Here is a 72,089-nt window from a genome sequence, read left to right on the forward strand (position 1 = left end):
GAGAGGTTTTAGGGCTTGGCGGCGGCTCCATATCGTAAAACGTGATGATTTCTTCTCCCTGATTTTTCTCTCATCGAAACTCAATATATGGAGGTGGAGTTGGAGTCGGAGAGGCAACAGGGGGCCCACGAGGTAGGGGGGCGCGCCCACCCTCGTGGCAAGGTGGTGGGCCCCTGGCCTTCATCTTTTGCAAGTATTTTTCTTATTTTCTGAAAAGTGGCTCCGTGAAGTTTCAGGTCATTCCGAGAACGTTTGCTCCTGCACATAAATAACACCATGGTAATTCTGCTGAAAACAGCGTCAGTCCGGGTTAGTTCCATTCAAATCATGCAAGTTAGAGTCCAAAACAAGGGCAAAAGTGTTTGGAAAAGTAGATACGTTGGAGACGTATCAGGTACCAAAGTAATCCAGGAGTGGATCACTGGACAGCGGTCAAGAACATCCCGAAATACCTGAAAAGGATAAAGGATATGTTTCTCATTTAAGGAGGTGACAAAGAGCTCGTCGTAAATGGTTACGTCGATGCAAGCTTTGACACTGATCCGGATGATTCTAAATCGCAAACCGGATACGTGTTTTTATTAAACGGTGGAGCTGTCAGTTGGTGCAGTTCTAAACAAAGCGTCGTAGCGGGATCTACATGTGAAGCGGAGTACATAGCTGCTTCAGAAGCAGCAAATGAAGGAGTCTGGATGAAGGAGTTCATATCCAATCTAGGTGTCATACGTAGTGCATCAGGACCAATGAAAATCTTTTCTGACAATACTGGTGCAATTGCTTTGGCAAAGGAATCCAGATTTCACAAGAGAACCAAGCACATCAAGAGACGTTTCAACTCCATCCGGGACCAAGTCCAGGTGGGAGACATAGAGATTGGCAAGATACATACAGATCTGAATGTTGCAGACCCGTTAACTAGGCCTCTTCCATGAGCAAAACATGATCAGCACCAAGGCTCCATGGGTATTAGAATCATTACTGTGTAATCTAGATTATTGACTCTAGTGCAAGTGGGAGACTGAAGGAAATATGCCCTAGAGGCAACAATAAAGTTATTATTTATTTCCTTATATCATGATAAATGTTTATTATTCATGCTAGAATTGTATTAACCGGAAACATGATACATGTGTGAATACATAGACAAACAGAATGTCACTAGTATGCCTTTGCTTGACTAGCTCGTTGATCAAAGATGGTCATGTTTCCTGACCATAGACAAAGAGTTGTCATTTGATTAACATGGTCATATCATTAGGAGAATGACGTGATTGACTTGACCCATTTTCGTTAGCTTAGCACTTGATCGTTTAGTTTGTTGCTATTGCTTTCTTCATGACTTATACATGTTCCTATGACTATGAGATTATGCAACTCCCGTTTACCGGAGAAACACTTTGTGTGCTACCAAACGTCACAACGTAACTGGGTGATTATAAAGGTGCTCTACAGGTGTCTCCAAAGGTACTTGTTGGGTTGGTGTATTTCGAGATTAGGATTTGTCACTCCGATTGTCAGAGAGGTATCTCTGGGCCCACTCGGTAATACACATCACTTAAGCCTTGCAAGCATTGCAATTAATGAGTTGGTTGCGGGATGATGTGTTACGGAACGAGTAAAGAGACTTGTCGTTAACGAGATTGAACTAGGTATTGAGATACCGACGATCGAATCTCGGGCAAGTAACATACCGATGACAAAGGGAACAATGTATGTTGTTATGGGGTTTGACTGATAAAAATCTTCATAGAATATGTAGGAGCCAATATGAGCATCCAGGTTCCGCTATTGGTTATTGACCGAAGACGTTTCTCGGTCATGTCTACATAGTTCTCAAACCCGTAGGGTCCGCACGCTTAAAGTTAGATGACAGTTATATTATGAGTTTATATGTTTTGATGTACCGAAGATAGTTCGAAGTCCCGGATGTGATCACGTACATGACGAGGAGTCTCGAAATGTTCGAGACGTAAAGATCGATATATTGGACGACTATGTTTGGACACCGGAAAGGTTTCGGTCATTTATCGGAGTACCGGGGGTTACCGAAACCCCCCCGGGAACTAATGGGCCTTGTTGGGCCTTAGTGGAGATAGAGAGGGGCCGGCCAGGGCAAGAGGCGTGCCCCCTCCCCTTGAGTCCGAATAGGACAAGGAAAGGGGGGGCGCCCCCCTTGACTTTCCCCTCTCCCTCTCCTTCCTTCCCCCTCCTTCTTGGATTAGGAAAGGGAGGGGCAAACCTACTTGGAGTAGGTTTCCCCCTCCTAGGGTGCGCCACTACCTTGGCCGGCCCTCTCCTCCTCCCCCCTTTATATACGGAGGAGGGGGGCACCCCATAGACACAACAATTGATCTCTTGATCTCTTAGCCGTGTGCGGTGCCCCCTCCACCATAATCCACCTCGATCATATCGTAGCGGTGCTTAGGCGAAGCCCTGCGTCGGTAGAACATCATCATCGTCACCACGCCGTCGTGCTGACGAAACTCTCCCTCAACACTTGGCTGGATCGGAGTTCGTGGGATGTCATCGAGTTGAACGTGTGCAGAACTCGGAGGTGTCGTACGTTCGGTACTTGATCGGTCGGATCATGAAGACGTACGACTACATCAACCGCGTTATGCTAACGCTTCCGCTTTCGGTCTACGAGGGTACGTGGACACACTCTCCCCTCTCGTTGCTATGCATCACCATGATCTTGCGTGTGTGTAGGATTTTTTTTGAAATTACTACGTTCCCCATCAATGTTGTACTCTGATGTATTTCAATTATGAAATTCTGCTTCCTTAATATGGAAATGAAATATATTGTGTGCTTAATATGAATGTCAATTAGATTAATAAATGGATTATTAATAATAGGGCAATTAGCCTGCTAATGCAGAATTATTCTGCTAATTGGGTTTTGATATTGCAAACGGTTGTTGAAAAAATACCGTGAGCGATGACCTCAGGCAACGCACACAGTTTCTAGGAATAAACCATGTTGGATCAATGAACAATCACACACGACTTTCTCTTGAAAACTGTTTGCGTTAGGCCACCTTGCACAAACGTTTACCACATAAAAACTGTGTGTCATGGACAGCCTTTGCCACATAGTTTCTTCTATGGACCGTGTGTGCTACATTCAATAACGCAAACGATTTAACGGAAAAAATTGTGTGTGATGTACCTGTGAACGAAAACGTTTTCTTTGAAGCGACTGTGTGGGATGTGCATACGAACGGAAACGTTTAGCGGGGACTGACTGTGTGGGATGTACTTGTGACCGGAAACAATTTCGCCGTATACTTGTATTTTTTAGCTCTATTGTACGTATTTCCGTATTTGAGTGCTCGCCGGTCGCACACGACCTCATTTTGCCGAACATGTGTGCCAGGAGGGCATATCCCCGACGGTTTCTGGGTCATGTGGGAAGGACCCCCCCTATCGCCCACACTCACTTGGCGACGGTTTCAAATGCCATCGCGGAAAGGGGTAAAAAACCGTTTGTTTAGGACCGACGCACACTAGTGGTAGGCTCGCCGGCTGCGTTGCTGCCCTGAGTAGGTTCATCTTCAAATATGCTTAGCGCGCCCTCCCCTTTTTCAAAGTTTTGAAAAAGGCGGGTCCAGTAAAATGGACTCTGGAGGTAGAGGCAGCACTGCAAGATTTGAAGAGGTACCTCTCCTCCGCGCCAATACTAGTCGCGCCTAAACCACGGGAGCCATTGCTGCTGTACTTAGCAGCAACGAATCAAGTGGTCAGTGCTGCGCTGGTGGCATAGAGGGAACTTGAGGGAGAAGCAGCAGTTGCAGCAGAGCCGTCGGATGGCGAGCCGGGGTCCTCCCCGGCAGAGCCTGACGCCGGCAAACCAGAACCCCCGGCAATGCCCGGTCTCGGCGAGGCAGAGTCTGAGCGGATGGGCGAAGTGGGACAGAAGAAGAAGATGGTGCAACACCCAATGTATTTTGTCAGTTCCCTCTTGCAGGGGGCTAGGTCAAGATATTCTGGAATGCAGAAGCTGCTTTTCGGCCTCCTCATGAACTCGAGAAAGTTGCGCCAATATTTTCAAGCGCACGAGATCACCGTCGTCACCCGCCTCCCTTTGCAACGGATTTTGCACAACCCAGATGCGACAGGGAGGATTGTGGAGTGGGCATTGAAGCTGTCGAGCTTTGGCCTCAGGTTTGAAAGTACTTCAATGATCAAGAGCCGAGCTTTGGCAGAGTTCATATCAGAGTGGACCGCAACGCCCGACGAGGAGCTTCAAGAGACCACCCTTCCCGGCAAGGAGACGAGCAGTGAGTGGATTATGTACTTTGACGGAGCTTTCTCACTCCAAGGTGTTGGTGCTGGCGTACCGAGGGGCCCACAAGGTAGGCCCCCCCCTAGGGCGTGCCCTCCACCCTTGCCGCCGCCTCGTGGCTCTTCTGACTTGCACTCTAAGTCCCCTGGGTGTCTTCTGGTCCAAGAAAAATCATCATGAAGTTTTATTCCGTTTGGACTCTGTTTAGTATTCCTTTTTCGCGAAGCTCAAAAACAAGGAAAACCAAAACTGGCACTGGGCTCTAGGTTAATAAGTTAGTCCCCAAAAATAATATAAAATAGCATATGAATGCATATAAAACATCTAAAACAGATAATATAATAGAATGGAACAATAAAAAAATTATAGATACGTTGGAGACGTATCAATGCCCTCTGGCGTGCTTATCTTTGGGCTGGTTGGCGTGCTTATCTTTGGGCTGGTTGCGACAAGGTCACGGGTAGGAAATGTAAGGTCAACTGGGATCAAGTTTGCAAGTCAAAGCTGCATGGTGGTCTTGGGATCCTAAATCTTTAGAAGTTTGCGGGTGCTCTCCGTCTTCGTTGGTTGTGGTTTGACTGGCAGGACCCGATCAAGCCTTGGTCGGGCTTGGGCACCCCTTGCGACAAGAATGATCAAAATATCTTCACGTCGGCCTCCAAGGTTCAGGTGAGCGATGGTCTTCGTGCCACTTTCTGGGAGTCAGCTTGGCTAGATGGCATCAGGCCAAAAGATATTACTCCCAAAATTTACGACATCTCCAAAAGAAGAACTCTTTCGTTCATAAGGCATTGCTCAATGGCTTCTGGATCTCCAGGTGAATGTTGCCTCAAGCATCACCTCTGAGCGCATCGTCCAGTTTGTTGCGCTTTGGGAAAGACTCACCCACATCTAGTTAAACCCAGACATGCCAGATTCCATCACTTAGAAACTCACTACTGATGGCCACTACTCCGCAGCCTCAGCATACAGGGCTCAGTTTCTTGGCTTGGTGGACACGGATATGAATCAAAATTTGTGGAAGAACTGGGTGCCCCCAAAGTGTATGTTTTTCGCTTGGCTTGTTATCAAAAATAGAATTTGCACGGTTGACAGACTCCACCGCCGTGGGTGGACGAATTGCAATCTCTGTCCGCTATGCCAACAAGTTCAGGAATCGGCGGCCCACCACCTTTTCCAATGTCGGTACACCATTCGAGTCTGGGCATGATCAAAGGTTGGCTTGCACTTCATGATGTTCGGCCCGATGAGTGGATTGTTCTGGACTCGGTTAAGGATTGGTGGAGTCAGAATGGCACAAAGCAAACTCCGTCGAGAAGGCCGCCTATCTCACTGATGATGCTCATCTCTTGGGTAATATGGAAGGAACGAAATGCTAGAGTTTTCCGCAGCACTCCAGTTCCAGTGGGAGTGTTGGTCGCTAAGATCAAAGAGGAGTGCTCTCTTTGGAGCTTTGTGGGAGCAAAATATTTGAGTAACATTATGCCGCGAGAGTGATGTGTTGTATTCTAGCCTTTGGCCTTATACTGTAAAACCCTTCTCTCTTAATCAATGAAAATGGCAAATATTTTGTCTCGTTAAAAATAATAATTCTCAGGTACTAAGAAATGGACCCAGAAACTCGACTCATTCAATTTATGTATTGGATGATACGCCAACACATCTCCATACATCCTTGATAAATACTGGTGCCATCACCTTCACAAAACGGGAAAACAAATTCGATGAGGCCTCGTTTTTTTACGCTGTCAAAGAAGTACTACATGTCAACATGAATCACAAAGCACCCTGGTCTTGGATCCTTCCTCCTCCTCCGACTCCCTTCTTTTTCCCTGATCATCTACCGGTTTATTGTCTGGTCAGTACTCAAGTAGTATCCTTCACGGTAATGCCCCGGTACCTCATCTCACACAACTCCATCCTCCCCTCACATCTACAAGTACTTCAATCCCCAAAAGCTCTTAGCCCGTTATGTCATGGCCCTCATGGATCCTTTCCTCTCACGAAACTCCTCAGCTAAAAATAAAACATCAATCTGTTTGTAGTATTCAGTAGTATCTTTCACGGTAATGCCCCGGTACCTCATCTCACACAACTCCATCCTCCCCTCACATCTACAAGTACTTCAATCCCCAAAAGCTCTTAGCCCGTTATGTCATGGCCCTCATGGATCCTTTCCTCTCACGAAACTCCTCAGCTAAAAATAAAACATCAATCTGTTTGTAGTATTCAGTAGTATCTTTCACGGTAATGCCCCGGTACCTCATCTCACACAACTCCATCCTCCCCTCACATCTACAAGTACTTCAATCCCCAAAAGCTCTTAGCCCGTTATGTCATGGCCCTCATGGATCCTTTCCTCTCACGAAACTCCTCAGCTAAAAATAAAACATCAATCTGTTTGTCTACGTACTTGTTTAAATCAATTTTTTCAGGAGCGAAGTTGAAGTTGGGCCAAGGGTACCTCTCGTCGCTGTGTACCTCTGGCAAACGGCCCAGGTTACATGTCAAGTTTGGCCCGGGAGCTCCTGTTCGGCGCCTTAAGCGCCCGAAGCAGTGCGTTGTTGGGCCGGCCCGTAATGAGAAAACGTGGTGATCACAAAAAGCTAGAATAACGCAAAAAAGATACCTGCTCCTGCAATCGAACTCGCGAGCTCGCGAAGCCAAGGCTTGTTCGACCATAGGTGGCCACCACAGCCAATTGTCACTTGTGATTTTAAATAGCGGTAACTGTACATGAACTAGCATTCCCACGCTATTTATTTATCATTTAGTTTATTTATTTATTTTTATAAAATCGTGAATATAAAAGTTCATCGATTTTGAGACAAAATTTCAAAAACTTCTAAAAAGTTCAACGATTTTGAGAAATAGTGCATCATTTCTGAAGAAAAGTTCACAAACTTTAAAAAGTTCACAGATTTGGAAAAAAACTTTATGATAAAGTTGAAAAAGTTCATCGTTTTCAAAAAAAAGTTCATCATTATCAAAAAAGTTCATGGGTTTTGACAAAAAGTTCACCGATTCTGAAAAAAGCTCACCAATTTGAATGAAAAATTTCATCAATCTTGGAAAAAGTTCATCAAATTTGGATTTTTTTACCAAATTTGAAAAAGTTCATTAATTTTGAAAAAAAGTTCATAAAATTTGTAAAAAGTTCTCAAAAATTGAAAAAGTTCATCGAATTTGAAAAAAAAATTGTCAAAATTTTAAAAAGTTCATCGAATTGAAAATTGTTCATTAAGTTCGAAAAATAGTTCATCAGTTTGAAGAAAAAGTTCATTGAATTTAAAAAGTTTGTGCATAATTAAAATAGAAAAATGAAAAGAAAAGAAACAGAAAAATAAAGAAAAATAGAAAATACAAACAGGGAAGAGAAAAAAGAAAGAACAAAAAGGGCGAATGGGAGAAAGTAAACATACCACGTGTGTTGTCCCAGGTGGTTACCGCATCTCGCCCTGAGCCAAGAGATCGCGTATTCGACCCACTCTTTTTCCAGTTTTTACAGAAACAGTGAAGGAAACCAACTGGGCCGGCCCAATCGCGGCGGGGGGACGTGCGCTGCAGGCGCCCGTTAGCCAAATAGGGTTTGCCGTTCGGCTTGTACCCAGTCGCGGCGCTCCCGTGAACGAGACCGACAGGAACCGCGAAGCGCGCCGGCGGCCGCCCAGATCCCCGCCGCGCAGCTTGCCGCCGCGTTCGACGAGGGAGCCGGAGAAAGTAAACATACCACGTGTGTTGTCCCAGGTGGTTACCGCATCTCGCCCTGAGCCAAGAGATCGCGTGTTCGACCCATTCATTTTTCAGTTTTTACAGAAACAGTGAAGGAAACCAACTGGGCCGGCCCAATCGCGGCGGGGGGACGTGCGCTGCAGGCGCCCGTTAGCCAAATAGGGTTTGCCGTTCGGCTTGTACCCAGTCGCGGCGCTCCCGTGAATGAGACCGACAGGAACCGCGAAGCGCGCCGGCGGCCGCCCAGATCCCCGCCGCGCAGCTTGCCGCCGCGTTCGACGAGGGAGCCGGGGCAAGCAAGCCTGCCTATAGCATATAGAGAGAATTGTTCGGGGATGCGGGCCAGTGGCGCGGCAACGTCGCGGGTAGTGCAGCGGACGCGCATCTCTACGACGACCCGGATGCCGCCGCCATCCCGGCGCGCCTCGACCTCCCGCTTCCACGGCGAGAAGGTCGACGCTCATGCGCCTCCACGCCCTCATCTAGCAGGGCTTCTACGTCGCTCACCTCTTCCCGCAGGTCCCGCTAGCGCTCCACTCCTCGTCTCGTCTCATCTCATATCACGCCGTAGATTCCGGCGACTGAATTGCGTGTGTGTGCTTGCAGCGCAGGCGGTCAAGAACGTGCCGGCATGGTTGATCGAGGTGAAGAAGCTCGTCCACCTTTACCTGTTCCACCACGCCGAGAAGTAAGCTCAGCCCCCCTTCCTCATCTGCACTCCTCCCTGCCTGTGATAAGAAGCCAAATCCTAACTAGATTCGTCTGCAATTTTTTTCCCTGTGATTAGTCGAACCAAATGCTAAGTAGATTCGTTTGCATGTTTTTCCTGCATGTGATTAGTCGAGGCAGATTTGAGCTAAGTGGGAAATTAAAAAAAACAATCTCTTCTTTATCAAAATCAAGTTCTTTGGATGCTTGGACCATGAAATTGCTGTCATTGCAATTTTGATATGTTAAAATATAATCTTCTGATGTTGTGGACACTTGCATTTCACACTTGTGCACAATCTTGATTCTAGACGTGAGTAATCCTATCGAACAGACATGATGCGTTTTTATTCAGGCAAACTATTTTGTTTGAGGAAGTCTGAAATCTGTATAATGCTTCTATAGTGAAAAACTTCTGTCTGCGTTCAGCTTAGTGCATTGAGTGAAAAACTCGACAAAATTAAATCATGGCCGTGGGTAATCTTAGTCCTACTCTCCTGAACAGACTTGATGCTTTGCACTCGGAGTTTAGAAATTAGAATGTGATGTTGTAATTTAGTTGTCTGAAAAAGTCTGAACCATATGCATTGTTTTTCTAGCGAGGAAACTGCACTTGTCCCCAGTATAGGAGGGAGGCTGATGGCTAACTACTGAGTATTCATTAGAGTGAGATAGTATATCTCACAAGATCTAATCAGTGCACCGTGCTTGCATGTTGTGTGCAATAATATAGGTAGCATATATGACTTTGGTATGATGCTTGATTGTGAACTTTATATATTGCTTGATTATCCTGGTTTTGCTGCTCATGTGTGGCTTGTGTGATCGCCCCAATGCAGGTTTAAATCGGCGTGTAAGTGAAGGTGTATTTCTCCTTCACGCCTTCGACGTCGACCCCCTTCCCCTTGGTGTAGTACTGTTTAATCAGGCAGACCCGTTCTGGCCCACAATGCCATTTCTCTTTTTCTAAAATCCAGGGTACTTCCAAAATTCATCGAAAATTTCCCTCTTTACTATGATACTACTTCTGTAAATTTTGGAGCCCTTTGCACATATTGTTTATTGATTGTGTGTTATTTTTTTTCCAATGAGTAGAAATCAATATCTTTCAAAAGATTCAAGGACGTTCGAGGAGTGACCAAAACCATTGAAGACTTTGCTGAGCGAGGCAAGCAATCTACTTTGATCATTTTGAACCCATATTTGCATTACACTTATAATTAATTTTCATGCATAAAGTATTATTTACTAGTATTGCTATGTTAAGTAAATTAGCTAGGGTTTAGCTATGCCATATGTCCTTAATATTGAACACCCTTTGACATTCTTATGCTAAGTTAATTAGCTAGGGTTTAGCTATCCTCTATGTGCTTATTATTGACACCCTCCTTTGACATTCTTAAAACCCCTCCTTTCTAACCATGTGGTGGTCACAAATAAATGTGCGTCATATGTGCAAGTTTAATAGTAATGCTTAGCCATGCTAGTCGTGTAAATCATAGGACTTGGGAAGAATCTTTATTACTCATAAATGTTTTACAAAAACCCAAGGGTGTCACTAATGCCCATGGGATGATTCTGAAAATACGGTTTTACAAAATGGAGATGAAGTGGAGATTTAGTTAGGTGATTGTAATCTTGACGAGATAGTCAAAGATGTTCGGTGGATTATGAAAATTTATGTCTAGTAAATGAGCACGGTGGTTATTATATTGGTGGATAAATGGATCTTTAATAAACTTGAAGCAATTTGGGTTTAGTTAGGCGATTATGATCTTGAACCAAATTTTATGGTGGATTACGAGATTTTGATGCAGTTCATTGTGATCTTGAGGAGATAGTCAAAGATGTTTGGTGGATTAATTAATCTTGGATAATTTGGATTTAGTTAGGTGATTGTGATATTGAACCGTGTTTCATGATGGATTATGAGATTTTAGGTGGATTTAGTTACGTGATTTAATCTTGAGAAGATAGTCTAAAATGTCCGGTTGATTATGAGAGTTTAGGTATGGTAGATGAGCATGATGATTATTATATTGGTGGATAAATAGATCTTTAATTTTGTTTGGAACATTTTGGATTTAGTTAAGTGATTGTGATCTTAAACCAAATTTTACGGTGGATTATGAGGTTTTGGTTGGAATTAGTTAGGTGAGTGTGATCTTGACGAGCTAGTAAAAAATGTTTGGTGGATTATGTGAATTTAGGTCTAGTAGGTGAGCATGGTGGTAGTTATATCGGTTAAGTAAGTAAATTTTTAGTAAACTTGAGAAAATTTGAATTTAGTTAGGAAATTGTGATCTTGAACCAAATTTCATGGGGGATTATGAGATTTTAGATGGATTTAGTCAGTTGATTGTGATCTCGAGGAGATACTCAAAGATTTTTGATGGATTAATTAACCTGGAACAATTTGAATTTAGTTAGGTTATTGTGATATTGAACCGAATTCCATGATGATTTATGTGATTTTAGGTGGATTTAGTTAAGTTATTATGATCTTGAGAAGATGGTCAAAGATGTTAGGTGGATCTTAAGATTTTAGGTCTAGTACATGAGCATGGTGACTATTGTATTGGTGGATAAATAGACCTTTAATTTAGTTTGAAACAATTTGAATTTAGTTAGATGATTGTGATCTTTTAAGCAAATTCACGATGGATTTTGATGTTTCGGCTAGATTTAGTTAGGTGATTGTGATCCTGACGCGATAATCAAAGATGCTCGATGGATTATGTGAGAATTTATGTCTAGTAAGTGAGCAAGGTGGTTATTGTATTGGTGGCTCAATAGATTTTTAACAAATTTGGATTTAGTTAGGCGACTGTGATTTTGAACCAAATTTCATGGTGAATTACAGGATTTTAAATGGATTTAATTAGTTGATTGAGATCTTGAGGAGATAGTCCAAGATGTTCGGTTGATTAATTAATCTTTTTTTAACACAGTACATACGCAAGCGCTCATACAAACGAGCATACACTCATCCCTATGAACGCGCACACACACACCCTATCCCTATGAGCACCTTCGAGAGACCGAGCCAGGATATCGTCTTGAGATTTTACGAAGATGCCGTAGGTGCCTTTTAGTCGACGGGAACAATTTGAAGTTAGTTCGGTGATTGTGATATTGAACCAAATTTCTCGGTGATTTATTTGATTTGAAGTGGATTTAGTTAGGTGATTGTGTTTTGAGAAGATAGTCAAAATGCTCGATGGATTATGAGATTTTAGCTATGGTAAATGAGCATGGTGATTATTATATTGGTAGATAAAAAAATGTTTAATTTAGTTTGGATCAATCTGGATTTAGGTAGGTGATTGTGATCTTTTAACCAAATTTTACAATGGATTATGAGGTTTTGGTTGGATTTAGTTAGGTGATTGGGATCTTGACGAGCTAGTAAAAGATGTTCGGTAGATTATGTGAATTTAGGTCTAGTAGGTGAGAATTTTGGTTATTATATTGGTGGATAAATGGATTTTTAGAAAACTTGGAAAAATTTGGATTTAGTTAGGCGATTGTGATCTTGAACCAAATTTTATGGTGGATTATGAGATTTCTGATGGATTAGTTTGTTGATTGTGATCTGAGGAGATAGCTAAAGATATTCGGTGTATTAATTAATCTTTAACAATTTGGATTTAGTTAGGTGATTGTGATATTGACTAATTTCTCTGTGATTTATGAGATTTCAGTTGGATTTATTTAGGTGATTGTCTCTTGAGAAAATAATCAAGGATGTTTGGTGGATTATGAGATTTTAGGTCTAATAACTGAGCATGGTGATTATCATATTGGTGGATACACAAATATTTAATTTAGTTTGAAACTGTTTGGATTTAATTCGGCGGTTGTGATCTTTTAATAACCTAATTTTACGGTGGATTATATGGTTTTGGTTGGATTTAGTTATGTGATTGTGATTTTGACAAGCTAGTAAAAGATGTTCGGTGGATTATGTGAATTTAGGTCTAGTAGGTGAGCATGTTGATTACTATATTGGTTGGATAGAGATGAGGGCCACACAAGTGACTCAAGGCGATGATGCCACTAGTGAAAATAGTTGGTAAACAAGGCAAAGAGGAGAGAATGGGGATAGTGGCAGCAAATGGACTTTGATCCAGCATCCCACGTGCCTGTGCACTCTTCGTTCCCCGCTGTTCGGCTTGGTGTTCTTGTCCTGTTTGCGGATTTTGTGTCACGCACTTGATTAAGCATCGCACGTTCTCCTAATGTGTGCCCTTGGCCTTGACGATAGGTAGCGCCGTGTTCTCGGGCGCGTCCCTTGGGTAAAATTCAGGTATGCGTCGATTTTCCGAGCTCTTGCTCACCATTGGTGGTACTTAAGCGTGTGGTCATGGTGTCGCCCAACAAGGGAACACGGGATGTGGGATCAAGACAGCACACATAGCAACCCGTCACCAGGCAACGGACGCCCGTCCGGACTTTCTGGGCGCGGAGGTGGACACAAAGGTGGATGTTGAGCTCCATAGCAGTCTCAATAGTGTGCTTATCAGTAAGAGCAACACAAGCAAGAAGATCCTGGATATACTCCTCTTAGGAAATAAAGAAGGCATTAGAGGTAGAAGAAACCTCAATCTCAAGGAAGTAGTGACTTCTTTAGTAAATACGGAGCAATTTGGATTTAGTCAGGTGATTGTGATCTTAAACAAATTTCATGGTGGATTACGAGATCTTTCAATGGATTTAATTGATTGTGATCTTCAGGAGATAGTCAAAGATGTTCGGTGCATTAATTAATCTTGAACAATATGGTTTTAGTTAGGTGATTGTGATATTGAACCAAAATTCTCTATGATTTATGAGATTTTAGTTGGTTTTAGTTAGGTGATTGTGTCTTGAGCTGATAATCAAAGATGTTTTGTGGATCATGAGATTTTAGGTCTAGTAGAGGAGCATGGTGATTATTGTATTGGTGGATAAATATATATATTTAAATTAATTTGGAACAATTCGAATTTGGTCAGGTGATTTTGATTTTTTAGCCTAATTTTATGATGGATTATAAGGTTCTTGTTGGATTCAGTTACGTGATCGTGATTTTGACGAGGTAGTAAAAGATGTTCGATGAATTATGTGAAATTAGGTCTAGTAGGTGAGCATGCTGATTATTATATTAGTGGATAAATGAATTTTTAATAAATTTGGAACAATTTGGATTTAGTTAGACGATTGTGACCTTGAACCAAATTATATGGTGGATTATGATATTTTTACGGACTAGTTAGTTGATTCTGATCTTGAGAAGATATTCAAAGATGGTTGGATTAATTAATCTTGAATAATTTGGATTTAGTTAGGTGATTGTGATATTGAACCGAATTTTACGCCGGATTATGAAATTTTAGGTGGATTTAGTTAGGTGATTGTGTCTTGAGAATTGTCAAAGATGTTTGCTCGACTATGAGATTTTAGGTTTAGTAGATGAGAATGGTGATTATTATATTGGTGCATAAAATAGATCTTTAATTTAGTTTGGAATAATTTTGATTTAGTTAGGTGATTGCTATTTTTTCAAACAAATTCACGGTGGATTTTGAGGTTTTGTTGGATTTAGTTAGGTGATTGTGATCTCGACGAGTTAGTAAAAGATGTCTGGTGAATTATGTTAACTTAGGTCTAGTAAGTGAGCATGGTGGTTATTATATTGGTGGATAAATGGTCATTTAGTAAACATGGAGCAATTTGGATGTAGTTAGGCTATTATGATCTTGAATAAATTTCATAGTGGATTACAAGATTTTCGATAGATTTAGTTAGTAGATTGTGATCTTGGGGAGATGTCAAAGATGTTTGGTGGATTAATTAATCTTAAACAATTTGGAGTTGGTAATGATTGCGATATTGAACCAAATTTCTCTGTGATTTATGAGATTTTAGTTGGATTTAGTTAGGTGATTGTGTCTTGATATGATAATCAAAGATATTTGGTGGATTATGGATTTTAGGTCTAATAACCGAGCATGGCGATTATTATATTGATGGATGAGCATATATTTAATTTAGTTTGAAACGGTTTGGATTTAGTTAGGTGATTGTGATTTTGACAAGCTAGTAAAAGATGTTCGGTGGATTATGTGAATTTAGGTCTAGTAGGTGAGTATGTTGATTATTATATTGGTGGATAGAGATGAGGGCCACACAAGTGACTCAAGGCAATGATGCCACTATTGAAAATAACTGGTAAACAAGGAAAATGAGGAGAGAATGGGGGTAGTGGCAGCAGATGGACTTTGATCCAGCATCCCACGTGCATCTGCACTCTCCATTCCCCGTTGTTCGGCTTGGTGTTCTTGTCCTGTTTGCGGATTTTGTGTCACGCACTTGATTAAGCATCCCACGTTCTCCTAATGTGCGTCCTTGGTGTTGACGATAGGTAGCGCCGTGTTCTCGGGCGTGTCCCGCGGGTAAAATTCAGGTATGCGTCGATTGTCTAAGCTCTTGCTCGCCATTGGTGGTGTTTGAGTGTGCGATCATGGTGTCGCCCAGCAAGGGAACACGGGATGTGGGATCAAGACAGCACACATAGCAACCCGTGACCAGGCAACGTCGCCCGTCCGGACTTTCAGGAAGCGGAGGTGGACACAAAGATGGATGTTGAGCTCCATAGCAGTCTCAATAGTGTGCTCATCAGTACGAGCAACACGAGCAAGAAGATCCTGGATATACTACTCTTAGGAAATAAAGAAGGCATTAGAGGTAGAGGAAACCTCAATCTCAAGGAAGTAGCGACTTCTTTAGTGAACATGGAGCAATTTGGATTTAGTCAGGCGATTGTGATCTTGAACTAATTTCATGGTGGATTACGAGATTTTTCAATGGATTTAGTTGATTGTGATCTTGAGGAGATAGTCAAAGATGTTCGGTGTATTAATTAATCTTGAACAATATGGATTTAGTTATGTGATTGTGATATTGAACCAAATTTCTCTGTGATTTATGAGATTTTAGTTGGATTTAGTTAGGTGATTGTGTCCTAAGTTGATAATCAAAGATGTTGTGGATCATGAGATTTTAGGTCTAGTAGAAGAGGATGGTGATTATTGTATTGGTGGATAAATAGATATTTAAATTAATTTGAAACAATTTGAATTGGTCAGGTGATTGTGATCTTTTAACCTAATTTTACGATGGATTATAAGGTTTTGGTTGGATTTAGTCAGGTGATTGTGATTTTCACAAGGTAGTAAAAGATGTTCGATGAATTATGTAAATTTAGGTCTAGTAGCTGAGCATGTTGATTATATATTGGTGGATAAATAAATTTTTGATAAATTTGGAACAATTTGGATTTAGTTAGGCGATTGTGACCTTGAACCATATTTTATGGTGGATTATGAGATTTTTATGGATTAGTTAGTTGATTCTGATCTTGAGAACATATTCAATTGGATTAATTAATCTTGAATCATTTGGATTTGGTTAGGTGATTGTGATACTGAACCGAATTTTACGCTGGATTATGAGATTTAAGGTGGATTTAGTTAGGTGATTGTGTCATGAGAATATAGTCAAAGATGTTTGCTGGACTATGAGATTTTTGGTTTAGTAGATGAGAATGGTGATTATTATATTGGTGGATAAAATAGATATTTAATTTAGTTTGGAACAATTTTGATTTAGTTAGGTGATTATTATTTTTCTAACAAATTCACGGTGGATTTTGAGGTTTTGTTGGATTTAGTTAGGTGATTGTGTCTTGACCTAATAATCAAAGATGTTTTGTGGATCATGAGATTTTAGGTCTAGTAGAGGAGCATGGTGATTATTGTATTGGTGGATAAATAGATATTTAAATTAATTTGGAACAATTCGAATTTGGTCAGTGATTTTGATTTTTTAGCCTAATTTTATGTTGGATTATAAGGTTCTTGTTGGATTTAGTCACGTGATTGTGATTTTGACGAGTTAGTAAAAGATGTTCGATGAATTATGTGAATTTGGGTCTAGTAGGTGAGCATGCTGATTATTATATTAGTGGATAAATGAATTTTTAATAAATTTGGAACAATTTGGATTTAGTTAGACGATTGTGACCTTGAACCAAATTATATGGTGGATTATGATATTTTTATGGACTAGTTAGTTGATTCTGATCTTGAGAAGATATTCAAAGATGGTTGGATTAATTAATCTTGAATAACTTGGATTTAGTTAGGTGATTGTGATATTGAACCGAATTTTACGCCGGATTATGAAATTTTAGGTGGATTTAGTTAGGTGATTGCGTCTTGAGAATAGTTAAAGATGTTTGCTGGACTATGAGATTTTAAGTTTAGTAGACGAGAATGGTGATTATTATATTGATGGATAAAACAGATCTTTAATTTAGTTTGGAACAATTTTGATTTAGTTAGGTTATTGCTATTTTTTCAAACAAATTCACGGTGGATTTTGAGGTTTTGTTGGATTTAGTTAGGTGATTGTGATCTCGACGAGTTAGTCAAAGATGTTTGGTGAATTATGTTAACTTAGGTCTAGTAAGTGAGCATGGTGGTTATTATATTGGTGGATAAATGGTCCTTTAGTAAACATGGAGCAATTTGGATGTAGTTACGCTATTATGATCTTGAATAAATTTCATAGTGGATTATAAGATTTTCAATAGATTTAGTTAGTAGATTGTGATCTTGGGGAGATGTCAAAGATGTTTGGTGGATTAATTAATCTTAAACAATTTGGAGTTGGTAGATGATTGCGATATTGAACCAAATTTCTCTGTGATTTATGAGATTTTAGTTGGATTTAGTTAGGTGATTGTGTCTTGAGATGATAATCAAAGATATTTGATGGATTATGGATTTTAGGTCTAATAACTGAGCATGTCGATTATTATACTGGTGGATGAACATATATTTAATTTAGTTTGAAATGATTTGGATTTAGTTAGGTGATTGTGATTCTGACAAGCTTGTAAAAGATGTTCGGTGGATTATGTGAATTTAGGTCTAGTAGGTGAGCATATTGATTATTATATTGGTGGATAGAGATGAGGGCCACACAAGTGACTCAAGGCAATGATGCCACTACTGAAAATAACTGGTAAACAAGGAAAATGAGGAGAGAATGGGGGTAGTGGCAGCAGATGGACTTTGATCCAGCATCCCACGTGCATGTGCACTCTCCGTTTCTCGTTGTCCGGCTTGGTGTTCTTGTTCTGTTTGCAGATTTTGTGTCACGCACTTGATTAAGCATCCCACGTTCTCCTAATGTGTGTCCTTGGCCTTGACGATAGGTAGCGCCGTGTTCTCGGGTGTGTCCCGTGGGTAAAATTCAGGTATGCGCCGATTGTCTAAGCTCTTGCTCGCCATTGGTGGTGCTTGAGCGTGCGGTCATGGTGTCGCGCAGCAAGGGAACACGGGATGTGGGATCAAGACAGCACACATAGCAACCCGTGACCAGGCAACGGATGCCCGTCCGGACTTTCAGGAAGCGGAGGTGGACACAAAGATGGATGTTGAGCTCTATAGCAGTCTCAATAGTGTGCTTATCAGTACAAGCAACACGAGCAAAAAGATCCTGGATATACTCCTCTTAGGAAATAAAGAAGGCATTAGAGGTAGAGGAAACCTCAATCTCAAGGAAGTAGCGACTTTTTTAGTAAAACATGGAGCAATTTGGATTTAGTTAGGCGATTGTGATCTTGAACTAATTTCAAGGTGGATTACGAGATTTTTCAATGCATTTAGTTGATTGTGATCTTGAGGAGATAGTCAAAGATGTTCGGTGTATTAATTAATCTTGAACAATATGGATTTAGTTATGTGATTGTGATATTGAACCAAATTTCTCTGTGATTTATGAGATTTTAGTTGGATTTAGTTAGGTGATCGTGTCTTGAGATGATAATCAAATATGTTGTGGATCATGAGATTTTAGGTCTAGTAGAGGAGGATTGTGATTATTGTATTGGTGGATAAATAGATATTTAAATTAATTTGAAACAATTTGAATTGGTGAGGTGATTGTGATCTTTTAACCTAATTTTACGATGGATTATATGGTGCTTGTTGGATTTAGTCAGGTGATTGTGATTTTGACGAGGTAGTAAAAGATGTTCGATGAATTTTGTAAATTTAGGTCTAGTAGGTGAGCATGTTGATTATATATTGGTGGTTAAATGAATCTTTAATAAATTTGAAACAATTTGGATTTAGTTAGGCGATTGTGACCTTGAACCATATTTTATGGTGGATTATGAGATTTTTATGGATTAGTTAGTTGATTCTGATCTTGAGAACATATTCAAATATGTTTGGATTAATTAATCTTGAATCATTTGGATTTGGTTAGGTGATTGTGATACTGAACCGAATTTTACACCGGATTATGAAATTTTAGGTGGATTTAGTTAGGTGATTGTGTCTTGAGAATAGTCAAAGATGTTTGCTGGATTATGAGATTTTAGGTTTAGTAGATGAGAATGGTGATTATTATATTGGTGGATAAAATAGATCTTTAATTTAGTTTGGAACAATTTTGATTTAGTTAGGTGATTGCTATTTTTTCAAACAAATTCATGATGGATTTTGAGGTTTTGTTGGATTTAGTTAGGTGATTGTGATCTCGACGAGTTAGTCAAAGATGTTTGGTGAATTATGTTAACTTAGGTCTAGTAAGTGAGCGTGGTGGTTATTATATTGGTGGATAAATGGTCGTTTAGTAAACATGGAGCAATTTGGATGTAGTTAGGCTATTATGATCTTGAATAAATTTCATAGTGGATTACAAGATTTTCGATAGATTTAGTTAGTAGATTGTGATCTTGGGGAGATGTCAAAGATGTTTGGTGGATTAATTAATCTTAAACAATTTGGAGTTGGTAGATGATTGCGATATTGAACCAAATTTCTCTGTGATTTATGAGATTTTTGTTGGATTTAGTTAGGTGATTGTGTCTTGAGATGATAATCAGAGATATTTGGTGGATTATGGATTTTAGGTCTAATAACTGAGCATGGCGATTATTATACTGGTGGATGAACATATATTTAATTTAGTTTGAAACGATTTGGATTTAGTTAGGTGATTGTGATTTTGACAAGCTAGTAAAAGATGTTCGGTGGATTATGTGAATTTAGGTCTAGTAGGTGAGCATGTTGATTATTATATTGGTGGATAGAGATGAGGGCCACACAAGTGACTCAAGGCAATGATGCCACTACTGAAAATAACTGGTAAACAAGGCAAATGAGGAGAGAATGGGGGTAGTTGCAGCAGATGGACTTTGATCCAGCATCCCACGTGCATGTGCACTCTCCGTTCCCCGTTGTCCGGCTTGGTGTTCTTGTCCTGTTTGCGGATTTTGTGTCACACACTTGATTAAGCAGCCCACGTTCTCCTAATGTGCGTCCTTGGCCTTGACGATAGGTAGCGCCGTGTTCTCGGGCATGTCCCGTGGGTAAAATTCAGGTATGTGTCGATTGTCTAAGCTCTTGCTCGCCATTGGTGGTGCTTGAGCGTGCGGTCATGGTGTCGCCCAGGAAGGGAACACGGGATGTGGGATCAAGACAGCACACATAGCAACCCGTGACCAGGCAACGGACGCCCGTCCGGACTTTCAGGAAGTCCGGACTTTCAGGAAGCGGAGGTGGACACAAAGATGGATGTTGAGCTCCATAGCAGTCTCAATAGTGTGCTCATCAGTACGAGCAACACGAGCAAGAAGATCCTGAATATACTCCTCTTAGGAAATAAAGAAGGCATTAGAGGTAGAGGAGACCTCAATCTCAAGGAAGTAGCGACTTCTTTAGTAAACATGGAGCAATTTGGATTTAGTTAGGCGATTGTGATCTTGAACTAATTTCATGGTGGATTACGAGATTTTTCAATGGATTTAGTTGATTGTGATCTTGAGGAGATAGTCAAAGATGTTTGGTGTATTAATTAATCTTGAACAATATGGATTTAGTTATGTGATTGTGATATTGAACCAAATTTCTCTGTGATTTATGAGATTTTAGTTGGATTTAGTTTGGTGATTGTGTCTTGAGATGATAATCAAAGATGTTTTGTGGATCATGAGATTTTAGGTCTAGTAGAGGAGGTTGGTGATTATTGTATTGGTGGATAAATAGATATTTAAATTAATTTGAAACAATTTGAATTGGTCAAGTGATTGTGATTTTTTAGCCTAATTTTACGATGGATTATAAGGTTCTTGTTGGATTTAGTTACGTGATTGTGATTTTGACGAGGTAGTAAAAGATGTTCGATGAATTATGTGAAATTAGGTCTAGTAGGTGAGCATGCTGATTATTATATTAGTGGATAAATGAATCTTTAATAAATTTGGAACAATTTGGATTTAGTTAGACGATTGTGACCTTGAACCAAATTATTTAGTTAGACGATTTAGTTAGGTGATTGTGTCTTGAGAATTGTCAAAGATGTTTGCTCGACTATGAGATTTTAAGTTTAGTAGATGAGAATGGTGATTATTATATTGGTGGATAAAACAGATCTTTAATTTAGTTTGGAACAATTTTGATTTAGTTAGGTGATTGCTATTTTTTCAAACAAATTCACGGTGGATTTTGAGGTTTTGTTGGATTTAGTTAGGTGATTGTGATCTCGACGAGTTAGTAAAAGATGTCTGGTGAATTATGTTAACTTAGGTCTAGTAAGTGAGCGTGGTGGTTATTATATTGGTGGATAAATGGGCCTTTAGTAAACATGGAGCAATTTGGATGTAGTTAGGCTATTGTGATCTTGAATAAATTTCATAGTGGATTATAAGATTTTCATTAGATTTAGTTAGTAGATTGTGATCTTGGGAAGATGTCCAAGATGTTTGGTGGATTAATTAATCTTAAACAATTTGGATTTGGTAGATGATTGCGATATTGAACCAAATTTCTCTGTGATTTATGAGATTTTAGTTGGATTTAGTTAGGTGATTGTGTCTTGAGATGATAATCAAAGATGTTGATGGATTATGGATTTTAGGTCTAATAACTGAGCATGGTGATTATTATATTGGTGGATGAACAGATATTTAATTTAGTTTGAAATGATTTGGATTTAATTTGGTGATTATGATCTTTTAACCTAATTTTACGGTGGATTATAAGGTTTTGGTTGGATTTGGTTAGCTGATTGTGATTTTGACAAGCTAGTAAAAGATGTTTGGTGGATTATGTGAATTTAGGTCTAGTAGGTGGGCATGTTGATTATTGTATTGGTGGATAAATAATTATTTAATAAACTTAGAAAATTTTGGATTTAGTTAGGCGATTGTCATTTTGAACCAAATTTTATGCTGGAGTATGAGATTTTTGATGGATTAGTTAGTTGATTGTGATCTTGAAGAGATAGTCAAATATGTTCGGTGTATTAATTAATCTTGAACAATTTCGATTTAGTTAGGTGATTGTGATATTGAACCAAATTTCTCTGTGATTTATGAGATGTTAGTTGGATTTAGTTAGGAGATTGTGTCTTGAGAAGATAGTCAAAGACGTTTGGTGGATTATGTGATTTTAGGTCTAATAGATGATCATGGTGATTATTATTTTTGTGGAAATGAATCTTTACTAAATTTGGAACAATTTGGTTTTAGTTAGCCGACTGTGATCTTTAACCAAATTTTATGGTGGATTATGAGATTTAGTTTGGCTCCGCTCCACCTCTTCCTCAAGGAGCATGTTTAGTCCGGTGGTGCGGCGGCTCGTGCGGCGTGCGGTGGCCTTGGAAGATGGGCGCCGACACCTGCTGCTTGTGCACAATGGTGACTTCACGCATCTCCTGTGCCCCACAACCCTCTCCTTCCCGGCATAGGAGGAGCAGGAGCAAGGATGCCGAGGCGGTTCAGGTTTGCCTCCACCTCCGCTCTCCTCCCTGCTCTCACTCTTGTCTCCCTTTTTTTCTCATTCTGCAGCTTTATTCAAGCATATATTTTAAATTGCTAGGTATTCCAGGTAGTTAGCTTATCTATGGACTACACCTACATTTGATGTTAGAATTCTGATACTAATTTATGTTCTTGTTGCATAGATGAATGTGTTAAGAGTTATAATATAAGTCATGTACCCCTTTGTATTTATCCCGTTGTATAAGGGGTTTCCTGCATATGTTTCACACCTGTACATGTATATATATATATCGGCCTATGGCCTCATGGGAATACAAGTTGCATATTCCTAACATGGTATTAGAGCCCTAGGGTTTTTTTTCGCACGTGCAACTCGTGCTCTTCGATCCAATTTCCGGCGTCGATTGTCGCTGCTCCTCTCTTCGGCCGACTGCTGCTGCTCATCTGTGTACGCACAACCACAACTCTCCTGATCGCCGTTGTGTTCGTCCGCACCCGATTCTCCGCTGGCCGCTGCTGCCCCGATCCATCTGCCTGTCCGGATCGGGTCGCGCCCTCCAGATCGGGTCGCCTCGATCCACTCCCCGCCTGCTGGGTCACCCGCCGCAGCCCAAGACGTGCCGTCTGAGGTGTTCGTCCGCTGCTGCCGTTCTCCAGCCCCAGCTCTTTTCCCCGATCGACGGTGCCGGCCTCGATCTCCCAGCAGCGCCGATCTCCCGCTCGAAGCTGCTCCGTCGCCAGCGCTCTCTCTCCCACTCGGATCCCGTCGCTAGCGTCCTCTCCAGCGGACGCCCGATCCAGTTTCCAGTCGCCAGCGCCGGCCCGATCAGGTCGCCCGATCCACCAGTATCTCGCGCCTGATTCTGCTGTTCCCGCTCTGCTGTCGCTGGTGCTCTCGTCGGTTCTCAAAAAAAAAATGTCTGCTGCAACGGGCTATGTTGCTGTCCCTCGCTGTCCGGTGATCTTTGATGGTACCAACTACACCGAGTTTACTGGCTTCATGCGCATTCACATGCGTGGCATCCGTCTTTGGGGTGTTCTTTCTGGCGAGGTCTGCTGTCCGCCACGTCCAGTTCCTCCGGTGGCCCCTACTCCGCCAACTCCATCGGTTCTTCCTATGGATGCTAATCAGGCCGCCAAGGATGCGGCTAAGGTTGCTGATGAGGCTGCTGATCGTGCTTATGATGAGAGGGTTTTGGCTTATGAGGAGGCTCTTCAGACGTATCATGGTGCTCTGTCTGTTTACACCCAGTGGCTTGATGATGATGCTTGTGCTGCAGCTGTTCTCACTGCTAGTGTTCTGCCTTAGTTTGCTTCTGAATTTCTGGGTCTTTCTACTGTCTTTGAGATGTGGACCCGTCTTCGTGAGCGCTATCAGCCCTCTGGTGATGCCTTATACCTCTCTGTGATCCGTCAGGAGCATGCTCTTCAGCAGGGTGACTCCACTGTTGATGACTTCTATGCACAGAGTTCTGCTATCTGGCGCCAGCTTGATTCTCTTCGTAGTGCTGGGTGTCGTACCTGCCCCTGTTGCCAGGCTGTCCAGGCCAATTTGGAGTTTCATCGCGTCTATGAGTTCTTGTCTCGGCTCCGTAAGGAGTTTGAGCCCCGGCGTGCTCAGTTGTTTGCTCGTGGCCGTATTTCTCTCATGGAGGCGCTTTCTGAGATTCTGCTGAGGAGACTCGCTTACGTGGTGCTGGTTTGCTGGAGGTTCCCTCTGTGCTCGCTACTCGTGCTCCTACGCCACTTGCTCCACCGGCCCCTTCTCGCTCGAGTGCTCCGCCGCTCTTGCCCACTCCTTCTGGAGGCTCAGGTCGCCCCCGTCCACATTGTGCCTATTGCAACAATGATGGTCATCTTGAGTCTCAGTGCTACACGAAGAAGAAACACCTGCGCAAGGCTCGATCATCATCTTCAGGGACTTCGTCATCTACCTTGACAGCTTCAGCCATTGCTTTGACTGAGCAGGATATTCTGAGACTTAAGCGTCTGCTCGAGGCTTCAGGTTCTTCCTCGACGGGTACTGCCGGTTCTGTGACTGATGCTTCCCGCACTGAGCAATCACCCTCTACACAGTCAGGTACATCCCCCTGGGTTCTGGACTCTGGAGCTTCTTTTCACATGTCTTCTCATTCTTCCACTTTGTCCTCTCTTCGATCACTGGAGTCTCCTATTCATGTCTTCACTGCTGATGGTACTCCACTTTCTGTTGCTAGTAGAGGCAATCTTACTACTCCTTCTTATTCTGTTCCTGATGTTGCTCATGTTCCTCGACTTACCATGAATTTGTTTTCTGCTGGTCAACTTACGGATTCTGGTTGTCGCGTCATCCTTGATGTTGACTCTTGTTCTGTCCAGGACCGTCACACGCACACTCTGGTTGGGGCTGGCCCTCGCCGCCGTGATTCTCAGGGTCTTTGGGAGTTGGACTGGCTTCATGTTCCTTCTGGTGCTTTAGCTTCAATGACCAGTTTTATTGCTAAATATTTTTCCCATTGAAAGTGTCAAAGAATATACAACTTGGTATGGAGAAGTTTTCTTATGGGGAATTAAAGATTCCTGTATGCAGAACTATTTGGGCTCCCGCAGCTGTATCAGTTGGTTTTAGTTCTCAGATTTTTACTTTGCTTTTCTTGGCAAAAAGTTGGATGTATGAATCTGAGATCTGGACCTCAAGTTCACTACTTTTCTTTTCATCTGCAGTCGCGAGGAAGAGTAGGAAGATCAGGCAGAGAGGGTTTTACATACCTCTTCCACACTGACAAGTCTTTGCTTTTCAGGATTGCCATGGTTTGCTGCTGCTGTAATGCTTTCATTTTCTGTTGTTTTGTCACTTTGTTAAACTTTGTTCTCTTATTCTGATGCTATGGTTTGTGATGGCTGGATGAGATTTGTGGTGAAAAGTCTCCTTTATTTTGTTTACCTACAGATCTTGAATGCACGATTGATAATTTTGCTGGATAGGTTAGAAATCTAAATAATAGACATTTTAAAGGATGTAGTTGGTAAACATGGAAAGCCAAGAAAAATATATAGCTTACTTACAGTGTTGTTTGATCCATCGCTCTGCGGCAGGCTCACTGATGGACTTGAAGTATGCCTAATCTTGGACTGCATTTATTGCCTTTTGTTGGTCTGCTTCTTTTATTCTATATTTAGGGGGTTCTAAGCTATTGAATTAGGAAGCATATAGTTTATCCATTTGAGACCCGCTTCAGTCTGTTGGCTACTGCAGGGAGCTTTGGATGGTGGTCTTGGTATTCCACACAGTGACAAGAGATTTGCTGGCTTCAAGAAGGATAAGAAGTAGCCGGGCGCTGAGATTCACCGCAAATACATCTATGAAGGTCATGTTGCTGACTACATGAAGGTGAGTTCCATTGCCCTCGTGGTATTATAATGCCATTTCTTCATTCCCTAGGGTTGTCGTTGTTGTATACATGAATTCTTTCTGGAAGATATATCTGGGCCCGATTCACCCATATAAAGTATCCTAAAGCAAGTGTACTTTCTTCTTATTTCTGAAGCAGCTTACTGAATCTCGTTTTAACTTCTGCCCTACCCATATTTCAGTCAATAGCTGATGAGGAACCTAAGAAGTACCAAACTCACTTCAGTGAGTACATCAGGAAGAATATTGCGGCCGATGACATGGAAGCACTGTACAAGAAGGTTTATGCTGCCATTTGTGCTTATCCTACCATGGCAAGATCAACTAAGGAACCTCCAAAGACGCACAAGAATTGGATATATCTTGCTGTTTATTAAAGTCAAACAACTGATAATGAAGTTTATCAATATATAGTAATGGGTATAAATGTTTCCTCATACTCATGTAGTCCGTTCATTCCTAAACTATATGTTCTTCTTTTGTTAAAACCTTAAAATATTAAGATGTTACGGTAAATAAATTCCTTCAGAATCAATAATAGAAAAGTTCTGCTATGCAATAAGATACAGTTGTATGCAAAAAATAATCTTGTATTATATAGTTATATATCAAAACTATGGATTTTCTATGCACTTCCTGCGATCATTAATGTTCATTGTCTTTCTTCGGATTTTGTTGGGCACCTGCGGCAAGCGGTGTCAAACACGACGGACGCTGCCAGGTCCGCGTCAACATCGTGCTCACAGAGCCTGTCCGCTGCGTTGTGTTCTCCATTTTGCAGTGCATGGTGAACTACACGGCAAAGTTCAGCTGCAGTTCCTCTATTTTCTTCCTACTAAGAGCCCTGACGATTTGTACTACTTGGCTGCAAATTTGTGCCGTTTGCATCACCAGACGGATAGTGGTAAGAATGCAGCAGCAAATCCAATAGTAGGTAATCGTGACAGTATTTCACCACCAGTAATCTTGCTGTCTTTTATGGTTGCAGGTTTGTTCTTCTGGCATTATTCATGTTTCTCATCATAGCCATACTGAATGATGCAGGTGGCATACCTGAATTTATCATATGAATTATGACTTTATGAGCTTGCTTGGCTACTGACCTGCTGTTTTGGAAGGGCGTCCTTTTACCAGAGCTATGGATTTTATTATGCTCCATTTCCTTCAGGTCTTTTATCGCTCCATCCTTGATTTATCTGAGTCCATTGGGGTTGCTCATGAATTACAGAATTTAGGCTTACAGTAAGATGAACTTCCTTGAGAATCAATAATAGAAAAGTTTTGGTTAAGAGCAATTTCCAACGTGTCGTCAATTTTGTTTTTCTGATGTTTGGGTCTTGGCTTGTATGCTTTGTTTGCCTATATGCTCTGTTCTCCTTTTGTCTTGGTCTGAATTCATGGATTTTGAAGCATTTTGAAGCACTGAATTTGTTTTTTTTGCCACGCCTTACAGGAATGTGATTTCATGATGAATTTTTGCAGGCACTTAGAACTTTTGTCAATGTTTCTCCCAAAAAAAAATTGGAATTTTTTGAATTTTTTTTGATTTTTTTTTCGATTTTACTGTTCATGCGGGAGCATATGAGCTTGGGTGCAGAATGGACTTTTCGCGCATTTTTACGCAGAACTGAAATTTCACAGAAACTACACTAAACTGCATTGAGATTATTGAAAAATGTTAATTAAATGTTAAATGGATAACTTTGTGATAATCTACACCATATCTTTATGGACTAGGACCAATCAAAACAACATGCAGGAATTGTTCATCCTCATGGAACCAAAAAACCATCCATCCATTTTCACTGCAAGTCAACACTGTACTGAGCTTTCCCTGTCCATACACTTCCGAAATTGAATGCCAGATTGTTAAATACTGACCAAGATAATGATATTGAGAAACAAATTACCTCACCCTCAGCTCTTTCTGATTCGTTTTTTGCTGCTGAACTATTGCTGTCGGCTGTCGGAGTGCCTTTGCTGCTTGGGGTTCTTGCTTAACTTCCGCCTGCTGTGGATGCCGCTTTGTGCTTGAGTTCTTGCTTAACTTCCGCCTCATGTGGATGCCGCTTTGTGTTTGGTTCTTTCCTTCTTGCTGCTGGTGTCACTGTCTTATTGCTGGCCAGGGGCATGATATCTAGGGCAGCAGCCAATCCTCCACGGGTGAAGTGAAGATTTATGTTTGTTACTGGTAGGATCAAGTACTCTACCAGGTCTAGGGCGTAGGTGGTAAGAGAAGGATGGAGGGAGACGTGGCGAGGATCGGGCGCGCCGGCGGCAGGGCGCCGTCGCGGCTAGGAGAAGGGCGGCGGCTAGGGCTGTTGGCGGCTAGGGTTCCGGCTCCTCAGGGAGCCGGGCAATAGGAGATAATATTCTTCTTATTGCTTGCCTTCAAAAAGAGTCTTACAACCTATATTTATATCCTAAATAACTTGTAGAAGAATCAACCTAAGATAACTTGCCTAATCTGAAAATAAAAACTAAGATAACTTGCGGGCCTAAGCCGGCCGGCCATAACACTTCTCCCCGCCTGCACAAACAGCTCGTCCTCGAGCTGCAAGGTGGGGAAGCGCTTGCTTGAACTCTTTGAGGTAATCAACCAGCGTCAAACACCTTCTCGACATCTGGGGCGGCCAGGTCAGCGGCGACGACGTCCTCCGGAATGTAGTCTGCCACCTCCAGGTAGAAGAGTCGCGGGCAGGCGTGGCCGGGCTTGTAGGGTTTGTTGCAGTTGAAGCACAACCCTTGGCGGCGACGCTCGAGTATCTCAGCTGGGGTGAGCCGGCGGAACGGGCGCCCCGCGGTCGCGGCGAGGGGTGCCGCAGAAGCCTGCACAGGCCGACCCTGCGCGGAATCCGGTCCGAGTAGCGACCCAGTAGTCTAGGACGGTGATTCCTGCTGGATGGCCACCGCGCGGCACTTGAACGCGCGGGCGTAATACATGGCTGACTGGAGATCCTGGGGTCCCCGAAGCTCCACGTCCATGCAGATATGGTTCGGTAGACCGCCCACAAATAACTCGGCGCGCTGAGTGGCGGAGACGCCCGGCGCGTGGCACGCCAGGGCCTGGAAGCGGTCGACGTAGTCCTGCACCGTGGATGTGAAAGGTAAGCGGCCGAGGGCCGCCAGTCGGCTCCCGCGGATAGGAGGCCCGAACCGGAGGAGACAGAGCTCCCGGAAGCGCTCCCATGGTGGCATGCCGCCCTCGTCCTGCTCGAGGGCGTAGTACCAGGTCTGCGCTGCGCCTCGAAGATGATAGGACGCGAGCCAGGTGCGATCCGAAGCGAGCGTCCGCTGCCCTCGAAAGAATTGCTCGCACTGGTTGAGCCAGTTGAGGGGGTCCTCCGTGCCCTCGTAGGTGGCGAAGTCCAGTTTGGCGAAGCGAGGGGGTGTCGGCTCGCTGTGCCCGGGGGCGGCCGTAGTTGCCGCCGGCGCGTATGGGTCGGGAAGCGCCGGGGCGTAGTTCGCCGAGCTGGAGGGGTGATCAAACCGCAGGGAGGGCGTCGGGTGTTCCGGCGTCGTGGAGTAGACCGGCCCCGAAGACGAGCCGGTCGCCCAAGCGGGGATCGGCGATGGTGACGGTGGAAACTGCACCTGGTGCAGGGGCCGACCCGTAGCCCTGGGCGCGGGTGGTGGTACTGTCGATGGCGGCGGCGCCTGGTGGAGCTGCACCGGCGCCTGCGGCGTGGGGGCCGGCGGTGACGCCGGAAGAAGCTGCTGGGTCTGGCCTGCTCCGAGGCGCCGGTGCCCAGGTTAGGGCTGGGCGGGGCCAGTGGAGGACCCTGCTCCGAGGCCGCTGGAAGGTAGGGCGCGACGGAGGACGGCGCGGCCGGCGCGGTCCAGGTGGGCCACTATGGCCCCGTGGTGGCGAGAAGTGGCGGGGCTGCCGGCACGATCTGCGGCTGCCACTGCGCCCAAGGCGGTGGTGCGGCCACTGGGGCGGGGAGCGCCGGGTAGCCTCCGGTGCCGAGTACCACGGAAGCGCCTGCTGACCCGCGGCCATGGCTGGATGGAGTCCGGTGATGGCCCCCGGTGCCGAATACCACGGAAGCGCCTGCTGACCCGCGGCCATGGCTGGATGGAGTGGTGGGGGCGGCCCGTACGGACCTGCCAGGTAGAGGCGGATCCCTTGAACCGCGGTGACGAGGTCGTTGAGGACGCCCGCCATGGCCTCCGGCGTGAACTGTTGCGGCTGCGGGGGAGGTGATGGCGGCGGCGAGTGTTGGACGGGGGCCTGTGGCTGCCCTTGGCCCGGCGTGGTGCCGGGTGCCGTTAGGACCGGCGCTGAGAGCGACACAGTGGTGCCCGCCGAGAGCGAGGCCGTGACGCCCGGCGCAGAGGCGGCGGTGGTGGAGGAGTTGGCGGGCAGCGGTAGTGGTGGCGGTGGAATTGGCGGAGACATGGTCGAAACCCGGTTACCTGATACCCGGCGTGGTGCCAGGTGCCGTTAGGACCGGCGCTGAGAGCGACGCAGTGGTGCCCGCCGAGAGCGAGGCCGTGACGCCCAGCGCAGAGGCGGCGGTGGTGGAGGAGTTGGCGGGCAGCGGTGGTGGTGGCGGTGGAATTGGCGGAGACATGGTCAAAACCCGGTTACCTGATACCAAATTGATAGGATCAAGTACGCTACCAGGTCTAGGGCGTAGGTGGTAAGGGAAGGATGGAGGGAGACGTGGCGAGGATCGGGCGCGCCGGCGGCAGGGCGCCGTCGCGGCTAGGAGAAGGGCGGCGGCTAGGGCTGTTGGCGGCTAGGGTTCCGGCTCCTCAGGGAGCCGGGCAATAGGAGATAATATTCTTCTTATTGCTTGCCTTCAAAAGGAGTCTTACAACCTATATTTATATCCTAGATAGCTTGTAGAAGAATCAACCTAAGATAACTTGCCTAATCTGAAAATAAAAACTAAGATAACTTACCGGCCTAAGCCGGCCGGCCATAACAGTTACAATTTTCAATATTAGCATAGTATGTATTTGCATGTTGCAAAGATCTCAATATGAGGAGATTTAGATTCATTCAACTCAACCATTGACAGGCAGGGAGACAACAAAGGGGGCAGTATAATTGCATTCCATTATTATTTTTCTCTTTATTAGATGGCGTATTGTTATTTGTTCTATATATACTTAACGTCCCCGTGTGGCTGCTTTTGAGAAAAAAAAATCGTATTACCATGTATCCGTGTTTCTTAGTTCTTAATCATCCTAAGTTTTAGCAGATTAATTAATCATTTGCTTTTCTCAATTTTATTGTTTTGGAAATTTTATTCCTCTACCATTTATAAGTACGGTTTGCGAGAGGTGGTTGCTATTCGTACGTTCTAGATTAGCCTTGGCAGTTCAGAATCTGGTATTGAACGTGTTACAATGTATTATCGTAATGTAATATGTTTTGGTATTTACTTGAGAGCTAGCATCCATGTAGTATCTGTTTTGTATTGTTTTGCCGGCATCTATATGTAATACAAAATGTACTTCTCATTCAGTATTTAAATGATTTGGTGTCGTTCTTTTGCATGGCATTTGAATTGCCCGATGCTTGGTTGTGAGAGATGATATCCATCTCAGAAAGGAGAAAGGGTCACTGCTGGTCAAATGCTTTGTGCCTAGGACTGATATGAACTTCTCTTCCACAACTAGACAATTATCCGATCTATTTCAATTGTCTGGATGTTAACTTGAGGTAAGAGCAAGTGCTACGACAATTCCCATTACACATTTATAAGCAGTATTTCGGTTAAAAAAGAGTGAGATGGATAGCTCATGGTAGCATTCAAGGCATATTTTTCAGACTTGACACAGTAGCAGTTTAATATTTTTCAGACTTGGACACCGTAGCAGTTTAAGCGGCGCAGCAAGGCGCGCGTATGCTTCTAGTGTCCATTGAAGCTATTTGATAAATGGAGATCGTAGCCAAAACTCAGGTTAGGGACCTCAATTGCTGTGACATGAAGAAACTTGTAGCTGGAAAATGTATCTGTGAAAAATCAACTCGAGATGGCAAACACTACCAGCTGGAAACATTTTAAGGAGAGGGGCCAACAACATAGATTCAGACCGCTGTCTCTGTGCTTATGTAACTACTGGTACATCGAAATGACATGTCGTCACTCGCTCCCTAAGATGATACAGCAGATCAGATGCCTGTTCCACTCTACAACCTGCAAAGCAAATCACACTCCCTCACAGCCGACGACGATGGAGACCCGAGGCAGAAGAAGTAGGATAGTATTATGCACCGGAACCTGAATGAACCTGCTTACCCAATCCGTGGGGCAGAGAGATCTGTAGTAGCGCTGGAACTTGCCGCACTCCGACGTGTCACCCTCCTTGGCCTTCATGCATCGGTGGTACTCGAGGTAGCGCACGTAGCAGTGGCACGTATGGTTCTGGATCGGGAACCGGAAGTCGCACGGCGCCGTGCGCAGCTCGACGCGGGCGGCGGCGGCGGCGAGTCGGCCACGCTGCCGGGCTCGTGCGGCGGCCTCGGCGCCTGCTCCCCTCGGGCCACTTTCCCCACGTCCCTGGCACGCATCTTCTCGTGTGGGTTCACTACGGTGCTCGGATCGGTGCTCTGAACGGCGATCGGTGCTCTGGATAACGCGGGGCAGAACGGTGACTGACCGTGTGGGTGCTGGTTGATTTTGTACTGGCGCTGAGCGGTGGAAGCACCGAAGGAGAGATGCCAAGCCACGGTGGCAGCTGTTTGTTCCGAGCGGAGGCACGTGTCATGGTGCGCACACGTGTACACATCCACTATCAATGCTACGACTCAACACCAGGTCCTAGATAGACGTTGATCTAGGTTACATGACGCCAAGGTTCCAGACAGCCAAACTGGAACTCACAACCGACTTCACATCATGTACAGATAGGACATATAGGACTGACAGTACCTTCCCAGATATTACCAAACTAGTTAGAGAATTCAACAAAGCTGGACAATTTCATTGGGGAAATCCTTCCTTTCGCCCGACTGATTTTCTACCCGAAATCAACCGCCTCAAAGGATCGCCACGTGTCCCCGTGTGGGCGCAGGAATTGCTCAACCTCCTCTGCCTTATCTCATGCAGCGAAGCCCCTCCACTCGTTCTTCTTCCACCCACACGCGTTGACTACATCCTTTTGGACCTCGCCGGCATGTCTTCACACGCTCCTCCGCCACTACTCCCTCGCTCAAGCTGACTTGCGCTGCATGGACTACAACGAGAGCACCGCTGCTACAAAACCACGCTGCAGTGCTTTGAGTGGAGGAAAAACATTTTTACGAGCGCCTCGACACCACTGCGAGCTGACGTTCGCCGGTGCTCGCGGGGGGTGACGGCAGGTGGTGAGATGTCGCGGCGGACGCTGCTGCGAACGAACGGGACTGCAACCAGGGGCTCTCCGGTGCTACCATGGAGCATCCTCCGGCCGCCGTTTGCTGCGACGGAGCATCGTCAGAACGCCAGAGCTTCACGGTGCTGCGATGGAGCATTTGTCGTGAGACCTTTTACGGTATATCAAGATAATATGAGCTGTTTATTTTTGTGCATGAAGGGTTTAGATAAAGTAATACTACACCTGAATATAAGCAGTATTTTTCAGACAGAAGGGTAAATTTGGCATGTTCAATTCCGCTGGGGGACATGGCAACCGGCGCCGCTGCTCCCGTACGTCGTTTCCCGGAGAGATGTGCATTGGTACTGGCTAGTACGTAGCAGATCAACTGAGCAGCTAGCTTCGTACGTGAGTTCATCAAGGATTCCTGGAGATCAATTTGTATGTTTGTCTGTATCTCGACTATTCCACCTGCCAGGTTGCTTTGGGAGATCAGCTTGTACGTTTGTGTGTGTCTCTCGATCAAAAGCATCGGCAAATCAAGTCGTACAAGTATATGCCGGAAGGTATTTCGTGTATGGGGTTGTGCTAACAGATTGATGCACCAGGAGGGCTGAGCGAGACGCGAGCAGTCGAGCACGCCATGGTTAATCTCGCAGGGCTCCTCGAGGCGACATGCCATCTTGCCGTCGTATTGGTGCTCCTTGTATCATGGGAGGTTGGTAGAGGGAGGCAGCTGCCTGATGGAGGCGGGCAGGCCGCGTCAGGATTCCGGCGAGGTCGCTCCAGTGCGTGGCGTTGTGAAACGACCAAGGGAAATTACATATCTATCCTTCAGTTTAAATTAAAACTGCAGCATAATAACCGTTGGATCGACTTAATACTACCCACTAATTTCGGTAGTATGATGTACCGTAAAAAATTTCATCGTCTGGGGCCGCCGGAACATCGCCGTTGCAGGGATGGAGCTTTGCAGAGCATCACCGGAGCATCATCGAGGCCGCCGGAACACCATCATTGCTGCAATGAAGCATCTCCGAGCAGTCAGAGCATCGCCGCTGCTACAACAAAGCATCACCGGTGTTGTTTTGGGGCATTGCCGGGCTGTCGGAGCATCACCGATGCTGCATCGAAGCATCAGCGGTGTTGTGTTGGAGCATTGTCGGGCCGTCGGAGTATTGTCGGTGTTGCAACGAAGCAGCACCAGTGTTGTATTCGAGCATTGCCTGGCCGTCGGAGCATCACCGGTGCTGCAACAAAGCATCACCGTTGTTGTGTTGGAGCATTGCCGGGCCACCGGAACATCACCGGTGCTGCAACAAAGCATCACCGTTGTTGTGTTGGAGCATTGCCGGGCCACCGGAACATCGCAGGTTCTGCAACGAAGCATCACCGGTGTTGTGTTGGAGCATTGCTGGGCCGACGGAGCATCGCTGGTGCTGCAACGAAGCATCACCGGTGTTATGTTGGAGCATTGCCGAGCCGCCGGAGCATTGCCGGTGCTGCAACGAAGCATCACCGGTGTTGTGTTCCAGCATTGCCGGCCGCCGGAGCATCGTCGGTGCTGCAACGAAGCATCATAGGTGTTGTGTTGGAGCATTGTCGGGCTGCCGGAACATCGCCGGTGCTTCAATGGATGGTTGCAGCAGCGTCGTTGTCGCAACCTGGCGCTGCACCTGTGGCCGTGCATGGCGACCTCGTGGGCGGTTTCCCGTGAGATGACCTGTGAGTCTGTGACGGGGCTGCCGCAACCTAGAGAAACGAGGATGCTGTGCACATAGCCGATAGCTAGCTGGTCTAGAGATCAAACGGCCCAAGTCAAACCAAATCAACGGCTGACAAGGCGGTTTATAAATCCCTAACATCAGCCAGTTTACGGCTAGCAGTGGCCATTTCATCGAGAAGAATGATAGGATTCACCGCATAACTATTAATCGTAGGGTCGGTCTGGCTCTTTATATACAGGAGTGTACAATAGAGAAAGGGGATCGTGGCGAGAGATAACGCCAAGGGAGGGGCTGGACTAGCGAGGCCCGCTCCCGCGACTCGCTCCCACCCCCGAAACCCTCGCCGCCGTCACCTCCCCTGCCCGTCTCCGGCGGGATCCGGCTGCCCTCGCCGGCGCGCGGCCCGAATCCGCCCCCTCCCCCGCCCTTCCTTCCCAGCCCCTCCTTCCGCTCTCGCGCCGCCTTCCCGGGAGGCGGCCCCTGCGTCTCTCCCCTCGGCTTCGCATCCTCTTCCTCTCCCCTGTCGTCGCCGGCGGGCGCCCCCGGCTCCGGCTCGGGGGGTGCCGACGGCGGCAGGTGTTGGGTAACGTTGCAGAAAACAAAAAAAATTCTACGGTTTCACCAAGATCCATCTAGGAGTTCATCTAGCAACAAGTGATTAGATGCATCTACGTACCTTGTAGATCGCGAGCGGAAGCGTTCAAAGAACATGGATGAGGGAGTCGTACTCGACGTGATTCGAATCACCGAAGATCCTAGCACCGAACGGACGGCACCTCCGCGTTCAACACACGTACGGAACAGCCACGTCTCCTTCTTCTTGATCCAGCAAGGGGGAAGGAGAGGTTGAGGGAGATGGCACCAGCAACAGCACGACGGCGTGGTGATGATGGAGCTGCAGTACTCCGTCAGGGCTTCGCCAAGCGCTATGGAGGAGGAGGAGGTGTTGGAGAGGGAGAAGGAGGCAACCAAAGGCGTGTTCTGAAAGCCCTCCTTCCCCCACTATATATAGGAGGGCCAGGGGGGGGGGCGCCGGCCCTAGGAGATCCAATCTCCTAGGGGGTGCGGCCAAGGGGGAGGAATCCCTCCTCCCCAAGGCACCTAGGAGGTGCCTTCCCCTCCTAGGACTCTTCCTCCTTGAAACCCTAGGCGCATGGGCCTCTTGGGGCTGGTGCCCTTGGCCCATGTAGGCCAAGGCGCACCCCCTACAGCCCATGTGCCCCCCCGGGACAGGTGGCCCCACCCGGTGGGCCCCCGGGACCCTTCCGGTGGTCCCGGTACAATACCGATAACCCCGAAACTTGTCCCGATGGCCGAAATAGTACTTCCTATATATAATTCTTTACCTCCGGACCATTCCGGAACTCCTCGTGACGTCCGGGATATCATCCGGGACTCTGAACAACATTCGGGTTACTGCATATACATATCCCTACAACCCTAGCGTCACCGAACCTTAAGTGTGTAGACCCTACGGGTTCGGGAGACATGTAGACATGACCGAGATCGCTCTCCGGTCAATAACCAACAGCGGGATCTGGATACCCATGTTGGCTCCCACATGCTCCTCGATGATCTCATCGGATGAACCACGATGTCGAGGATTCAAACAACCCCGTATACAATTCCCTTTGTCAATCGGTATGTTACTTGCTCGAGATCCGATCGTAGGTATCCCAATACCTCGTTCAATCTCGTTAACAGCAAGTCACTTTACTCGTACCGTAATGCATGATCCCGTGATCAAACACTTGGTCACTTTGAGCTCATTATGATGATGCATTACTGAGTGGGCCCAGTGATACCTCTCCGTCATACGGAGTGACAAATCCCCATCTTGATCCATGTCAACCCAACAGACACTTTCGGAGATACCCGTAGTATACCTTTATAGTCACCCAGTTACGTTGTGACGTTTGGCACACCCAAAGCACTCCTACGGTATCCGAGAGTTACACGATCTCATGGTCTAAGGAAAAGATACTTGACATTGGAAAACTCTAGCAAACGAACTATACGATCTTGTGCTATGTTTAGGATTGGGTCTTGTCCATCACATCATTCTCCTAATGATGTGATCCGTTATCAATGACATCCAATGTCCATAGTCAGGAAACCATGACTATCTGTTGATCAACGAGCTAGTCAACTAGAGGCTTACTAGGGACATGTTGGTGTCTATTATTCACACGTGTATTACGATTTCCGAATAATACAGTTATAGCATGAATAAAGACAATTATCATGAACAAAGAAATATAATAATAATACTTTTATTATTGCATCTAGGGCATATTTCCAACAGTATCCCACTTGCACTAGAGTCAATAATCTAGTTACATTGTGATGAATCGAACACCCATGGAATTCTGGTGTTGATCATGTTTTGCTCTAGGGAGAGGTTTAGTCAACGGATCTGCTACATTCAGGTCCGTATGTACTTTACAAATCTCTATGTCTCCATCTTGAACATTTTCATGAATGGAGTTGAAGCGACGCTTGATGTGCCTTGTCTTCTTGTGAAACCTGGGCTCCTTGGCAAGTGCAATAGCTCCAGTGTTGTCACAGAAGAGTTTGATCGGCCCCGACACATTGGGTATGACTCCTAGGTCGGTGATGAACTCCTTCACCCAAATTGCTTCATGCGCTGCCTCCGAGGCTGCCATGTACTCCGCTTCACATGTAGATCCCGCCACGACGCTCTGCTTGCAACTGCACCAGCTTACTGCCCCACCATTCAAAATATACACGTATCCGGTTTGTGACTTTGAGTCATCCAGATCTGTGTCGAAGCTAGCGTCGACGTAACCCTTTACGACGAGCTCTTCGTCACCTCCATAAACGAGAAACATTTCCTTAGTCCTTTTCAGGTACTTCAGGATATTCTTGACCGCTGTCCAGTGTTCCTTGCCGGGATTACTTTGGTACCTTCCTACCAAACTTACGGCAAGGTTTACATCAGGTCTGGTACACAGCATGGCATACATAATAGATCCTATGGCTGAAGCATAGGGTATGACACTCATCTCTTCTTTATCTTTTGTCGTGGTCGGGCATTGAGCCGAGCTCAATTTCACACCTTGTAACACAGGCAAGAACCCCTTCTTAGAATGATCCATATTGAATTTCTTCAATATCTTATCAAGGTATGTGCTTTGTGAAAGACCTATGAGGCGTCTTGATCTATCTCTATAGATCTTGATACCTAATATATAAGCAGCTTCACCAAGGTCCTTCATTGAAATTTTTTTATTCAAGTAGGCCTTAATGCTGTCCAAGAGTTCTATATCATTTCCCATCAAAAGTATGTCATCTACATATAATATGAGAAATGCTACAGAGCTCCCACTCACTTTCTTGTAAACGCAGGCTTCTCCATAAGTCTGTGTAAACCCAAACGCTTTGATCATCTCATCAAAGCGAATGTTCCAACTCCGAGATGCTTGCACCAGCCCATAAATCGAGCGTTGGAGCTTGCACACCTTGTCAGCATTCTTAGGATCGACAAAACCTTCCGGCTGCATCATATACAATTCTTCCTTAAGGAAACCATTAAGGAATGCCGTTTTGACGTCCATTTGCCATATTTCATAATCATAGAATGCGGCAATCGCTAACATGATTCGGACGGACTTCAGCTTCGCTACCGGTGAGAAAGTCTCATCGTAGTCAACCCCTTGAACTTGTCGATAACCCTTAGCGACAAGCCGAGCTTTATGGATGGTCACATTACCATCCGCGTCTGTCTTCTTCTTAAAGATCCATTTATTTTCTATGGCTCGCCGCTCAACGGGCAAGTCAGTCAAAGTCCATACTTCGTTTTCATACATGGATCCTATCTCGGATTTCATGGCTTCTAACCATTTGTTGGAATCCGGGCCCGCCATCGCTTCTTCATAGTTCGAAGGTTCACCGTTATCTAACAACATGATTTCCAAGATAGGGTTGCCGTACCACTCTGGTGCGGAACGTGTCCTTGTGGACCTTCGAATTTCAGTAGGAGCTTGATCAGAAGTATCTTGATCATCATCATTAACTTCCTCTCTTGTCGGTGCAGGCACCTCAGGAACATTTTCTTGAGTTGCGCCATTTTCCGGTTCAAGAGGTAATACTTCATCAAGTTCTACTTTCCTCCCACTTCTTTCGAGAGAAACTCTTTCTCTAGAAAGGATCCATTCTTGGCAACAAAGATCTTGCCTTCGGATCTGAGGTAGAAGATATACCCAATAGTTTCTTTAGGGTATCCTATGAAGACGCATTTTTCCGATTTGGGTTCGAGCTTTTCAGGTTGAAGTTTCCTGACATAAGCATCGCATCCCCAAACTTTTAGAAACGACAGCTTAGGTTTCTTCCCAAACCATAATTCAAACGGTGTCGTCTCAACGGATTTCGACGGTGCCCTATTTAAAGTGAATGCGGCAGTCTCTAAAGCATAGCCCCAAAAAGATAGTGGTAAATCGGCAAGAGACATCATAGATCGCACCATATCTAATAGAGTGCGATTACGACGTTCGGACACACCATTACGCTGAGGTGTTCCAGGCGGCGTGAGTTGTGAAACTTCCACATTTTCTTAAGTGTGTACCAAACTCGTGACTCAAGTATTCTCCTCCACGATCTGATCGGAGAAACTTGATTTTCCTGTCACGTTGATTCTCAACTTCACTCTGAAATTCCTTGAACTTTTCAAAGGTCTCAGACTTGTGTTTCATTAAGTAGACATACCCATATCTATTCAAGTCATCAGTGAGGGTGAGAACATAACGATAGCCACCGCGAGCCTCAACACTCATTGGACCGCACACATCAGTATGTATGATTTCCAATAAGTTGGTTGCTTGCTCCATTGTTCCTGAGAACGGAGTCTTGGTCATTTTACCCATGAGGCATGGTTCGCACATGTCAAATGATTCATAATCAAGAGACTCTAAAAGTCCATCAGCATGGAGCTTCTTCATGCGTTTGACACCTATGTGACCAAGGCGGCAGTGCCACAAGTATGTGGGACTATCATTATCAATCTTACATCTTTTGGTACTTACACTATGAATATGTGTAGCATTACGCTCGAGATTCATAAAGAATAAACCATTCACCATCGGAGCATGACCATAAAACATATCTCTCATATAAATAGAACAACCATTATTCTCGGATTTAAATGAGTAGCCATCTTGAATTAAACGAGATCCTGATACAATGTTCATGCTCAAACTTGGCACTAAATAACAATTATTGAGGTTCAAAACTAATCCCGTAGGTAAATGTAGAGGTAGCGTGCCGACGGCGATCACATCGACCTTGGAACCATTCCCGACGCGCATCGTCACCTCGTCCTTCGCCATTCTCCGTTTATTCCGCAGCTCCTGCTGTGAGTTACAAATGTGAGCAACCGCACCGGTATCAAATACCCAGGAGCTACTACGAGTACTGGTAAGGTACACATCAATTACATGTATATCACATATACCTTTTGTTTTGCCGGCCTTCTTGTCCGCTAAGTATTTGGGGCAGTTCCGCTTCCAGTGACCACTTTCCTTGCAATAAAAGCACTCAGTCTCGGGCTTGGGTCCATTCTTTGGCTTCTTCCCGGCAGCTTGCTTGTCGGGCGCGGAAACTCCCTTGCCGTCCTTCTTGAAGTTCTTTTTACCATTGCCCTTCTTGAACTTAGTGGTTTTATTGACCATCAACACTTGATGTTCCTTCTTGACTTCTACCTCTGCTGATTTCAGCATAGCAAATACTTCAGGAATGGTCTTTTCCATCCCCTGCATATTGAAGTTCAGAAAGCTCTTGTAGCTCGGTGGAAGCGACTGAAGGATCCTGTCAATGACCGCGTCATCTGGGAGATTAACTCCCAGCTGAGTCAAGCGGTTATGTAACCCAGACATAGTGAGTATGTGCTCACTGACAGAACTATTTTCCTCCATCTTACAGCTGAAGAATTTGTCGGAGACTTCATATCTCTCGACCCGGGCATGAGCTTGAAAAACCATTTTCAGCTCTTCGAACATCTCATATGCTCCATGTCTCTCAAAACGCTTTTGGAGCCCCGGCTCTAAGCTATAAAGCATGTCGCACTGAACGAGGGAGTAGTCATCGGTACGTGCCTGCCAAGCGTTCATAACGTCTTGTTCTGCAGGGAGAACAGGTGCATCACCTAGCGGTGCTTGTAGGACATAATATTTCTTGGCAGCTATGAGGATGATCCTCAGGTTACGGACCCAGTCCGTGTAGTTGCTGCCATCGTCTTTCAGCTTGGTTTTCTCTAGGAACGCGTTGAAGTTGAGGACTATGTTGGCCATTTGATCTACAAGGCATATTGTAAATATTTTAGACTAAGTTCATGATAATTAAGTTCATCTAATCAAATTATAATGAACTCCCACTTAGATAGACATCCCTCTTCTAGTCATCTAAGTATAACATGATCCGAGTTGGCTAGGCCGTGTCCGATCATCACGTGAGACGGACTAGTCAACGTCGGTGAACATCTTCATGTTGATCGTATCTTCTATACGACTCATGCTCGACCTTTCGGTCTTCTGTGTTCCGAGGCCATGTCTATGCACATGCTAGGCTCGTCAAGTCAACCTAAGTGTATTGCGTGTGTAAATCTGTCTTACACCCGTTGTATGTGAACGTAAGGATCTATCACACCCGATCATCACGTGGTGCTTCGAAACGACGAACTTTAGCAACGGTGCACAGTTAGGGAGAACACTTTCTTGAAATTATTATGAGGGATCATCTTATTTACTACCGTCGTTCTTAAGCAAACAAGATGCAAAACATGATAAACATCACATGCAATCAAATAATAATAGTGACATGATATGGCCAATATCACATAGCTCCTTTGATCTCCATCTTGGGGCTCCATGATCATCTTGTCACCGTCATACTCATCGACATGTAAGTTGTGATTCCTATTACAATAGCATGAACATCTCATACATCACATATAGATCATTCATCATTCATCACAACTTTGGCCATATCATATCACAAAGCACTTGCTGCAAAAACAAGTTAGACGTCCTCTAATTGTTGTTGCAAGTTTTACGTGGCTGAAGTAGGGTTCTAGCAAGAACGTTTTCTTACCTACGTGAAAGCCACAACGTGATTTGTCAACTTCTATTTACCCTTCACAAGGACCCTTTTCATCGAATCCGCTCCAACTAAAGTAGGAGAGACAGACACCCGCCAGCCACCTTATGCAACTTGTGCATGTTAGTCGGTGGAACCGGTCTCACGTAAGCGTACGTGTAAGGTTGGTCCGGGCCGCTTCATCCCACAATACCGTTGAAGCAAGATAATACTAGTAGCGGCAAGAAAGTTGACAACATCTACGCCCACAACAAATTGTGTTCTACTCGCGCAAGAAGAACTACGCATAGACCTAGCTCATGATGCCACTGTTGGGGAACGTTGCAGAAAACAAAAAAATTTCTACGGTTTCACCAAGATCCATCTAGGAGTTCATCTAGCAACGAGTGATTAGATGCATCTACGTACCTTGTAGATCGCGAGCGGAAGGGTTCAAAGAATGTGGATGAGGGAGTCGTACTCGACGTGGTTCGAATCACCGAAGATCCTAGCACCGAACGGACGGCACCTCCGCGTTCAACACACGTACGGAACAACCACATCTCCTTCTTCTTGATCCAGCAAGGGGGAAGGAGAGGTTGAGGGAGATGGCACCAGCAACAGCACGACGGCGTGGTGATGATGGAGCTGCAGTACTCCGTCAGGGCTTCGCCAAGCGCTATGGAGGAGGAGGAGGAGGTGTTGGAGAGGGAGAAGGAGGCAACCAAAGGCGTGTTCTGAAAGCCCTCCTTCCCCCACTATATATAGGAGGGCCAAGGGGGGGGGGCGCCGGCCCTAGGAGATCCAATCTCCTAGGGGGTGCGGCCAAGGGGGAGGAATCCCTCCTCCCCAAGGCACCTAGGAGGTGCCTTCCCCTCCTAGGACTCTTCCTCCTTGAAACCCTAGGCGCATGGGCCTCTTGGGGCTGGTGCCCTTGGCCCATGTAGGCCAAGGCGCACCCCCTACAGCCCATGTGCCCCCCCGGGACAGGTGGCCCCACCCGGTGGGCCCCCGGGACCCTTCCGGTGGTCCCGGTACAATACCGATAACCCCGAAACTTGTCCCGATGGCCGAAATAGTACTTCCTATATATAATTCTTTACCTCCGGACCATTCCGGAACTCCTCGTGACGTCCGGGATATCATCCGGGACTCTGAACAACATTCGGGTTACTGCATATACATATCCCTACAACCCTAGCGTCACCGAACCTTAAGTGTGTAGACCCTACGGGTTCGGGAGACATGTAGACATGACTGAGATCGCTCTCCGGTCAATAACCAACAGCGGGATCTGGATACCCATGTTGGCTCCCACATGCTCCTCGATGATCTCATCGGATGAACCACGATGTCGAGGATTCAAACAACCCCGTATACAATTCCCTTTGTCAATCGGTATGTTACTTGCTCGAGATCCGATCGTAGGTATCCCAATACCTCGTTCAATCTCGTTAACAGCAAGTCACTTTACTCGTACCGTAATGCATGATCCCGTGATCAAACACTTGGTCACTTTGAGCTCATTATGATGATGCATTACTGAGTGGGCCCAGTGATACCTCTCCGTCATACGGAGTGACAAATCCCCATCTTGATCCATGTCAACCCAACAGACACTTTCGGAGATACCCGTAGTATACCTTTATAGTCACCCAGTTACGTTGTGACGTTTGGCACACCCAAAGCACTCCTACGGTATCCGAGAGTTACACGATCTCATGGTCTAAGGAAAAGATACTTGACATTGAAAACTCTAGCAAACGAACTATACGATCTTGTGCTATGTTTAGGATTGGGTCTTGTCCATCACATCATTCTCCTAATGATGTGATCTCGTTATCAATGACATCCAATGTCCATAGTCAGGAAACCATGACTATCTGTTGATCAACGAGCTAGTCAACTAGAGGCTTACTAGGGACATGTTGGTGTCTATTATTCACACGTGTATTACGATTTCCGGATAATACAGTTATAGCATGAATAAAGACAATTATCATGAACAAAGAAATATAATAATAATACTTTTATTATTGCCTCTAGGGCATATTTCCAACAGAGGATCTCCTCTCCCCACACGCGCGTCCTCCTGGCCCGGGGCAGGGGGCGGCGGCGATGTCGCTCGGTTTGGCGGCGGTCCGGTGACCCGGCGGGGTGGCCGGCGGCGGACGTGGTGGCGGCGCTGCTCCTTGGCGGCGGGGCGACGTGGTGGTGCAGGGTGGCCGACGTCGCGCCCCCGGTCCAGATCTAGGCCCGGCGGGCCCCATCTGGGTCCTAGCGGGCCGGGCCCCGGCGTGGCCTCGTTGTCTGTGGCGCGGTGAGGAGGAGGAGCGGCTCGGATATGGGGCGTTGGCGCCGATGGCGTGCCGGTAGCAGCGCGAAGGCGGGAGCTTTACGGGCCCACGAGGGCTCGGCCAGGCCTGGTGTGCTCCTGCTATTGCGTCCGGACGGCTACCATCGCTGACGGTGGAGGTGGGGCCCTCCTGCGTGCCGACGGTGCTGATGCCCTAGTCCCAACTCAGATTCTTCGTCGCGTTGTCCTCACTTCGCGGTGTCGTGGTGAGATGGCGTGGAGGCCTCATGACCGCGTTGGCGCATGGTGGTGGTTGGTTTGGTGGTTGGATCCGGAGCGCCCGAGGTGTGGGTTGGGATTGGGGGAAACCCCTGTCGGCGTGCCCGACACCGGCGCGGTGGCGCCTGTGGGTGCCACCTGACCTTCCGGGAGGGCGTCGAGGGCTACCCTTCCTCTCGCCTTGTCGTGTACCGGGGGAAACCCTTGGCAGCAGTGTTGTCATCGTCGCAATCCTTCTTGGAGGTGTTGATAGGTGCCGGCACTTCGGAGTCTTGGAGCCTAGTGGAAGATCCCGGTGGGCGCAGCGATTGGGAGGCTTCTTTGTTTTTGTTGATCCACCGTTGTCGGCATTTGTTTCTTTTGCTTTATCTCCATCGTTTCTTTTGGGCGTGACTGTGCTGCTTCCGCCCCAGCACCTATCTCTGTATGGTTCGGTTGGTTGCTTTGTATACAAAGCGGGGGGAAACCCTTTTTCGGTAAAGGGGATCGTGGCCTAGCTCTACGTGACCACGATCACCGTGTTGGCCGTGGGCGTGCGGACGTGCCCGAGTCAGCGTCAGGAGTGGAGGAAGACTTCCAACAGCCCCCACAGCTGCATCACGATCTTCGACAATGTTGAGGCTGGATCGGAACTCGGTGAAGATGGTCGTCAGCAGCCCTTTGGTGAAGATGTCGGCGAACTGGGATGTCAAGGGCACCTGGAGTACGTGCACGTCGCCGAAGGACACACGCTCGCGGACGAAGTGGAGGTCGATCTCCACGTGCTTGGTGCGCTGGTGTTGCACTAGGTTGGAGGAGAGGTACATGGCGCTGACGTTGTCGTAGTAGACGATCGTCGTGCTCGCCGGCGGTCGATATGCAGCTCATGGAGAAGCTGTCGGAGCCAATAGGTGTCCGCCACGGCGTGCGCCACCGCGCGGTACCCCACCTCCGCGCTGGAGCGCGACACCGTGTGCTGCCTCTTGGATGACCAATAGATGAGATTGCCGCCGAGGAAGACGCAGAAGTCTGACGTGGAGCATCGCGTGTTCGGGCATCCCACCCAGTCGGCGTCGGAGTAGGCCACGAGGTTGGTGTCGCTGCTGCGTCATAGATGAAGCCCGAGGTGAGCAGAGCCGCGCACGTATCGTAGAACGCGCTTGAGGAGAGTGAGGTGCGCCTCGCGCGGATCATGCATGAACAAGCACACTTGCTGGATGGCGTAAGCAAGGTCTGGCCGCGTCAATGTCAAATATTGTAGGGCGTCGGCCAAGCTCCTGTACAACGCGGGATCGGAGACAGGAGCCCCGGTGAGCGATGAGAGCTTTCTTTTGGTGTCGGCTGGCGTGGCGACAGGCTTGCAGTTGAGCTTGGCGGTGAGGTCGAGTATCTCGAGGGTGTACTGCTGCTGCGAGAGGAAGAGACCGGTGGCGGCGCGATGCGTGGTGATGCCGAGAAAGTGGTGCAGCTCACCAAGGTCGGTCATGGCGAACTCAGCATGCAGAGCGGCGATGGTGGAGCATAGCAGGTGGGCTGAGCTGGCTGTGAGCAGTATGTCATCGATGTAAAGCACTAGATACGCCATGCCGGCGGCGCTCTGGAGTATGAAAAGCGAGGAGTCGCACTTGGACGCATGGAAGCCGAGCGAAAGAATGAAGGTGTGGAAGTGTTGGAACCTCGCCGTGGGGCCTGTCGGAGTCCGTAGAGCGACTTGCGGAGATGGCAGACGTGTGTGGACCAATCGGCGTCGACAAACCCCGAAGGTTGCTGGCTGTAGACGGTGGTGTCGAGCTCGCCATGCAAGAAGGCGTTCTTCAGGTCCAGTCAGTGAACGGGCCAGCTCGACGACACGGTGAGGCTGAGGACGACCCGGATCGTCGTTGACTTCACCACCGGACTGAAGGTCTCACCAAAGTCAATGCCAGGCCATTGAGTGAATCCGCGGAGCACCCATCTTGCCTTGTAACGGGCTAGAGTGCCGTCGGGGTGCAGCTTGTGGCGGAAGACCCATTTCCGCGCCTACTCCCGTCAATCAAAAAAATTAAAAATCCTGCCGTGCCTGCTCCCGTCACTCAAAATATTAAAAATCCTGCCGTGCCTGCCGCACCCAAAGACTAGAGCAACACCGTGCTGGATATTTAAATTTACCTGTCGGCAAGGAGATAAAACAAGGGTGAAGTAACAAATGTGGCGGCGGCCTAGCTAATCGGTCACTCTAGCCCAACTAGCTAGCCACAGTGCTTCACTGATGTACTCGGCGGGAAAGGTGGTCTTTCATGATTTGACGACTCATTTACTTGCTTCGGCGCTACAACCGAGGAGGACCCAGAAAACGTGCGGTAGGGTGTCCCACGTCTCGGCAAGGAAGAATATATGCGTGCACCACCCGGGAGGACCCTGAAACCGCGCGGTAGGGTGTGCCACGTCTCGGCACGGAGGAAAAATGTGCGTGTAAACATATACTGTATCAGACGTAGTAGTACATATGGTTCGACCTCGGGACCCAGCGAGTCGGTCGAAAACACCCCACTAGCCACACAGCTCCATCATGCTAATGTGGCACGGAGGATAGGTGTGGTTAGCTCCGTCTCGACCAGCCACAACGTCTCTTGTTCTAGGCGATTCTTCTATTTTCCAAGCTTTTTTAGTTATAATAACACCACGGCAAGCTAGCGCCACTCTTCGTGTGTGCCCGTGCGTCTAAAGGTTAGACGATGGAGAGGAGAGAGAGATCGCAGACCTATGACTCACCAGTAAGTGAGTCAACGATCATGCACATGTTGACGAGGCACTCCCTCTACTCTACTCAACGTAATACTGTATAAAATCAAGTTATGGGACAAAGCCAACAACCGTTGTTGTTTTTGGCTATTAACTTACGCTTTGTAGTCCAGGTTGCCATTTAGAATCTCGTCTTTCAGATTTGTTAGTTTTAAGTCCAAATTTGGTCAATGACAAGTGGGACTCCCGTGTGTTGTTCCAATATTTCAGTGTAGGATGGTTTTTTTGAACAAACACTTTGCGCGGTTAGACAAGTAACGGCACAAGTTACACGTATTTTGGAAGTTTACGAACAAAAATGGCAATGATATAGAATATCACATCCACCCCGCAACTTAGATGCTATGGTGATACGAGTTTTTACATCGTTGGAAATGAGATCCAATGGCTTGGGAGTAGTCTTTGTAATTATGCGCAATTTCCCAACTCTCCAAAGGTTTTTTTGCAAATAAAACATTCAGGCCTCGTGTGTGCTACTGCATCTTGGATCCAACGGCTCCCCGTTGCTCATATTAGGTGCTCCCCGTAGCTTAATTAGCCACTACGGTGATACGAGCATATAGGTCGTATGATATGTGATCAGATGGCACATGCGTAGTACTTGTACTTTCTGCACTATTCCCAAACTCTCTCGGTCGTTTATTGCAAAAACATTCAAACCTCCTACTGTGGGCCATTAGATCTCTATGAACTCGTATCACCATAGAATCTACGGTGCGGGATCACATCATATTGTCCCGTGTGAGAAAACATCAAGTGCTCTCGCAGCTTGGATGCATGGTGATACGAGCTTCGAGGTTGTTTGATCTGAGATCCAATGGCATCTGAGCAATCTCTGTGCTTGTAAGCAGTGGCCGAACTCTTTGGGGGCTTTTCTGCAAAAAAAACCATTCGAACCACCAAGGAGTTGTTGGGTCACAAATCCAACGGCTCCGAAGAGCTTGTATCACCAAAGCATCTAAGTTGTGGTAGCACATGATATTCTTACATACAGGAGAATGTGATGTCCTCCTTCATCTTAGATGCTACGGTGATACGAGCTTCGAGGTCGTTGGATATGGGATCCAAGGGCATCTGAGTAGTTTTTGTACAAATTGTGTGCAATTCTCAAACTCATTAAGGTTTCCTGTAAAAATATTAAGACATCACGTGAGCTGCTATATCTCAGATCTACAAGCTCCAAGCAACTCGTATCAGCATATTGCATCTAAGGTGTGGGGGCACATGATATTATCTCGGGGAGGAGGGGGTGCACAACCAATCGGTGTTTGGGAGCTAGGGTGGGGACAAATATAATCTAAAAATCCTAAACAGATGTTCACAATTTTATCTAAGGTCGAGGGGTTAACCCCCGACAATCTACATAGCTCCGCGTAAACACAACATTTGCACGTACTGTAGTACTAGACTTAATATTCATGTTTCGGTTTCCTGTTCATTTTAAATATTGAATTGAGGACCATGCATGTCTTACATTTTACTCCTTCGTTCCTAAATATTAGTCTTTTTAGATATTTCAAATGGACTGGCACATATGGAAGTATATAGACATATTTTAGAGTGTAGATTCACTCATTTTGCTCCATATGTTGTCACTTGTTGAAATCTCTAAAAGACTAATATTTAGGAACCGAAGGAGTATTTTTGAATTCGTGTCATACATGTGTAACGCCCTCGATGCGGCTATATCTTCCACGTGTCGAAGCACGACTTAGAGACATAACCGCATTGAAAGCAATGTCGCAAGTGAGGTAATCTTCACACAACCCATGTAATACATAATGGAAAGAGATACATAGTTGGCTTACAATCGCCACTTCACACAATACATGAATAAAGCATTACATCATCCAGATACAATCAAGGTCCGACTACGGAACCAAAATAAAAGAAGAACCCCAAATGCGACAAGGTCCATGATCGACCCCAACTGGGCTCCACTACTGATCAACTAGAACGAGATAACACAAAGGACAAGATCTTCATCGAGCTCCTCCTTGAGCTTGGTTGCGTCATCGGTACGGACTCATCGGCACCTGCAAGCTGGTTTTGGAAGTATCTGTGAGCCACGGGGACTCAGCAATCTCGCACCCTCGCGATCAAGACTATTTAAGCTTATGGGTAATGTAAAAGGTATGAGGTGGAGCTGCAGCAAGCGACTAGCATATATGGTGGCTAACATACGCAAAAGAGAGCGAGAAGAGAAGGCAAAAGCACGGTCGATAAAAGTATGATCAAGAAGTGATCCTAGAACAACCTACGTCAAGCATAACTCCAACACCGTGTTCACTTCCCGGACTCCGCCGGAAAGAGACCATCACGGTTACACACGCGGTTGATGCATTTTAATTAAGATCAACTTCAGGTTTTCTACAACCGGGCGTTAATAAATTCCCATCTGCCCATAACCGCGGGCATGGCTTTCGAAAGTTCAAATCCCTGCAGGGGTGTCCCTACTTAGCCCATCACAAGCTCTCACGGTCAACGAAGGAATAGACCTCCTCCCCAGACATTCCGATCAGACTCGGTGTCCCGGTTCTTCAAGACATCCTCGACAATGGTAAAACAAGACCAGCAAAGCCACCCAGATGTGCCGACAAATCCCGATAGGAGCTGCACATATCTCGTTCTCAGGGCACACTGGATGAGCCAGACGTCGGGTGGGCCAGCCCAGAGTTGCCCCTGGTAGCTCCGGACATCGCTCAGTTGGACCAACACTTAGAGAAGCACTGGCCCGGGGGGGGGGGGTTAAAATAAAGATGACCCTTGAGCCGGCCGACTCAAGGGAAAGAAAAGGCTAGGTGGCAAATGGTAAAACCAATGTTGGGCCTTGCTGGAGGAGTTTTATTCAAGGCGAACTGTCAAGGGGTTCCCATTATTACCCAACCACGTAAGGAACGCAAAATCCGGGAACATAACACCGATATGACGGAAACTAGGGCGGCAAGAGTGGAACAAAACACCAGGCATAAGGCCGAGCCTTCCACCCTTTACCAAGTATATAGATGCATTAATTAAATAAGAGATATTGTGATATCCCAACAAGATAAACATGTTCCAACAAGGAACAAACTTCAATCTTCACCTGCAACTAACAACGCTATAAGAGGGGCTGAGCAAAGCGGTAACATAGCCAAACAATTGTTTGCTAGGACAAGGTGGGTTAGAGGCTTGGTTCAACAATATAGGAGGCATGATAAGCAAGTGGTAGGTATCGCGGCATCGGCATAGCAAAAGAGCGAGCAACTAGCAAGCAAAGATAGAAGTGATTTCGAGGGTACGATCATCTTGCCTGAAATCCCGCAAGGAAGAAGAACGAGTCCATGAAGAAGACAAACGGACGTAGACGAACGGATCCTCACAAACGCGACGTTACCGGAACCAACCCGAAGAAGCAAACACCGGAAAGAAGCACACAACGTAGTAAACAAACCAACACATGAACATGGTATGATATGCAGGATGCGGTATGCGATGCACAAGCATGATTTGAAAAGGAATGACTGAACCTGAACTCAACTTGGAAATCCAAGTGTGCCACTGGAAAGGTGAGATGAAATCGCTTGAAAACGATATAAAGATCACCGGAATCGGAGTTACGGTTTGGAAATGGCAAGCGATTCGAATATGACAACGGTTTGCGATATACAGCAAGTAGTCATCTAAATGCAACAAGATGAACATGCTACAGCACTCAAACATGGCAACAAAAAACATGGCAGGGATCCATTCATGATGCTTAACAAAAGATGAACACTGAGCTACGGCCAATTCATCCATTAACAGGTTCAAACAAGCATGACAAAAATGCATTTGGTAAACAGATTTCAGACTTGGTGAAATTAACACTTGTCTGGAATTTCAGATCAGATAGCACACTTTGGAGCATGAAAACTATATGCTACAGGACCTGAACATGGCAAAGTAAAGCATGGCATGGAGCTACTCAAAGAGCTTAACAAAAGTCCCATAGTGACCTTGAGCCAAAAGGGATCAGAAAATACATTTGCAAGCATGTGAACATGGCAAAAACATAATCAGATCACAGACTTAGTGAAAACTGGAGCATGCTGAAACAGATATCAAGTAGGCATGTTTACGAGCTCGATGCACTCACTACAGAGCATGTCATGACAATCTAAGCATACACCCATCAAGAATACACAAAATACAAGCTAGACATGGCAAGAACAATAACATAGCATGCACGGATCAACTACAGCATCCTCGGCAAAATCGCTAACAAGTAGACAATCTGCCCAGATTCACGAAATAGCAAAAGTAGAGCTCGATTGACTCAAGCTAGGGTGCTCCATAATTGCAAACAAAGACATGGATGGATAGAGCACTACAAGATTAACAAATCATCCTTACTGATCATCCTCAGAAGAGGCACGGATCACTAGGAAGCAACATGAACATATGGCATATTGAAATAAACAGATCAAGGACTTAGTGGAAATGCTAAGTCCCTGAAATCAGCATTAACGAATGCACCACTTTGCAAGCTTGTGCTAGTCACCACACACATCACAAAAATACAAGGGTTGCACCTCTGGATAGATGGCAAAACATATAATGAAACACATGTAGAGCTCAGGGGCATATCATGCACACAATAATCATGGCAAAATTGACAAATAGCTATTTGATGCAGCAGATCTGACAATTAACTCAAATAGCACTCTTTCAACAGTATTTCGGGCATCAAGATGAGCTCAAATGAAAATGATGCAATGAGATGAAATGATGTGCTCTCTGAGATGACCATTTTGATATGCTACACGCATGAATCGGAGCTACGGATGCAAAGTTACGACATGATGAACATGGGCATATGAAACATGGAAAACTCGGGGACTTAGTGAAATATAGACCTCTTCCAGATCTAGGGTTGGCACGGAATCCGAGGCACGGACAGAGACACTGTAGCCGGCCGGATTCGTCGGGGAAGAAGAAGCAGCGGCCGGCGGGAGGATGTGGTGGCCGGATCCGGTGGCCGGCGACCGGATCGGGGCGCAGGTGCTCCGGCATGCTCGCGCGGCGGCGGCAGTTGAGGCGGCGGCTTCGCGCAGAGGGGACGGGCGGCGCAGTGCCGGCGAGACGTGGCGGCGTCGGCGACGACTCGCGGGAGAAGCTGCAAGCTCGGGCGGCGCGGGCGCACTCCGGCGGCGGGGCAGGCGCGTGGGGCTCTCGGCCCGGTTGCGGGCCGGGAGGGCCGACCGTGGGCCGGGTGGGCCGTGGCGGCGCGGTGAAGTGGGCGCGGGCGGCGGCGAATCAGTGGATGCCACGTGGCGGCGGACAGCGGAGCGGACATGTCCGTCGGCGGGATATGTGTCCGGCGCGCGAGGAGAGGGAGGGGGCTAGGGTTTGACCGCGAAATTTGGAGAGGGGCACATATTTATAGGTGGAGGGAGCTAGGAGAGTCCAAATGAGGTGCGGTTTTCGGCCACGCGATCGTGATCGAACGCTCTAGATGATGGAGAGGGTTTAGGTGGGTTTTGGGCCAAATTGGAAGGATGTAGGGCTGCAACACACACGAGGCCTTTTCGGTCCCTCGGTTAACCGTAGAAGTATCAAACAAAGTCCAAATGATACGAAACTTGACAGGCGGTCTACCGGTAGTAAACCAAGGCCGCATGAAAAGTCTCGGTCCAATCCGGAAATTTTTTATGCCCACACACGAAAAGAAGGTAGAAATGACCACCAGAGGAGATAGGAGTGCCGGGTTGCAAAACGGACAACGGGAAAAATGCTCGAATGCATGAGACGAACATATACGCAAATGAAATGCACATGATGACATGATATGCAATGCATGACACGCAAGCAATGACAAGGCAACAACAGCGAATAACTGGAGGACACCTGGCACATCGGTCTCGGGGCGTTACAACATGCATGGTTTGGAAAAATAGATGCACTATACTTGTTGGATTGTTGTTGTGTTCGGGGCGTTACAACATACAATTTTTTCTCACCACCATATTGTTCATCTTTTAAATTTGAGTTTGCAATGAAAAACTTACTAGGGATACCATGAAATGTGAAATCCATGTTGAGATCACTATATCACAAACTCACTCTAATTCAAGAAGTCGTCATAAATCAATTACCACGTCGAGATTACTATTTGCAAGGAAAATACGGGCATTGTAATACACATAGATTCGTTCGGCAATTTAAAAGATTCCTTTCGTATTCTCGAATGGTACCCAAGGGCGTACCAGCCAGACCTTGGTTCGTGTTGATCCTAAAAAAATGGGCTCGTGTCCTTCTGGTGGTGTGCGTGGTACGCACATTAGCCAACCCCAACTAGTCAAGCCTCCACGTTTCGAGTCGAAATATCTGGCGGCCATAATTCTAGCCCTCGGAAATTCCCCTCATGTCCCCGATCCATAATGACTACCGATGAATAATGGAGGGATGATTTAGTAACTAGACAACGTTACCTACCATGCCGAGAATGGTCCAATTCCCTCGGTCGCCGCTCCCCAAGGTCACCCGTCAACTGCATGAGCACAAAATTGAGCTCGTTTGTTTGTGCCTAGTACTTGAGTTAATATATCAGGCACCCCTCAAAAAAAGAGTTAATATATCAGGCAATGCACTGGTACGGACAGATTATCCTTTTACTCTACATATATAACTTGTCTGAAGTCTAACTAAGCAAAATGTTTGACCAAATCCTTTCTTAAGAAATACAACAGGACAGATGTATCGCTTGAAAATTTATTGCATGATGCAGGTTATGATATTGTTTCGAATCCTGGATTTTAAATTTCAGAAAATCCAAAAGTGACCAGAAATTCATGAAACTGAGCATGGTCACGTGATATGGCACAAATATTCCTTCGTAATTTATTTCTTCAATTTGAGACAAGCTGCTTATGACAAGTTGCACAAATGAAGAGCCAAGGTATTTTGGAACAAAGACCTGTCACGTTAAGGCGAACGCTTTCACTATTGAAACCGTGGGCGTTTACGTGCCGTCACGAGTCCCGCTTCTCATCGGCAGGTGTCGTCCGAGCAAGCGTGTGAGTCGACGGGAGGCGTGCGAGCAGACCGCTGCGCCTGTTGACAGGGAGGCATGCAAGCGGACCGCTGTGCAGGCTCATCGGGAGGTGAGCCCTTTGACCAGGCTCCGCTGCCCACCTTCGTCCCAACTGCTGCCACTTTTAATGTCGTCGGTGCCGCGGTTTAAAATCAACCCTGCACTACCCGATATTGCTACAATCTTCTCTCTTCCTCTCCGATTCTCCTGATAATAAGGCGCTTTGGGACGAGCTTGAACCGGCCTTGCGGGAAGACGCCGCACCTGTCCCCGCTCTCGTTCTGGCTCCTGTCGCCCCGACCGCGCCAGCGCCCATCCCCGTGGCATTGATGGGCTGGGAGCCGCACACTATCTCCGAGCTTGATGCCACGGGATTCCATGAGGTCCCCGCCGACTTTCACGTGCCAGCGCACGCGCCTGCGCGTGCACTAATGCGCACGCCCGTGCCGATGCCTGTGCACCTGCCATCGCATGCTCCTGCATGTGCACTCAAGTGCGCGCCCGTGCTGGTGCCCGTGCACATGAATATCTCCGCCGCGCCATTGCCAGCGCCTGTCCCCGCGCGGGTGCCAGTGCCCCCTCAATGGCATGGATGGCCGCCGTCGACCGCTTCCTTGCACCAATGCCAGTCGCCTCCTCCCGCCAGTTGACTCGCTCCTTGAAGCTAGGGCCAACGTGAGTACGCCAACAATGGTGCAAGACACCGCCGTCGCCATCGTTCAGTGGCCTGACGACACACAGAGCACGACAGAGGAGCCTCTTCCCACTGCAAGACGCCCCTGCTACCGCCGCGTAATCTAAATTTTCCATGAAAAACGTTCGGATTGCCATGCTTAAAATCCGAACATTTATCATTTCCGTTTATTTTAGATCGATCATCATATCAATGTAAACTCGGAGTCAGACTGAATGAAATCTATGGTTTGATCGATTGAATGTTCTGCTAGAGCCGTATCAAATTAAATATAAAACGTCATAATGCCACATGTATTCCTTCTCATCCAACGACCTAGAGTGCTTCAATGTCGAGCGCTCAACACGTTTAGCGTGCGGTTAATTTCATGCCAAAAATAGTGCTAATCACATAATAACATGCAAATAATATCCTACTTAATATCCGCATGGACTTAATATACTTCCAGATTAACGGGCATTGCATGTACACATTGATTAGTACTACTAGTACGTGAAACTGGTGCCGTAACTTGTGAACGCGTCCAGATATGGTCAACGGCAACATAGCACGCGAGTTCTTCGTGTTTGCCCGTGCGTCTAAACACAGAAGGAGAGGAGATAGAGAGAGCACACATGGAACCCACCAGTAAGTGAAGGCGAATAGTATGTGCTAACGAGACGGTCCCACTAATGTACTAAAAATAATATTACATGTTATCCATTAAATAGGTTGTGGTAATATAAAAACATTATATGAAGAAAGGGGGTACAACAAACATTGTTGTTCTACGTATGTTGTCTATTGACATGTGGCTTGAAGGACCTAGTCGCATGTTCGATCCTCGTCCTTTATTTTTTAATTTGTATATGGGTCCAAATTTGTTTCATGATAGGTGGACCCCTCGGTGTGTAGTTTGTGGCAATTTAATTTGTGGGTCGAAATTTGTTCCATTCCAAGTGGACTATCGGTGTTTAGTTTTGTAGCTTATTTGTAATTATCAGAGTTTTTTGCAATAATACCATGGTGCGATGTTGAAGGCAAGAAAAGAAGTGCGAGAGAGTGATGACTGAGCCAGAGGGAAATCAATTGGGGGAGGTGCGGGTTTTTTATGGTAAGGACAGTAGGAGAGGCTCCTACTGTGTTTTCATATATAATGTAGGTGTGTCTACAGTTACATCATATTTACAACGTCTCCCCACCTTCACAGACAGAGCTGTGGGTGGTCAAGAAAAACTAATAGAGCTGGAAGAAAGCCTACAACTGAAAACACTAATCAAAGATCAGCTAGGAAGGAGGAGATGAGAGCAGAATGTGCCCTCTTGGTTCTGTGTTGTAGTAGGCCAAAATCTTTCTTGAACCTCTGAAGCCAGGCGTTAACAGTAGGGTCCACCCTTCTAAAGTGCTTATTGTTCCTTTACTTCCATAAGCTCCAGGCTGCCACGAGGAATGTGTCGAAGAAGAGGGGGCCCCTCCATTTGTCTTTGGCCATTTGCAACAGATCGAGGCGGCATTCGAATCCAGGCCAGGTGATACCAAGTTTCTACCAACAAGTTCGACTGAATGGGTAAGTAAAGATCATGTGGTCCACTATTTCTTCCACCTGACCATCGCAAAGGAGACAACTATGATCATCACCAATATTATAATGGCGTCGTTTTAGCATGTTGCGCGTGTTGAGCTTGTCATGTAGCAAGAGCCAGCCAAAGATCTTGATCCTCATGTTGCAGTGCGAACACCAAAGGCATTTGAAGATGGGATGAACAGTTGCATCTCTGAAGTAATATTTGTAGTAGTCGGCAGGCTTATAGTCTGTTTTTCCCCAAGTATAGAACCAGACATCATTATTGGAGGTGGTTGGGCTCATACGGGAGGAAACCATTTGGATGTCCCGCACCTCGTTTAAAGCTTGATGGGAGAGTGGAAGGTGGAAGGCCACCGAGAGTGACGTGTTCTCCAAGAAATCCTTGACTGACACATCTTCATGTACGTCAAAGGAGAATGCATGGGGGTGTGATGATTGCAGTACATCATTGCTCCAAAGATCTTTCCAAAACAGTGTCGTCGTGCCCGACACCACCTGTATTTGTGATACACCTCGGAATGTGGGGGTAAGTTTCAGAATATCGCACCACGAGAATGAACCAATTGGAGCCATATCATGCGGTATCTTGTCTGTGTAATATGTGTCCCAGAGAAGCCGCACCCATGATATAGCCATCTTGTTGTAGAATTTGTGGAGAAATTTCATGAGTAATGCATCGTTTTGCAGCTTGATGTTGATGACCCCGAGTCCTCCAGGTTTTTTGGGTTTACACACCATTTCCCATGCGGCTAAAGAATTGCATGTATCCCCTTGTTCAGTTTTCTTGGTCCAAAGACATCTTCTTCTGATCTTGTCAAGCATCTCGATTAGCTTTGGAGGGAACTTAAGCATGCACATGGCATAAATAAGGAGAGAAGTAATGGTTGCATTGAGCCAAGAGAGTTTGCCACCATAAGACATCATCGTGATAGTTGAGGTGAGGCGGCGCTCAACACTACAAACCAGTGGCATGAGGTCAAGGATCGTGGGCTTCGACCTGCCATGAGGCAAGCCATGGTAAGTGAATGGCATTGTTCCAATTGAGCAGCCGAATAGATTTGCAAAAGCAGCCGCCATGTCCGTAGAAAGATTGATTGGGATGAGTGTGGATTTATGGAAATTAATCCACAGTCCAATGGAGGAGGCATAGTTGGTCAGAATTCCTTTGATGATGGTTGCTTGTTGTGGGCAGGCCGGCATTACCAAGATCGTATCATCCGCGTATTGAATTACCGGATATTCTGTTTGTCCCGCACAAGGAAAAGGTAGGTGGATTCGGCCTTGTTTGAAGGCAGCATTAATGGAGGCTTGGAGGAGGTCAGCGGCAAGCACGAAAATAAGGGGAGAGAGAGGATCCCCTTGTCGTACACCGGTCCAGCAATGAAATTGGCGACCAGGAACTCCGTTTAGCAGTATAGATGATCGGCAGTAGAGAAGATGCTATGAATCCAAGAGAGCCACTTGTCATTAAAACCCATGTGTTTCATGATGTTAAGCATGGGCGTGTGTCCAATTGTATCAAAGTCCTTGGCAAAATCAAGTTTGGGTAGGATAATTTCTCTCTTCGAGGCTTGGCACTGATGAATGTATTGAAAGGCCAAGGCAAGACAATCTTGGATCGTGTGCCCTTTAATGAAGCCATATTTGTTTGTATGGATAATTTTCAGGATAATGTGTTGTAACCGATTGGCAAGGAGCTTGGTTATCAGTTTTAGGCAGCAGTTGAGCAACGTGATCGGCCTATAATCATTTACAGTCTCAGGTGAGTTGGTTTTAGGGATGAGAGTAATCAACCCATCGTTTATGCTTGTGAGATCAAGGCTGCCTTCATGGAATTGATCACACAACGAGTAGAAATCATGTTTGATGAGTGGCCAGCATGCTTTGAGAAAGGCTCCACTAAAACCATCAGGGCCAGGGGCACGGTCAGCCGACATTTCTTTAATCACCACGTCAATTTCAGCATGTATAAACAGATCAGTTAGGTGGTCCAGGTTTGTGTGCCAATGGATGATATCTGGGAGATTGAACTTCATATCAGTTGGTCTGGAGGTACCCAGACGGTCCGTGTAGGTTTGGAAAAGCAACGCTTCTTTCCCAGCATGATCATCCACAGTTATCCCCTCATCATTTGTAAAGCTGGCAATGGTGTTACGTCTGAACCGTTCAGTTGCAACAGCTTGGAAAAACTTCATGTTTTCGTCACCAAATTTGATCCAGCGGATGGTACACCGTTTCTTCCAGTACTGATTTTGATAGTAGAGTAGGCGTAGTAGGTGTTTCTTGAGGATTGAATGAAAGTTCATCTCAGGTATTGACAATATTCTATCGTTTTCCAGCTCATCTAAATGTGCCAGGGTCTCATTACAGTTTGCGATGGCCACCGAGAGGCAAGAAAGAAGTTTGCTCCAAGTTTTCAGGGCATGTCTGAGTGCTGTGAACTTACGGCCAAGGACCGTCGCAGCATTAGAGGATCTAATAGGTCTGTTCCAAACCTCTTGTACTAGGTCCGTAAAGCCCGGGTGCAGAATCCAATAAGGTTCGAATCTAAAAACTTTGCTGCGAGGTATAGAGGTTTGGATGGAGACTAGGCATGGGACGTGGTCAGAGACAGGCTTACCAAGGGGTTTAACCATGGTGTTTTACTTTATGTGAAGGTTTTTATTATACCCATCTTGGATGCCTATCATATCTGGACTAATTTTATAGCCAAAGCAAATTACCATGCTGTTCTAAAAGACTCTCAAAATGATATAAGTGAAGCATGAGAGATCAATAATTCCTATAAAATAAAACCACCACTGTGCTCTTAAAAAGATATAAGTGAAGCACTAGAGCAAAATTATCTAGCTCAAAAGATATAAGTGAAGCACATAGAGTATTCTAATAAATTCCGATTCATGTGTGTCTCTCTAAAATTTGTGTACAGCAAGGATGATTGTGGTAAACTAAAAGGAAAAGAATCAAATCATACAAGACGCTCCAAGCAAAACACATATCATGTGGTGAATAAAAATATAGCCTCAAGTAAAGTTACCGATGGACGAAGACGAAAGAGGGGATGCCTTCCGGGGCATCCCCAAGCTTAGGCTTTTGGTTGTCCTTTAAGTTTACCTTGGGGTGCCATGGGGATCCCCAAGCTTAGTCTCTTGCCACTCCTTGTTCCAAAATCCATCAAATATTTACCCAACAACTTGAAAACTTCACAACACAAAACTCAACATAAAATCTCATGAGCTTCGTTAGTATAAGAAAACAAACCACCACTTCAAGGTACTGTAATGAACTCATCCTTTATTTATATTTGTGTCAAACCTACTGTATTCCAACTTCTCTATGGTTCATACCCCCCAATACTAGCCATAGACTCATCAAAATAAGCAAACAACACACGAAAAACAGAATCTGTCAAAAACAGAACAGTCTGTAGTAATCTGTAGGTTTCGAATACTTCTATAACTACAAAAATCTTACCAAATTACGACGGCCTAAATAATTTGCATATTGATCTACTGCAATTGGAATCAGTATTTTATCGCTCTCTGGTTAAAACTGAAAATTATTCTCGTGAGCGCATACTTTCTGTTTTTTTCAGCAAGATCAAACAACAATCATCCAAGAAGATCCTAAAGGCTTTACTTGGCACAAACACTAATTAAAACATAAAAGACACAATAATAACAGAGAATAGATGATTTATTTATTACTAAACAGGAACAAAAAACAAGAAACAAAAATAAAACTGGGTTGCCTCCCAACAAGCGCTATCATTTAACGCCCCTAGCTAGGCATAAAAACAAGGATAGATCTAGGTATTGTCATCTTTTGTATGCAATTCATAAGTGGCTCTCATAATAGATTCATAAGGTAGTTTAATTTTCTTTCTAGTAAAGTGTTCCATGCCTTTCCTTAACGGAAATTGGAATCTAATATTTCCTTCTTTCATGTCAATAATTGCACCAATCTTTCTAAGGAATGGTCTACCAAGAATAATATGACATGTAGGATTGCAATCTATATCAAGAACAATGAAATCTATGGGCACATAATTCCTATTTGCAACAATAAGAACATCATTAATTCTTCCCATAGGTTTCTTAATGATGGAATCCGCAAGATGCAAATTTAAAGAACAATCATCAAATTCACGGAAACCTAACACATCACACAAAGTTTTTGGAATCGTGGAAACACTAGCACCCAAATCACATAAAGCATAGTATTCATGATCTTTAATCTTAATTTTAATAGTAGGTTCCCATTCATCATAAAGTTTTCTAGGGATAGAGACTTCTAATTCAAGTTTCTCTTCATAAGATTGCATTAAAGCATCAACGATATGTTTGGTAAAAGCTTTGTTTTGATCATAAGCATGAGGAGAATTTAGCACGGATTGCAATAAGGAAATACAATCTATCAAAGAGCAATTATCATAATTAAATTCCTTGAAATCCAAAATAGTGGGTTCATTGCTATGTAAAGTTTTGACCTCTTCAATCCCACTTTTATAAATTTTTGCATCAAGATCTAAAAACTCCGAATAATTGGGACGCCTTTTAATTAAAGTTGACTCATCTCCAGTCCCATCTTTATCAAGATTCATATTGGAAAATAAAGATTTAATAGGAGACACATCAATCACTTTTAGATCTTCATCATTATTACCCTCTAGCTCTTCCAGTTTAGCGGCCATCTTATTAACTAAGGTGGCATGCTTATCCGAAATTTGGGCTATTAAGTTTTCAAGATGAGCGAACTAAGATTTCAAACCATAAAATTCTTTAGACATATCATCGAGTTCTTTATTCATGTACCCCATAAAACTTTTTTGTTCTTTAAGCTCGTTTCTGAAGAAATTATTATGCTCAAATTGCAAGGACATAAAACTTCTAACGTTGTTTTCAATTTCTTCCAACCTTCTAAGGTGAGGATCAACGCTTTTCGGCAGAGCCATCACGGCAAACAATCAATCCAACACACAAGCAAACAAGAGGCAAGCAAAAAAAAAAGATGAACGGAAAAAGGGCGAATAAAACGGCAAGGGTGAAGTGGGGGAGAGGAAAACGAGAGGCAAATGGCAAATAATGTAATGCGAGGGATAAGAGTTTGTGATGGGTACTTGGTATGTCTTGACTTGTGCATAGATCTCCCCGGCAATGGCACCAGAAATGGCTTGTTGACGGGAGATCAAATCTTGACTTGACTTGGTGCAAATCTCCCCGGCAATGGCGCCAGAAATCCTTTTTTCTACCTCTTGAGCATGCGTTGTTTTTCCCTTGAAGAGGAAAGGGTGATGCAGCAAAGTAGCGTAAGTATTTTCCTCATTTTTTGAGAACCAAGGTATCAATCCAGTAGGAGACTACACGCAAGTCCCTCGTACCTGCACAAACAACCAAGAACCTTACAACCAACGCGATAAAGGGGTTGTCAATCCCTTCACGGCCACTTGCAAGAGTGAGATCTGAAAGATAATAATATAAATATTTTTGGTATTTTTGTTGTATAGATTGAAAAGTAAAGATTGCAAAATAAACGGAGACAGAAATAGCTAGTTGATGGGAGAATAATATAATGGAGAATAGACCCGGGGGCCATATGTTTCACTAGTCGCTTCTCTTAAGATAGCATAATCTACGGTGGGTGAACAAATTACTATCGAGCAATTGATAGCAAAGCGAATAGTTATGAGAATATCTAGGCATGATCATGTATATAGGCATCACGTCCGTGACAAGTAGACCGAAACGATTCTGCATCTACTACTATTACTCCACACATCGATCGCTATCCAGCATGCATCTAGAGTATTAAGTTCATAAGAACAGAGTAACGCATTAGGCAAGATGACATGATGTAGAGGGATAAACTCAAGCAATATGATATAAAACCCATCTTTTTATCCTCGATGGCAACAATACAATACGTGCCTTGCTGCCCCTGATGTCACTGGGAAAGGACATCGCAAGATTGAACCCAAAGCCAAGGACTTCTCCCATTGCAAGAAAGATCAATCTAGTAGGCCAAACCAAGCTGATAATTCGAAGCGACTTGCAAAGATATTTAAATCATGCATAAAAGAATTCAGAGAAGAATCAAATATTGTTCATAGATAATCTTGATCATAAACCCATAATTCACCGGATCTCGACAAACACACCGCAAAAAGAATTGCATCGAATAGATCTCCAAGAGAATCGAGGAGAACTTTGTATTGAGATCCAAAGAGAGAGAAGAAGCCATCTAGATAATAACTGTGGACCCAAAGGTCTGAGGTAAACTACTCACACATCATCAGACATGCTATGGTGTTGATGTAGAAGCCCTCCATGATTGATTCCCCCTCCGGCGGAGCGCCGGAAAAGGCCCCAAGATGGGATCTTACGGGTACAGAATGTTGTGGCAGTGGAAATAGGGTTTCGTGGTGCTCCTGGATGTTTTCAGGGTATATGGGTATATATAGGCGAAAGAAGTAGGTCGGTGGAGCTACAAGGGGCCCACGAGGGTGGGGGCGCGCCTGGCCCCCTGGGTCACTATAACACCCCGGATGTAATTTACCTTATATGTACTCCAACTCTTGCCGTTTCCGGCGCTAAGTTATTTCATTTCCTCGGGTTTGGGTTTTTGTCTCCATGTGTTGTTGTTGTCATGCATCTCATATCATGTCATCATGTGCATTGCATTTGCATACGTGTTCGTCTCATGCATCCGAGCATTTTCCCCGTTGTCCGTTTTGCATTCCGACGCTCCTATCTCCTCCGGTGGTCCTTTCTACCTTCTTTTCGTGTGTGGGGGTTAAACATTTCCGGATTGGACCGAGACTTGCCAAGCGGCCTTGGTTTACTACCGGTAGACCTCCTGTCAAGTTTCGTACCATTTGGATTTCGTTTGATACTCCAACGGTTAACCGAGGGATCGAGAAGGCCTCGTGTGTGTTGCAGCACAACACCCTTCCAATTTGGCCCAAAACCCACCAAAACCCTCTCCATCATCTAGAGCGTTTGATCACGATCGCGTGGCCGAAAACCGCACCTCATTTGGACACTCCTAGCTCCCTCTATGCCTACAAATAGCCCCTCCTCCGAAATCCCGGATCTTCTTCCACCCTAACCCTAGTCCACCTACCCCGTCGCGAGCCGGACATGTCCGCCGCGCCGGACACCGCGTCCGCCGCCGCCCGTGGCCACTGAGGCGCCGCCACATGGCACCGCCAGCCGCCTCCCGCGCGAGGCCTGCCGGGCCCAAGGCCGGCCCCCGTGGCCCGGGTCTTCCCCGCCGCCTCCTCGCTCCAGGCTCGTCGCCCCGACGTCGGCGTTGCTCGCCGCGCCGCCACGCCATCTCGCCGGCGAGCGTGAAGCTCCGCCCCGCGCCGGCGCCTCCTCACCGCCCGACCCCTCGTCGCCGGCCAACGCTCCGGCCACCGCGCCCCGGCGCGCCTCCGCCTCGTCGCCCCTCGTCGACCGCACCAAGTCCGGCGACCCCGCGTCCCTCTCCGACGAGCTCCGGCCACCACCACCATCTTCGGCGACCTCCGAGCTACAGTAACTCTGGCGAGCGCATCGGGAACCATGCCAGATCTGGATCTGAGATTTTCTCCTCGGTTGACTTTCTCCCGAAATCCTAGATATTTTGCGTTTTCATCATGCTATAACTCTGCATCCGTAGCTCTGTTTTGTGCGTGTAGCATATCAAAATGTTTGCCTCGGAGAGTACATCATTTCATCTCATTGCATCATTTTCATTTGAGCTCATCTTGATGCCCGAAATGCTGTTGGAAGAGAGCTATTTGAGTTAATTGTCAGATCTGCTGCACCAAATAGCTATTTGTCATTTTTGCCATGATTAATGTGTGCATGATATGCCCCTGAGCTCTACATGTGTTTTGTTATATGCTTTGCCATCTTTACAGAGGTGCTTACCATGTATTTTTGTGATATGTGTGGTGACTAGCACAAGCTTGCAAAGTAGTGCATTCGTTAATGCTGATTTCAGGGACTTGAGATTTCTCTAAGTCCTTGATCTGTTTTTATCAATATGCCATATGTTCATGTTGTTTACTAGTGATCAGTGCCTCTTTTGAGGATGATCAGTAAGGATGATTTGTTAATATTGTGGTGCTCTATCCATCCATGTCGTTGGTTGCATTTATGGAGCAACCTATCTTGAGTCAATCTCGCTCTACTTTTGCTATGTTGTGAATCCTGCCAGATTGTTTACTTGTTAGCGATTTTGCCGAGGATGTTGTTGTTGATCCGTGCATGGTATGTTGTTGTTCTTGCCATGTCTAGCTTATACAATGTGTATTCTTGATGGGTGTATGCTTAGATTGTCATGCCTTGCTCTGTAGTGAGTGCATCGAGCTTGTGAACATGCCTACTCGTTAACAGATTTGCATGCTCCAGTTTTTCTCTAAGTCTGTAACCTGATTATGTTTTTGCCATGTTCACATGCTTGCAATTATATTTTATGATCCCTTTTGGCTCAAGGTCACTAAGGGACTTTTGTTAAGTGCTTTGAGAAGCTCCATGCCATGCCTTGATTTTCCATGTTAAGTTCCTGTAGCATATAGTTTTCATGCTTCAAAGTGTGCTACCTGATCTGAAATTCCAGACTAGTGTTAATTTCACTAAGTCTGAAACCTGTTATCGTTTGCATTTTTGCCATGCTTGTTTGAACCTGTTAATGGATGAATTGGCCGTAGCTCAGTGTTCATCTTTTGCCAAGCATTATGAGTGGATCCCTTCCATGTATTTTTTTTGCCATGTTTGAGTGCTGTAGCATATTTATCTTGATGCATTTAGATGGCTACTTGCTGTTTATCGCAGACCGGTGCCATATTTGTTTTCGCTTGCCATTTCCAAACCGTGCATCCGATTCCGGTGTTCTTTATATCGATTTCAACCGAAATCACCTCACCTTTCCAGTGGCACTCTTGGATTTACAAGTTGAGGCCAGGTTCAATTATTCCTTGTCAAATCTTGCATATGCATCACATACCGCATCCCGCATAGCATACCATGTTTGCATCATGTTGTTTGAGCTTTGCACATGGTTGATTGTGTTCCTTTTGCTTGTTTGTCTTGTTTGGGTAGGGCCGGGAGACGAGTTAGCTAACAAGGAGCCCGTTGAGTTTGCTTTCGAGGATCCAGTCAACTCTGACAACTTTGCAGGCAAGATGATCATACCCTCGAAATCACTTCTATCTTTGCTTTGCTAGATGCTCGCTCTCTTGCTATGCCTATGCTACGATGCCTACCACTTGCTTATCATGCCTCTCAAATTTCCATGTCAAACCTCTAACCCACCATGTGCTAGCAAACCGTTGATTGGCTATGTTACCGCTTTGCTCAGCCCCTCTTATAGCGTTGCTAGTTGCAGGTGAAGATTGGAGATCGTTCCTTGTTGGAACCTTGTTTTATTGTTGGGATATCATTATATTATCTTGTTATCTTAATGCATCTATATAATTGGTAAAGGGTGGAAGGCTCGGCCTTTTGCCTAGTGTTTTGTTCCACTCTTGCCGCCCTAGTTTCCGTCATATCGGTGTTATGTTCCCGGATTTTGCGTTCCTTACGCGGTTGGGTGATAATGGGAACCCCTTGGCAGTTCACCTTGAATAAAACTCTTCCAGCAATGCCCAACCTTGGTTTTACCATTTGCCACCTAGCCTCTTTTTCCCTTGGGTTTCCGGAGCCCAAGGGTCATCTTATTTAAACCCCCCTCGGGCCAGTGCTCCTCTGAGTGTTGGTCCAAACTAGAGCCCTGTGCAGCGCCCCCTCGGGGAAACTCGAGGTTTGGTTTTAGTTGTATGGAGCGCTCATCTGAGTGTGCCCTGAGAACGAGATATGTGCAGCTCCTATCAGGATTTGTCGGCACATTCGGGCGGTGTTGCTGGATTAGTTTTATCTTTGTCGAAGTTGTCTTGTAGAACCGGGATACCGAGTCTGATCGGAACGTCTTGGGAGAAGGTTTATCCTTCGTTGACCGTGAGAGCTTGTGATGGGCTAAGTTGGGACTCCCCTGCAGGGATTTGAACTTTCGAAAGCCGTGCCCACAGTTATGGGCAGATGGGAATTTGTTAATGTCCGGTTGTAGATAACTTGAACCTTAACTTAATTAAAATGAATCAACTGCGTGTGTAACCGTGATGGTCTCTTCTCGGCGGAGTCCGGGAAGTGAACACGGTGTTGGAGTAATGTTTGCCGCAGGTTGTTCTCTAGTTCTTCGTTCGTGCTTTGCTTTCTCTTCTCGCTCTCTTTTGCGAACAGGTTAGCCACCATATATGCTAGTCGCTTGCTGCAGCTCCACATATTACCTTGCCTTACCTATAAGCTTAAATAGTCTTGATCGCGAGGGTGCGAGATTGCTGAGTCCCCGTGGCTCACAGATTACCTCCAAACCAGATGCACGGCCCGATGACTCCGTTCCAGATGATGCGCTTGAGCTCAAGTGGGAGTTCGACGAAGAGTCACGCCGTTACTATGTGTCTTTCCCTGATGATCAGTAGTGGTGCCTAGTTGGGGCGATCGGGACCGTGTCGCATGTTGGGGTTGATCTTTTATTTTGGTACCGTAGTCGGACCATGAGTGATTGGATGATGTAATGCTATTTATGTACTTTGTGTGACGTGGCGAGTGTAAGCCAACTATGTACCTTTCCCCTTATTATCTATTTACATGGGTTGTTGTGAAGATTACCTTACTTGCGACATTGCTTTCAATGCGGTTATGCCTCTAAGTCGTGCTTCGACACGTAGGAGATATATCCGCATCGAGGGCGTTACAGAAATGGGATCCTAATGTTAGAGTTAGTAAAACCATTTTAACCCGAATAGAAGAGAGATCAGAGTCCTAGAGTAAAGATCGAGGAGTAAAAGATCCTAATACCACCCTGCTACCTCTTGAGCACTGAGATGTAGCAAAGTAGCATAAGTATTTCCCTCAGTTTCTGAGAACCAAGTATCAATCCAGTAGGAGGCTACGCGAGTCCCTCGTACCTACACAAAAACAATAGCTCAACGCAACCAACGCGCTTAGGGGTTGTCAATCCCTTCACGGTCACTTACGAAAGTGAGATCTGATAGAGATGATAAATAATATTTTTTTTGGTATTTTTGGTATAGAGATGCAAAGTAAATAAAGTAGCAAAGTAAAAGCAAAGCAATAGTAAAGTGATGGAGATTGATATGATGAGAAAGACCGGGGGCCATAGGTTTCACTAGTGGCTTCTCTCAAGAGCATAAGTATTCTACGGTGGGTGAACAAATTACTGTTGAGCAATTGACAGAATTGAGCATAGTTATGAGAATATCTAGGGTATGATCATGTATATAGGCATCACGTCCGAGACAAGTAGACTGAAACGATTCTGCATCTACTACTATTACTCCACTCATCGACCGCTATCCAGCATGCATCTAGAGTATTAAGTTAAAAACAGAGTAACGCCTTAAGCAAGATGACATGATGTAGAGGGATAGTTTCATGCAATATGATAAAAACCCCATCTTGTTATCCTCGATGGCAACAATACAATATGTACCTTGGTGCCCCTTCTGTCACTGGGAAAGGACACCGCAAGATTAAACCCAAAGCTAAGCACTTCTCCCATGGCAAGAACAACCAATCTAGTATGCCAAACCAAACTGATAATTCAAAGAGACTTGCAAAGATAACCAATCATACATAAAATAATTCAGAGAAGATTCAAATATTATTCATAGATAGACTTGATCATAAACCCACAATTCATCGGTCTCAACAAATACACCGCGAAAAGAAGTTTACATCGAATAGATCTCCACGAGAGAGGGGGGAGAACATTGTATTGAGATCCAAAAAGAGAGAAGAAGCCATCTAGCTACGAGCTATGGACCCGTAGGTCTGAAGTAAACTACTCACACTTCGTCGGAGGGGCTTGGATGATGATGTAGAAGCCCTCCGTGATTGATGCCTCCTTCGGCGGAGCTCCGGAACAGGCCCCAGATGGGATCTCGTGGATACAGAAAGTTGCAGCGGTGGAATTAGGTTTTTGGCTCCGTCCCCGATCATTTGGGAGTACGTGGATATATATAGGAGGAAGAAGTACGTCGGTGGAGCTTCGAGGGGCCCACGAGGCAGGGGGCGCGCCCCCTACCCTCGTGAGCACCTCGTGGCTTTCTTAACGGAGGGTCCAAGTCTCCTGGATCTTATCTGATGAGAAAATCACGTTTCCGAAGGTTTCATTCCGTTTGGACTCCGTTTGATATTCCTTTTCTTCGAAACCCTAAAACAGGCAAAAACAACAATTCTGGGCTGGGCCTCCGGTTAATAGGTTAGTCCCAAAAATAATATAAAAGTGGAAAATAAAGCCCAATAATGTCTAAAATAGTAGATAATATAGCATGGAGCAATCAAAAATTATAGATACGTTGGAGACGTATCGAGCATCCCCAAGCTTAATTCCTGCTCGTCCTTGAGTAGGTAAATGATAAAAACAAATTTTTTGATGCGGAGTGCTACTTGGCATAATTTTAATGTAATTCTTCTTAATTGTGGTATGAATATTCAGATCCGAAAGATTCAAGACAAAAGTTCATATTGACATAAAAATGATAATACTTCAAGCATACTAACTAAGCAATTATGTCTTCTCAAAATAACATGGCCAAAGAGAGTTCATCCCTACAAAATCATATAGTTTAGTCATGTTTCATTTTCGTCACACAAGAATGCTATCATCATGCACAACCCCGATGGCAAGCCAAGCAACTGTTTCATACTTTAGTAATCTCAAACCTATAAACTTTCACACAATATATGAGCGCGAGCCATGGACATAGCACTTTGGGTGGAATAGAATATAATGAAGGGGGGTTATGTGGAGAAGACAAAAAAGGAGAAAGTCTCACATCAACGAGGCTAATCAATGGGCTATGGATATGCCCACCGATTGATGTTAATGCAAGGAGTAGGGATTGCCATGCAATGGATGCACTAGAGCTATAAATGTATGAAAGCTCAACAAAAGAAACTAGTGGGTGTGCATCCAACTTGCTTGCTCAAGAAGACCTAGGGCACTTGAGGAGGCCCATTGTTGGAATATACAAGCCAAGTTTTATAATGAAAAATTCCCACTAGTATTTGAAAGTAACATGAGAGACTCTCTATTATGAAGATCATGGTGCTACTTTGAAGCACAAGTGTGGTAAAGGATAGTAACATTGTCCCTTCTCTCTTTTTATCTCATTTATTTATTTATTTATTTATTCCTCACTTGGGACAATGCTATAATAATGATGATCATCACACTTCTATTTATTTACAACTCAATGATTACAACTCGATACTAGAACAAAGATGACGCTATGTGAATGCCTCCGGCGGTGTACTGGGATATGCAATGAACCAAGAGTGACATGTATGAAAGAATTATGAACGGTGGCTTTGCCACAAATACTATGTCAACTACATGATCATCCTAAGCAATATGACAATGATGAATGTGTCATGATGGACGGAATGATGGAAAGTTGCATGGCAATATATCTCGGAATGGCTATGGAAATGCCATAATAGGTAGGTATGGTGGCTGTTTTGAGGAAGATATAAGGAGGTTTATGTGTGAAAGAGTGCATCATATCACGGGGTTTGGATGCACCGGCGAAGTTTGCGCCAACTCTCAATGTGAGAAAGGGCAATGCACGGTACCGACGAGGCTAGCAAGGGTGGAAGGGTGAGAGTGCGTATAATCCATGGACTCAACATTTGTCATAAAGAACTCACATACTTATTGCAAAAATCTACAAGTCATCGAAAACCTCGGCACTACGCGCATGCTCCTAGGGGGATAGATTGGTAGGAAAAGACTATCGCTCGTCCCCGACCGCCACTCATAAGGAAGACAATCAAATAACACCTCATGTTTCAAATTTGTTGCATAACGTTTACCATACGTGCATGCTACGGGACTTGCAAACCTCAACACAAGTATTTCTCAATTTCACAACTACTCAACTAGCATGACTTTGATATTATTACCTCCATATCTCAAAACAATCATCAAGCATCAAAATTTTCTTAGTATTCAACACACTCATAAGAAAGTTTTATTATTAATCTTGCATACCAAGCATATTAGGATTTTAAGAAAATTACCATGCTATTAAGACTCTCAAAATAATCTAAGTGAAGCATGAGAGAACAATAGTTTCTATAAAACAAATCCACCACCGTGCTCTAAAAGATATAAGTGAAGCACTAGAGCAAAATTATAAAGCTCAAAAGATATAAGTGAAGCACATAGAGTATTCTATCAAATTTCAAATCATGTATGGCTCTATCAAAAGGTGTTTACAGCAAGGATGATTGTGGTAAACTAATAAGTAAAGACTCAAATCATAAAAGACGCTCCAAGCAAAACACATATCATGTGGTGAATAAAAATATAGCTCCAAGTAAAGTTACCGATAGAAGTAGACGAAAGAGGGGATGCCTTCCGGGGCATCCCCAAGCTTTGGCTTTTAGGTGTCCTTAGATTATCTTGGGGGTGCCATGGGCATCCCCAAGCTTAGGCTCTTGCCACTCCTTGTTCCATAATCCATCAAATCTTTACCCAAAACTTGAAAACTTCACAACACAAAACTTAAGATAGAAAACTCATGTGCTCCGTTAGCGAAAGAAAACAAAAGACCACTTCAAGGTACTGTAATGAACTCATTCTTTATTTATATTGGTGTTAAACCTACTGTATTCCAACTTCTATATGGATTATAAACTATTTTACTAGCCATAGATTCATCAAAATAAGCAAACAACACACGAAAAACAGAATCTGTCAAAAACAGAACAGTCTGTAGTAATCTGTAGCTAGCGCAAGATCTGGAACCCCAAAAATTCTAAAATAAATTTATGGACGTGAGGAATTTATCTATTAATCATCTGCAATAAGAATTAACTAAATATCACTTTCCAAATAACAATGACAGCAGTTCTCGTGAGCGCTAAAGTTTCTGTTTTTTACAGCAAGTTCAACAAGACTTTCCCCAAGTCTTCCCAACGGTTCTACTTGGCACAAACACAAAAAACACAACCAAAACAGAGGCTAGATAATTTATTTATTACTAAACAGGAGCAAAAAGCAAGGAATAAAAATAAAATTGGGTTGCCTCCCAACAAGCGCTATCGTTTAACGCCCCTAGCTAGGCATAACAAGCAAGAATAGATCTAGGTATTGCCATCTTTGGTAGGCAATCCATAAGTGGCTCTCATGATAGATTCATATGGTAAATTTATTTTCTTTCTAGGGAAGTGTTCCATGCCCTTTTTTAATTGAAATTTAAATCTAATATTCCCTTCCTTCATATCAATAATTGCA

At 45.2% G+C, this 72,089-nt stretch overlaps 1 protein-coding gene and 2 long non-coding RNA genes across 4 annotated transcripts; 2 read left to right on the top strand and 1 right to left on the bottom strand.

Annotated features, from left to right (window-relative positions):
- The first annotated feature begins 8,181 nt into the window (after window positions 1-8,181).
- LOC125549572 lies at window positions 8,182-26,515 on the top strand. The gene is made up of 7 exons (XR_007301395.1): window positions 8,182-8,538; window positions 8,626-8,707; window positions 9,567-9,705; window positions 9,823-22,570; window positions 25,274-25,360; window positions 25,806-25,940; window positions 26,144-26,515. It is a non-coding gene; the product is annotated as an uncharacterized LOC125549572 (long non-coding RNA).
- A 5,438-nt stretch (window positions 26,516-31,953) lies between these two features.
- Window positions 31,954-32,812, bottom strand: LOC125549580. Its single transcript, XR_007301396.1, has 2 exons — window positions 32,219-32,812; window positions 31,954-32,116 (listed from the first exon to the last, which is right to left on the bottom strand). It is a non-coding gene; the product is annotated as an uncharacterized LOC125549580 (long non-coding RNA).
- A 309-nt stretch (window positions 32,813-33,121) lies between these two features.
- On the top strand, window positions 33,122-35,237 carry LOC125549553. 2 transcript variants are annotated; one of them, XM_048712942.1, is made up of 2 exons: window positions 33,122-33,452; window positions 33,533-35,237. In XM_048712942.1, the coding sequence occupies exon 2, from the start codon at window positions 33,919-33,921 to the stop codon at window positions 34,990-34,992; it is 1,074 nt and encodes a 357-aa protein (XP_048568899.1). In that variant the 5' UTR covers window positions 33,122-33,452; window positions 33,533-33,918; the 3' UTR covers window positions 34,993-35,237. The 2 variants fall into 2 exon arrangements, with proteins under 2 accessions (XP_048568899.1, XP_048568904.1); XM_048712947.1 differs by having other exon boundaries at window positions 33,543-35,237.
- Window positions 35,238-72,089: the final 36,852 nt, after the last annotated feature.

Source organism: Triticum urartu, chromosome 1, assembly GCF_003073215.2.
Source record: "Triticum urartu cultivar G1812 chromosome 1, Tu2.1, whole genome shotgun sequence".
Lineage (NCBI taxonomy): Eukaryota > Viridiplantae > Streptophyta > Magnoliopsida > Poales > Poaceae > Triticum > Triticum urartu.

Excerpts from the sequence above, each read along its gene's own strand:
- LOC125549553 (XM_048712942.1), top strand. The coding sequence starts at position 33,919 with ATGGTTAATCTCGCAGGGCTCCTCGAGGCGACATGCCATCTTGCCGTC.